Source organism: Corvus cornix, chromosome 1 (genome assembly GCF_000738735.6).
Source record: "Corvus cornix cornix isolate S_Up_H32 chromosome 1, ASM73873v5, whole genome shotgun sequence".
NCBI lineage: Eukaryota > Metazoa > Chordata > Aves > Passeriformes > Corvidae > Corvus > Corvus cornix.
Window position 1 is genome coordinate 48,741,573 of NC_046332.1, and position 72,089 is coordinate 48,813,661.

At 38.6% G+C, this 72,089-nt stretch overlaps 1 protein-coding gene across 1 annotated transcript; it reads left to right on the forward strand.

Annotated features, from left to right (window-relative positions):
- Positions 1 to 1,723: 1,723 nt before the first annotated feature.
- B3GLCT (beta 3-glucosyltransferase) lies at positions 1,724 to 51,453 on the forward strand. The gene is made up of 15 exons (XM_039566103.1): positions 1,724 to 1,941; positions 9,737 to 9,798; positions 12,178 to 12,217; positions 15,250 to 15,359; positions 28,744 to 28,820; positions 32,245 to 32,356; positions 34,861 to 34,997; positions 35,835 to 35,898; positions 38,452 to 38,583; positions 39,577 to 39,646; positions 43,007 to 43,120; positions 44,767 to 44,866; positions 45,832 to 45,951; positions 46,475 to 46,619; positions 49,812 to 51,453. Exons 1-15 carry the CDS (start codon positions 1,854 to 1,856, stop codon positions 49,977 to 49,979), a joined length of 1,539 nt encoding a protein of 512 aa, XP_039422037.1. The 5' UTR covers positions 1,724 to 1,853; the 3' UTR covers positions 49,980 to 51,453.
- The last annotated feature ends 20,636 nt before the right edge of the window (positions 51,454 to 72,089 follow it).

A 72,089-nucleotide genomic window follows, 5' to 3' on the forward strand; every position in this document is an offset into this window, starting at 1 on the left:
GGGGTGTGTGTTTAGCAAATACATAAAGCAAGTTGAGTACTCCAAAGAAGTCTAGCTAACATATTTCTATTGTGATATTTTTAAAGTAAAGTGTGAGGTCTACTACTAAGTTACTGTGATATAGATGTGCTCGATGAACTTGCTAAGGGAGTGAGCGTTTATCACTGTGAAAAGGTTTCCATTCATCTTCACAATCACTTCTCTGGAATATTTAAGGTGTCCTATTGAAACCACTTGACCCATCAGGAAGAGAATGCCATAGATCTAAAGGTTGCAGAGTTTTGAAGAAAGATCCAAGCTGGGTCCCATGCTGTTGGCCTTACTGGATTAAAAATAGTTTATGGCTGGCTTGGACACTGCACCATTTGTCTCCAGTGAGGTCAGTGCATACTGAATGGTTGGGTTGCTAGGAGGGGTCTATGTGAAAAATATTTGAAGAAAAAATGTGTACAAATAGACCTGGCTGGAAACCATGTTTATATGTACCCGGCATGTAAGGAATTGTTACATAGGGCACCATGTGTTACGCTCAAAATCATGTTTAAGGGCAAAGAGGAAGCCCGCCTTATATGTTATACACCAAGAATTTTTTGGTTCTTGCTACTGTAGTTGAAATGTGAAATTCTAATAATTATTAATACAGATCTAATTGTTACAGAAAAAGAAATAACAGTGCACTGAAAATTTTCTACACACTGCTGGGTTTCTAGTCCTACCACTGCTCACCTTTCTGTGGCTTCCATGGGTCTGAAGGACAGCAGTTTAATTTTGGGGTGTATGGGGGATATTATAGCAAGTTGTCAGCATATGGACTGCTTCACTACGACAAATCTGACATTCCTGTGGATGGTTTCTTTTTCCTTGCTCCAGGATTCATGTGGGGTCATTTTTTGTTTGTTAACAAGGTTTCAAACTCTTGATCTTTCTTCATTGGTCTGTGGCTCTGTTACATTCAAATTTACTGTCTGTATTGTGACATATATGCATGTGGAATCTACTTTGTCCTCTGTGTTACCCCTAAAACCAATTTTGTGCAGCTCCAGGTCTGCATTTCTTTAGCCGTGGAGTCTCCAGTGTCAAGGCTGTGCTTCAGGTCACATGCCTGTACTCCGTGCTGCACCCCATGTCCCCACTCCTGGTCACACAGGTAGTTAGGAAAGGCAGACTGAGGGTGCCGCGTGCTCTCCTGGGTTTGTGAGAGTTGTTTTAGAGATGAATTAGGTCCCTTGCTCTGGTGGATGATGTTCCTGTTACCCTGCTGGGTAACATTTCACAGAATAATTGAACCAATTAGGTTGCAAAAGACCTCTGAGATCATTGAGTCGAACCCATGACTGAACACTACCATGTCAGCCACACCAGGGCACTGAGTGCCACATCCAGTCTTTCCTTAAGCATCTCCAAGGTCGGTGACTCCACCACCTCCCTGGGCAGCCCGTGCCAATGGACAGCTCAGGAGCGTTAATGGCTTAGGAGAGCTGTGCTTACTGGGATTGCATCGGGCAGGATGCTCACTGCCTGTCCCCGGGAGCGGCGGGCGTCCCGTGATGAGCGCCCCGGGAGCGGGGAGCCGCGGCAGCGCGGGGCCGCAGGGCGCTGCCTCTCCCGCTGCCGCCGCCAGAGGGCGCGGCGGCCGCCGAGCGCCTCCCCCTCCCGCCGGCGCTGGCGGCCGGTCCTGCCGGGGAGGAGGGAAGGGGAAGGGAGGAGGAGGAGGAGGGCGGGCAGGCGGCGACGGCGGCACCGCCACCAGCCGGAGGCCGCTCGCCCGTGCTCCTGCGGCAGAGGCGGGCAGCCGGGCGCACCGTGCCCCTCGCTTCCTCCCCGCGCCGTGCGGCTCAGCGGCCCCCGCCAAGATGTCTCGGGAGCTCGGCTGCAGCCGCTGGCTCCTCTTCGCTGCCTGCACCCACCTCGTCTTCCTTCTCCCGCCGCTCCGCGCCCGGGGTGAGTGGCGGGGGCCGGGCCGGGACGCCATGGCGAGGTGAAGGGAGGAGACCCGGGACGCTCGGCCCCTCCGAGGAGGTGATGACAGGGAGGAGGGCACGGAGAGCCGGAGAGCTCGGAGCGGCGCCGGAGCCGCCGCCGCTTCCTGCCCGCTCTATCCCGCCCCGCGCGGGGAAGCGGGCGGGGGAGCCGAGGTGCCCCTGTTCCCGAAGTTTGTTGGCGATCCGGGCTGGAGCGCGGCCGGGCGGCGCGGGGTCCCTGCGCGGCGCCGGCTGCGGGGGCAGTGTCGGGAGCGCCTCCCGCCCCCGGGGCCGTGTGCGGGGCCAGGGGGTGAGGGCAGGGACAGCCTGCCCCGGGGAAACCGGCCCTGGGATCGGGAACAGCTTCGTGGAACAGCCCGCCGGACCCAGCGCGGAGCACTCGTGCTCGTGTTTGGGGAGCGCCGCACTGACGGGGTGTTCTGCTCAGGGCGGGGGGAAAGGGAGAACCGCCCGGCTGAAATGCCAGCCGAGAGGAAAGACATATGCTACTGTGTTTTAGAGATGTTTTCCATGTGTTTAGTCAGGTGGGAGAAGATTAAAGGAGAAAGATTAGTAGTATGTCAGCGGTTGGGTTGCTACAGGCTCCTGGAGTTGGGAGCTGTTGGCGCGAGTGTAAGAGACAGAAGTAAATGTTTACATCTGTTCTGTTTCTCATTATTTCTATTCCTGAATATTTCTGTCTTTGTCAGCATAGGCTTGTCAGTTTGTTGTGAGCCTTTGGATTTGATTCTCTTTCACTGCTATGGCTTGTGCATCAAAATCATGCAGGGGAAAACTGGTACTAATAAATCACGTTTTCTGCAAAGTAAAACGGTGATATTTTGGTTTTTCTTCTGCTAAACACTTTTCCTTTCACTGACACAGCTTGGTTTTTGGAGCAGTCCTGATCTCTACAGCTCTTCCTAAAGCTGCATTTCATTCTTTCTGGGATGAGTAGTTTTGCTCCAGTAAGGTACTATAGCACTTGTAACCTCAAACAGATTGTAATCACAGTCAGAGAATAGCAGCTTCAGTTTTTTCCCCTATATGTGTTTATTGTATATACATACATACATACATACATGCAGGTAGAAAGCAGAAGTGGAAACACTTGTATTCTTGTTTAGTAGGTCTCAATTCATGCTTGTATGGAATTTATTCACCAGAAGCTTCCTGCAGTATCATGGTTCTCTTTTGGTTTTTTAATACCTTTTTATGTTACAGAAGCCATCCTTTCCCAAATAACCCATGCTTTTGAGATGGTCTGGATAGGGAGTTTGCAAAACAATCAGCTTTGTTCTTGGAAAACAGAAATAATTTGGTTTGCTTTCCAGAGAAGCAAACAGCTTGTCTGTCAGTAGTTAAGTAATTTCATAAATTCCAGCTTGCAGGTGGCAGCTTACAGAATGCGAAAATGTGTTCAGATGATTTTGTATGGTGTAACTTCTAGGCAATCAGAAGGGATCATGATGATGCTTTTTCTTCTACTGTTTTTCTTTGCTTGCCTCTTATAAAGATACTGGTGTTCACAGCACTCATTTAGACATTTCACTGATTCAAAGTGGTGATTTCAGCTGCCTTCGTCCCATATGTGCCATTTGTGTAAAGAAATATAAGTAGTTGCTTTTATTTTATGAAAAGCTTCAGATGCTGTAAATTTGCTTGCATCACCCTCTCCTCTTCCTCCTTCCCCTGCTCTCTCCCTATTTTGTGTTGATGAATCTGTAATTCATTCTTATCTGGCTAAACCAGAGTCTTTGATGCTGATAGGGTGGCAACAATGAAGAAATATTATAAAAGCTTGCATATAAATACATGAAACTAATTTATAGTGCTCACAGGCTGTCTCATCATGGAAGATGCCATCTCTTTGACTGACAGCATCAATGCAAATTTTCTCTGGAATCATGTCAATCCATAGAATCTTATGTTCTTTGAAAACTTGGAAGGGGTAAGAAACCCAACCAAAACAAAAATAGGCCTTTCATTAAATTATTATTAGAAGTACAAAGAAATTCTATTTTAAATGTTTTCTCTACGGTGTACAACATAATCACTAGCTGTCATTATTTGAAGTGGTTATTGTTAGTCATAGTTTTGCCATATATTAAGTCATAGAATTGTTACTTTTTTGTAGCTCATTTAAACTGACCCACAGCTCAGTGAGGTAGTTGGAACGACTCTGGGGTCAGTCAACCTTGAATCAGACTCTAAAAGAGGAGTGTAACAGAAGTGTTGCTTTTCTGTCTCAGGTGAATTAGTCTGTGAAAGCAAAGAGTTAAGTCCTCAGTTTTTAACATCATTTGCACTTCAAGGACATATAATTGTAAACGTTTGGAAGGTGTTTATGCTTGAAAGGTTATTACTGAGGAAAGGATTACGTTTACATATAAAATGTGATATTATATAATTGTATATATTTATCCAGTTTACTGTATTTTAATGCTGCAGTGTTTACATCCATTTTTTCTATCCTGCACATATTCCTGCAGTTCGGTTGCTGAACAATGAAAATAATTACTGGGTTTTATTTTCTAGCGTTATAATCAAGTCTATTTACTTACCAAAATTTTAATGGAAATAATGGAATACTTGACAAAAATAATAGGAATTGGAGGAATTTAATTGAATAGGAATTCTCATATTTCATGTCCAGGTTTTTAAAAGGATCCAAAAACGTTGTCTAGCTTTTCCAGTGGATTTTAGTTCTGCTCTCAAAAAACATAAAGATAAGATTGATGATAATACAGAACTTTAAAGTCTTTCTAAAATTTCTTTCCTTTTCTTATCCTCAGTTCTTGGCCATTTAGCAAAAGGAGGGTAGTCTGCTTCTGTCTGCTGTGCCAGATGACATGATGTTAATGCACAACGTGTGTTAAAAATCTTCAGAGTACATAATGCATTAAATAATGAAATGACAAATACAAAATTACAGGTTGCATTTAAGATGGTGCCTTGCTGGTTTTTTTAATGCTTTGGGTAGCTTTGTTTATGAGAAACTGTACAGTTAATCACCCTGGTCTTTTGGTTACTGGTACCTACAGGGCTTGAACTTTTACCAGCTAGTAAGTTTCTCCTTGCAATATATTTTCTCTGTGCTCTATGGCAAGTCAGTGGTCCTACTGAGGTATGCTTACATTGTATTAGAAAACACAAAAGGACTAGAGGAAATTCTGGATTTTTCAAAGGTACCTCTAGCTCCAGAGATTGAAATGTGTTTTAGGGAGTTATACTGAAAGAAATCTGTTGCAGTTGTCTGAATTAATAATGATGTTCGAGCATGAATAGTTTCTGGTTTAGGATAGTAGCATCTGATAGCTCCTGGACATAGGTCATCCTTCTTTGTGCATGTATGCCTTGCACACAACAAAAAGATGTCCTTCACACAGAGAATTTATGGTTTCTGCCTGTGTTGTACAAGTGACCTGGCCATGAGCTGCATCTGGGGTTAGAATATTTCTGTCAGTGGTCTACTCCCTGGAACATCTTTTTCAGAAACCCCTTGGAAGTGAACTGCAGGTGAATGAATTAATCTTGGAGATGTCCACTTGTACCAAGGCACTGTATTTTCTACCTACCCTGCAGTCCCTTTGTTGATATGTTGCAGGCCAGCATGTTCTTCTCCTGCTGCCCTTTTCCCAGTAAATCCTTAGAAGAGCATATTTATTTCCATGCTGAGAGATCAGGTTGCTTAGCCAGAACAGCACAGTCTTGGTCACAGTTGATTTCTGAAGACTGCTTTATCAAATTAGATGTGCATAACAGATTTGCTAATCAGGTAGAAGAGTGTTGCTAAGATAAATCCATACAGTCTGTGTGCGTGAAAAGCTTCATTACTGTTGGGTGAAGACTCTTGAGGCTTTTTTGGTGGTGTCTTCAGGGGTCTGTTAGTCTGTTTTGTGAATGGTTCTTTAGTAGTTTACAAATAGTCTGAACAGTTCTTGTCTTATTAAAATGTATTAGCTGGAAAAAGTCTTCCTGATATATTTAACATAAAAGATACCAAGTCATTCTAATGTGTTTAAATGTTGGAAGAGAAGGGGAGGCTGCCTTTCTGAAATCGCAGGGAATAAGAATAATGATATAGCGAGAGACTTTAGCATTCATTGCATGTATTGGTTTGCTGAATAAATTAAATGTGTGAATGTTGAAATTGCACTGTGTGACAGGGTCAGAGCTGGTTGATTTTCAAGGTTCATCTCCTACAATAGTGATCCATCCCCACATGCAGGAGGGCAGGCAAAGATGGCAGGAGGCCCACATGCACAAACAGGAGCTCCTGGCAAAACTCAAACATGAAAAGGAAGCACACAAAAGATGGAAATACAGTCAGGTCATCCCAAGAGTAACGTGGAGATGCTGTCTGAGAGTGCAGGTATGCCATTAGGAAAGCCAGGGCCCACCTGGAGTTGAATCTGGTGAGGGATTCAACTTGTGAAAGGTAAGAAGGAGAGCTTCTGCAGGTGTATCAGCAAAAGGGAGACTAGGGAAAGTAATAATAGGCCTTCTTATGAATGGGGGACAGGGATAGAAAAAAGGACATGAAAGAGGTCAAGGAACTCGGAACCTTCTTTGCCTTGATTGGTATTATTAAGACTCACCTTCAGCAGTCCCAGGCCCCTGAAACTCATGGGAAGGTCTGGAGCAAAGAAGAGTTAATCTTACTGGAGGAGGACTGGTTTAGGGAACATTTAAACAAAATGGACATACAGAAGTCCACAAGACCTGATGGCAAGCACACGCAAGTGCTGGTGGAGTTTGATGATGTCAATGCAAATCTTTATAATCTTTGAAAGGTGGTGGTGACTGGGGGAGATTCCTCAAGGCTAGAAGAATATCACCCTGGTCTTCAAGGAGGGCAAATATAAGTTGGCTGGTGCTACCTCAGTCCCTGGGAAGGTGGTAGAGCAAATAATCCTTGGTATCACTACCAAACAGGAAGGACAAGACAAACATACGAAGGACAAGAGGGTGATTGGGAGAAGTCACTGTGTTCTAATGAACCATCTGACTTGGTGGGCTCGTGGGCTCTGATGAATGGCATGATGGCTCCAGTAGTGTTTAACCTTTCATTAATGACCTGGACAATGGGATGTGCACCCTCAGCAAATTTGCAGAGGATACGAAATGTGCAGGAGGAGTTGATGCACCATCTGGTTGTGCTGCCATTCAGAGGGACCTCAACAGGCTGGAGAAGTGGGCAGACAGGAAACTTGGGAAACAGAGTTCAGTGAAGGGAAATACAAAGTCCAGCCCCTGACTAGGAGGCACCTCATGCAAAATTGCACACGGGGGGCACATTGTCTGGGAAACAGATTTGCAGAGGACTGGAGAGTCCTGGCATGCAGCAAACTGATCATGAACCAGCAGTGTGCCATTGTGGCAAAGATGGCCAGCAGCCCCTGAGCTGCAGTGGGAAGAGTGTTGGCAGCAGGGCAAGGGAGGTGACCCCTCCTGTCTGCTCAGCACTAGTGAGACACACCTGGGGTGCTGTGTCCAAGTTTGGCCTCTCCAGTACAAGCGAGACATGGACATACTGGAATGAGTCCAGCAAAGGACCACGAAGATTATTAATAGATTGGAACATCTGACAGACAAGAAGAGGCTGAAGGAGCTGGGGCTGTTTAGCCCGGAGAAAAGAAGGTTCAGGGAGGACCTCCAAAGTGTAAATACCTGATGGGGTGCAGTAAAGAAGACAGAGCCAGACTCTGGTTCTTAACAGGACATGAGGCAGTTTACACAATCTGAAATACAGGAAATTCTGTTTGAACATAATTACTTCTTTCTTTGGGGTTTGTTTGTTTGTTTATTTTATTGTTTGGTTTTTTTTAAATCTAAGAATGATTGAACACTGGAAGAGGTTGCTCAGACAGTTTATGGAGTCTGTTCTAAAAGATAATCAAAACCTGACTAGACAAGGTCCTGAGGACCCAACTCTGGGGGGTTGAACTAAATGACCATTAGGGATCCTTTCCCTCCTCAACAAATCTGTGGTTCTGTAATACCAGGATGAGTAGGTTGTTTAATTAATTCCCTGAAGAGCTTTGTCTGTGCTCTCAAAGATGTAGTGTGAAAAAGGTGATCTGATTATTGTTTGATTTATTTCAAGGATCATGTGTATTAATATTGTATAAAGCTTAGGAGCAGTGTGGCATGGGTTATTGAATGCACTGTGGTGACAGAGGCAGCATCTCTTGTCAATCACAGTTGTCTTAGGTTCCATGTGTCATTCTTCAGGTGCATATTAAAAACTTAAAAATTAGGCTTGTGAATTTATGAGGTGATACTTCTTCAGGTTAATGCTACATAATTAATACATTTCCTGGAATAAGGATGTTTTGTGTTGATCTTGTAATTAGGATCGTGTCAAGAAGAAAGTGTGGATCTGGTTTGTGTGGGGGAAGCTATTCCTTGTCTGAATCTGTAAATACTGTTATTTTGGGAGAAAATGAGGAAAATGACCTTGAGATTAGCTCAGTTGGTTAGAGCCTGGTGCTCATAACACAGATACAATCCCTGTACTGGCCATTCACTTAAGAGTTAGTTGTGGGTCCCTTCCAACTCAGAATATTCTGTGATTCTGATTTATGGGCACCATGAGTCAGTCTGCTATGTTAGAATGATGTCTGGATCTAGTGGTGTGATTTGAGATTCAGGTTAATCAGGACCTGAGACACCAACCCCTGCTCATGGACACTTGATGAAATTTGATCTCCAGCTGGAAGAGAACAGGGATGTAGGTATTCAGAGATGGGGCTCCCTAGACCTAGGACAATCTTGTCTTGCTCTCCTATGTTGTAGGTTTCTAGTGTGTCAGAGGAATGATAATGGCTAAAAACTCACTTTGAAGTCAATTTCAAGCAATAAGTAATTTAAATATGTAGTGAGACAATCCACTTGAATCTGTTTTCTGCCCCAGTTTTTAAGAAGACCATCAATTTGACCATGATGAATACTATCTTGAATTCCTTCCAAATTGTAACAATTTACTTTCATTTGCATCTCTTTAGTACTTTTAAGAAAAAGATTTCTTAAGAAGAATCTTAGCAAGGCTTTCTAATGTGAAATGGAACTACTTTTACAAATGAGCAGGCTGAGACGAATTGATTAAGTGACTACATCAATAACAAAAAAAGCAACACCAGAACCCATTTTACAATTATTTTTCTAATACAAACCAGAAGTGTATGCAAAAGGTGGTGTCACTATAAATAGTTTAAGATAATACTATTTCTGTGCAGATTAGCTCTGTTCTTTTTGTGAACATTTATTTGGGTCTCTTATATTTACAAGTTTGACTGTTGTTCGAAGATGGCATTCGAAGCCTGTGATAGTCATCTTCACTTTGATAGAAATTTCTGTCAGCCACTGTCAGTTTCTGTGGTTCCAAGAGAAGCTTTGGTAATCCAAACTTCAACCTAAAAACAGTGGACTGCAGGTCTCCCATTTGGTAGCACATTAGGCTGCTATCAAGTGAGCTACTGGACTGAACAGATTTTTTTTTTAAGGATTTATTTGCCTTGAAGCCAAGAAAAATTGGCTTCATATCAAAGAGTATTTTTTTTCAGTGATGGTATAGGAATTGTCAGGCAGCAAATGTATAAATTCTATAAGAACACACTCTCATGTTCACAAAGATTATCACAAATACAGTGTCATTTAATGTGAAAAATCTACCTAAATGATGGGGGGGTTGGGGGTTTTTTTGCTGTAGAACTTTGTCAGTTGTGAAAGTGAGCTCCTGTAATGTGAAAAAAGTCTGGTTTTTCTTTCAGCTTTTGCTGTAAGTGTAGTTCCTGAAGGTGCAGAAGATGAGACTGAACTACCAGTACTGCAGGTAATAAATTTTAATTGCTAGAGCAGGAACATTTTACAGACATTATAAAATAAGCTAGAATAGACCAGAGCAGAAAGCCTAATATCTGTAGCATTGATTATTTTGACCATTGACTCCAGTAGTACTAAATGTCATATGATGTCTTTCTGTTCTGTGTCATATAAGTTCTTAGTGCTATTGCTGTTGAGAAAAGTTTTTGAATATATAACTTTTATTATTTTAAAGACAGGTTTTACTTTCTTCTTGGTTCTGCTAAGTATGTAATACATTGAGAGGGAAATGGCTGCCTCTCTGCCAAATTAGCATTATTACATATTACCATTCAAGTCACGGCTCAAGCAAAGCTTAGGTATGAAATTTCAAATTAATAGATTAGGAGAACTAATGGTCAGAGCTAGCCCTAGCTTTAAATAGCATAATGAGTGTTAGGTGTGTATGCATGCATGTCCTTTGACAGACTTCTGACTACCATTTTTATATGTGTATGTATTTGTAACAGATATTTGTGTATGTATAAAAGAAATTTAAGGGAGGAAAATAAAAGTACTGGAATGAATCAAGAGTTAGAATCTATAGCTGCTATTTAGATCTAGTGATCTGACATCAAATACAATAGAAGTATAGTCAGAAGTACGTATTTCTAAGTAATTTTTGGTTTTGATGGTGATTGCTGTACCTACAGTAATTTTTCTAAATGAAAAATATCCCTATTGCAAACTGCTGATCTGCGCAGTGTATCTGGGAGGCTCGGTAATGGCATTCTGTTGGCATTACTAGTAGGTTGCTGTTTGATAAATTCTGTTACTGTCTCAATCCAGCTGTTATCCTTCTTAGACAGGATATAATTTATGAAGGCACTCCTACTATTTTAGTTTCAAAACCTTCCCTCAGATGAAGTCAGAGGTGCTTCCTAGAACTCTTCAGGCCAAAATATCTTTTCCCCCCCACTTTTTAAAAAAACATTAACAGGAATATAACCAGCAATAATTGTTTTGTGTTTTTATAAAAATAATTGTAAATATGGCTTGTTCTTCACACTGTGTACCACAAAACACATAGATTTTTGTTTGCACAGGAAATAAATCTTCCTATGTTTTCTCTGATAATAGGTTAGCTTAGAATGTTAACTTACTGTGCTATAATGACAGTGTTGTGTATAGATATCAAAAAAAATTAGTGTTTATAAGAAATCTTTTAAACTTTACTGACCCAGGCAGCAGAAAAAGGGTCATAAGAATGGATGCAATTGCAGTAATTTTTGAAAAGGTTTAACAGAGGGCTACCAAGGAAGTTGGAGCTTATTCATTTCAGTGTAAAAGTCAGAGGAAAGATCATCTGATGCAAGTAGAGCTAAAAGGATTACATAGATCTGATATTTTAAAAAAAGGGAGGGGGCTAGGTATTTATAAATAGAAATTGGCTCAAGGGTAGGAAAACTATGTATGAGCTTCTTACCGAGGAGTGCCTTGTATGGCATTTCTGTCTGAAAGTCCTGAAACACTTGAACTGAGATAAATCCTACGACGTTCTTATGCAATTAGTAAAGATGAGTTTGATTTTTCATGTGGACAAAGCAAAGCACTGGGGTGCTGTCACCTGGGATAAATTGTGCAACAAATGAAGGCTCTGTTTTCCTTTGTACAGTTTTCTAGGCAGTGCAGAGCTCTTTCTCCAGTCCTCTCTCTCTTAAGCCACACCTTTCCACTCCATCTCTGTTACTTAGAAGCAATCGAATATGCTCCTAAGATATTTTTATGTGTGTGTCTTGTTTCCTGGTTAATGATGCAAGTGCAGTGTCACTGTTGTCTCTTCCTCAGCACTCTGTTAAAATTCCATCACAAATGTTTGTGATGCCTGAGTAAATGCCGGTGGAGTCACATTATGTGCAACAACCTTTTGATATTTGTCTTGATACAAATTGCATTTGAGTCCTTGAAGAATTGTGTTTTGATAGAAGTTTGAGAGTAGATTAAGTGAATAAGAGTGTGCTGGGGGGTTTTTCACACCGAACAGGTGTGTTTTTATTGTAGAGCTCCATATTCCAAACTTAGTGCTTGGGAGATGCATTATAAAAAAAAAAGATATTGTTAGTAATAATTTAAAAAGCTGTGGTATAAATTGAGTCATGGCAAAGCATTTTCTATTTTTTTTTCTTACTCTTACTGTATTTTCTGAATAATAGCATGTAATATCTGTTGCAGTTCTTGATGTTTTGGGGTTTTTTTAATTTTACTTTATTTTTCATATTAGTTTTTGAGTTAAAACCTCTATGTATACATTTATAATCTGATGAGTGCTTTGACTCCCAGTGTTTTTCTGTAGAACTATTGGAGGTTTTGTGTGTATTCTTACTTGGGTTTTTTTCTTTCTTTCTTCTAGAAGACTGAAAAAAGTAGAACAATCAGTAAAATAGGCAGAGGTAAGTAGAGTATAGTGCTGTTTCACAAATACTTTTTCTTTTCTTGGTTCATATAGTTTCATCAAACAGAAAATTCTAAATCTTTGATTGTACTTGAAGTTCTTGAAGTTCAGTTTTTTGTGAACATGCACACTTGCACTGTGAAACGGATGAATTGCTTTTTGTAGCGCACTGTAGTTTAAAATAAAATTTGATGATACCTAGTAGCTGTTCTTGTAACAATTTGAGATGAAACTGAATTTTACCATTCTGCTAGGCTCTAATTGTACTTGTAATAACTAGGGTTATTATAAATTGATTGTAACAAGTTATAATAACTCTGTAATATCTAGAAGCAAGTATGTAAGAAGCATGTCAAACATTAATAGGTAAAATAGTGGTAAAACAATTTTTTGCTGCTGGACACGTGATAAATAATGAGAATAAAAATTCTGCAGGGTTCTGCCTTTTCTGAAGACGAGTCTGATGCCCTTCTGGCAAAAAGTTAACAGACCTGACTTACATTCTCTGCACTATAACCTTGGACTTCTCACTCTGCTAAACCCTCAGGACTTGGCTCTGCTTGTTCTAAAAGGACCCTGCTTAATTATGCCTGTCTTCTGGCATTTCCTAATATAACATTTGTCAGTGCTGTTAGAGTTTGAGGAGCACTGGAGAAAGTGAACATTTTGTGGTGTCTCTGAGTACTCTTTCCTGTTACTATGGTTAAAGAAAATATCCTGGACTGGATGAACTGCTGGTCTGATGTATGAAAATACGTAATTTTTTGCCTCTGCCTAATAACGTTATTTTGGTTTGGGTTTGGTTTTTTTTTAGGTCTTTTAACCCATTCCTGTAGGTAAGATGTAAGAGTTTGAAACAGAGTATAGTTCCTGATGGTTCTTAGTTCCCCTGATACTTCATTTTTCTCTTTTGAACTGTTATATACACATCAGTAGCACTTTTGGATATTAATCTTTCAAAAGATTGTTCTTTCTCTTGCTTTGTTAAGTGTTTCTCAGCTTGAGAAACAATTTAGGTGTTTAATATTATAACTATTTTCTGTTGACATTTTCATACACTGAATATGTCTTTTTATTAACTACTTTAAACTCCCTGTAGCAAAGGAAACTATTTCCATTTGATTTAATCGTCAAAGTAGATGTTATCTTATTCCTAGAAAGTATTCTGTTGTGGAATGTCACAGGTGTCATTAAGTGTACCATAAGTGAAACTAAGTGTTTCCATATCTGTAAATATACTGGTACTAAAACAGCAATTATATAAAAACAAGGTAATGTTTGTTTTTTATCTCTGTGGATGTTTTTGGTGTTGTGCATGTAGATTTAGCCCTTTGACTCTCATTAGCATCAACAAAGTGTAGTTTCAGTTTTTGCACCGATTTTAATTTTTGCACAGGAAATCCAGCAAAGATCTTGCTAGGTAGCAATTAGTTGCTATTCAGATGTTTTTATTATGCACAGGATTTTTAAGCAGTTTGTTTGGTGGTTCAGAGCATGAACAGTGTTAATTCCTATGCTGTGTAGGAAAAATGTGAAATGAATACTGATACCTTAACCAATGCTTACTCAATCTCCACAATATATCACCAGAAACCTCCCAGAATTTGACAATGTCTTGATGAATATGCTAATAAATTGAGAGAAAGTAATATTGAGGGAAAAGTAGAAAAGCAGCTTACTGCAGCTTTGAGCTGTCATAGGTCTAAATTAACAAATAACTGTTCAGAGGAACAAAGCAATGTAGTCGATCCTCAGGTCCTGGACATAGCAATCTCTCCATAATCTTAGTGCAGATATTTGTGGTTAATGCTCTTTCTGTTCACAATGTTCTCCTTGTGATCCTTCTTCATGGGCTCAGTTTTAGTCTTTTTCCTTGTCATTACTTCTTTCCTTTGGGCAGTTTTCTTCCATCTTTGTTCCACTGTTCTTCACTCATTTTATTCTATTTGCCAAGTTAGCATATAATTTATTTGGTCTGAACTTTGTTCCTTCTCCGCAATTTTCAACATTCTGTACTGATCTCATGGACATTAATTTCTTTCCTTGTAGTGCTGTCTTAAGTTGTTGTATTCTGAGTTTCCTGGTACACTTTCTACATAGTATCTGTAAAGTTCACCCTTTTGTGGCCAAACAAACAGAAGCTGCAGTATCATGTGTTACTCCTCATCTTACACAATGATTGATACTTAGTTAATGGTCTTGAGTGGGTTATACAGCATAGATCAAACTTGTTAAGAATTTTGCAAAAGGCATCTGTCCTCTGCCCTTTCTCATCCTCTGTTGTCTGCTGTGCTCTGCTTCTGAATGGGATCATATCTTCCTGTTTTTCTAAGATTTCTAAGTATTGAGGGATTATTCTATCTACTGTTGTCAAGAAAATTTGGCCACCTGTGTCATGATCTATTGTACTTTATAACAGGCACTTTTATAATCCATAAACATTTGCAAAGCTACTTCATTATTGTCTTTTAAATTTCTTGCAGTCTTCTCTCCTGTTTGAAGTTCTTACTTATGATGCCTTAAAACACTGTGAAGACTTGTGAGATACTGATGCTGTCATATTAGATAAGAGTATCAACTTAGTGTTCTCATGAGTGTGTTTCTCCATCTGATGTTCGTTTCTGGGTAGGGTTTTAAACTCTTTGTTTGGGAAGCATCTTTTCTGTTTCATGTTCATGCATTTCCTAGTGAGGGGAGATGCTGGTCTCTGACTAACACCTTTTAACTGTGATGATAAGGAATGCTGGTGTATTGGAGGAAAAGCAACCTCATGAGTGTGACTACTGTTAACTGCTGCACATCTTCCAGTCATGCCATGCTCTTTATAAACGAATCTTTAAAAGGGCTGGTTTGGATTTGTGTGTGTGTGTTAAATAATGCCTTTTTACTATTTCATGAAATGTTTGTATAATTAAAGGAATAGCTTACTGGGTAATAGATTCCCACACACACCTGGGTTCTCACTAGCTTTGGAGCAAATCAGAAAATAACTTCTTTTATCTTTAAATCTTCTTATTTGCTTGTTTACAGAATTAAAAGGAATTGTATTTGTCATCCAGAGTCAAAGTAATTCTTTTCATTCCAAGAGAGCAGAAGATCTAAAAAGAGATATTTTGAAACAGGCTGTAGATCTTGGAAAGGTATGTTGAGATAATATAAAGTGCACCTTGTTATATATGCTGTTATTGCATTTTACTAAAAATACTGAGGTTTGTTTCCTTTTTATCAAATCCATTCTATTTCTTTTGTTGTTTTCTGTGTGCTTATAAGAAAATTATTTCACTGGTTATTTACTGATTGTATGCTGTGATTTATCAGTACTTCTAATTTCAACTATCAACTTTTTTGTGTAACAGCTGTTATTGTTTGGATGACATTTGATGCAAAAATGATAAGAAAGACCTGGAAGAAGGCAATTTTCCAATATGCCTGTAGTGTGTTTATGGAAAAAAAAAGAAAAAAATGATGTAGTCTTTATGAAGTGAAAAACATAACAATTTAATTATTAGAATAATTTTAGGTGAGTATTTTAATAGAGCAAATGAATTTGCTGTAATGTAGATTTCATTGCTGTAATGTCAGAATTTCATTGCACAAGTTTGACATCATGGCAGTAGAGCAGAAATGTGTGCGGACATTAAAATCCTAAGGCAGGATTCCCCACTTCTGGATGCAGCAGTCCTCCACACCTCCCTCGCCCCTGTCCCTCAGTGATGCAGCACCTTCCCTAACTATTCCTTGTTGCTCTGCCACCCCTCTGCAGCCTGAGCACTCTGCCCTTGACCTGCTGGTGGGTCATGCTGACCTGAGAGCTGCATGCTGTACTTAACATTCTAATGTGAAATTTGACTTGTAAAGCTTAAGCCTAGAGAGAAGATGTTTTTAAGAAACTTATATTGAAAGTTAAGTGTGCATAAACAATACTTTATTTTCTTTGTCTTTTATAAAATTAAGAAAAATTTAAGAGTGGCACACATCCCCTGATGTGAAATAGCTTGCTGTGAGGTTATTTGACCTATTTCTCATTTCCATGTTCTTTGTTGTAAAGGAAAAAGAAGTCTAATGTAAATTGTCTTAAGTACATTAGTCTTGTAGTGCCTAAATCAGACTGCTGGATGTTTTAGGCTTCATTTATCCAAGCTTATCAAACCTGTTGTAATTAAATCCATTCTAAATGTAATTTTTAATCCTTTAATGAAATCAGTCATGTGAACAGCCTTTGTTCTGCAGAGTTCTGCTCTTTCAGAGTCCTCTTCGGAATTGAGACAAGTGTTCAGATACAATGTGTGCAGAGAGGATTATGGTGTCAGTTGTTAAACCCAAGGATTTTAGCTGAGTTCTGTAATTGATGTCGCAGAATATGAGTAATGAAAAGTTCAGTTAGTGGAAGTACAAATGTTTTCAGTGAGGCAGGCATATGTTTTGTGGGAGAGAGGTAAAATCTTCTTGTAATCAGGGTTGTACCTGAAACTGATGTGGCTTCTAAAAAACTTTATTGCCTAATTAAAGAGATGCCTTTAAGGGAATGCTGAAATGGTGATGCTTTTCCAGTATTAGAAGTTACCTCTTCAACAGCAGTCATGGTGACTTAAGAGAATCAGTGATGGAAATCCCACCAAAAATCTCGTATCTGAAATTTGGGGAAAGGGGAAAGCCATCGTACAGGAAAAGAATCAACAGTCATAGTCAGCAGGTACTTGGTATGCCTTGATTGTTTTGGTCAACTCACAATGCCACAGTGAGGTATGACCCAATAATGCTGATTAGGGAGATGGGGCAGATAATCTCTGCAATCCTGCATATCAACATTTGAAGTTAGCATTTTTCATTGCAAAGAATACCTATGAAATTATTAGTTTTGGGCAAAACCAGTTAAATCCTTGTGTTTTAAAGGACAACTGCTGTATCGAAACAAAGGACTGAATTATCAGGTTCACTCCTCTGTTGTTACAGGCCCAAGCAATAGATGTTTAGTCCATAAGGTTTCATTAATTATTTTCTACTGTTTTAAAATGGGACATGGAAGCCAACTGCTAGATTTGTGTTACTTCATTAAACTAGCATATATGTCTCACTTCAAAATGGATTAAGTAACTGATATTAATGCTTACAAGTGATTTGTTCGTTTATTTGCTTCTACAGTGTACTTAAAACATTTTTTTAATGTGAAACCAATCTGTAATTGCAGTCACCAGTAGATGTCAGTATTTTGCTCTTGCTTAAAAGCATTTTCCATAGCGATTTATTGAACATTAACCAAAACTCTTCAGCTAGAATTTAACAATGGCAAAAATTCATTACAGTTTCTACCAATCTTCTTAATTTCCTGAGATTCCTGAACATTTAACCTCTGTAAACTAGACCTTTGTAAGAAGCACTGAATAAGAGTGAGGAAGCTGTTGGGAGCATAAAATGGTAATATTTGGGACTACACCCTTTCTGTCTTAAAAAGTCAAAATCAGGATTACTTTTCAGCTATTACATTTAAAATGAGAACACAGGTAAAATAAAGTTTTGGAAAAATTACCGGTTTAGATGCAGTCAGTGCTTTTTAATTGCCCGTCATTGTGACACTGTTTAGAAGACAAAAGTCTGTGTATTTCCCTATGAAAACTGGTCTGGTAGAGTAAGAGGTTTTTTTGCTTTGGGTCTGAGGGTTCTTATGTTGAACACACTCAGCCAATTCAAAAAACTGTAATTTTTCCTGAAAAGTCTGGAGTTCAAATGGGGTCCTATGTTTACCAAAAGAACTATAGCAAATTAATACTCTTCATTATGGAGTTAAAATAAAAAACCAAAACAACAAAACAATAAACCAATAATGTAAGAATATTTTAAAACTCTTACCATGGAGTATTGGAAAATGAAAATGAGTGTCACATACTTCCATGTGAGTAATAGATGATGTGAAGTATGAATTCCATTTTATAGAAGTGTTGTAACTCTAATTTGCAGTATTTTTACTACTGGGCTTACTTTGTTTTTAGCAAAGTCGTGTATATTGTGACATCACACAGAAATGAAGTTTCACACATTTAAAATACCTCTGCATATAAAGGGAAGTACTGCTCATTTTGTGAGTTTTGTGAGACTGTTACTGTAGTGATTATTAACATCAGTTTGAATGAAACAAGTGCAGTCCAAAGTGTGGAACTGTATGTAGGAAATGGATGTATACTATGTTTCATGAGTAAGTGCTTGCTTTAGTTAATATCATCATTAAACTTTCAAAATACCATTTTTTTCTTTAGTCCCCCAATTTCCAGTTGACTGATGTGAAAACAAGTGACAAATGTTAGGAGCATCCTATAGTTTTGTTCCTGTTTGTTTAAAACAATTTTGCAATATCCTATTTCCTGAAGCGCAGCCAGAACAAAGATGATCAGAAACCCAGCTGGCCTGTGCCAGTGGTCTGTGCCTCAGAAGTTCAGTGTCTTCGTTATCTTACAAGATCATGCCTACACAAGGTTCTGTTTTTCTCCTTTCAACACAAATTAATTGTAACTCAGTGTCTTAGCTGCTGATCTCTGGTGTTGAAAAGCCTCTTAGTGCCCATGTCAGTGTTACTGTGTCATTAGGTTCATGGCCACAGTATCTGTTGCCAAGGTGCCAGTGACCATTGGGCACGGATTGTGTGCTTTAAAAACCTGTTATTTTTAATTGCCTAGGCTGTACTGATGGCAGCATGCACTGTTTTAATAATATGGAAGATTTCTTTGTTAAAGGATTGGAGAGGGGGAAAAAAGTAAAATTAGTTTGCTTCAATTTTGAGGTATGTATGTTAAGCCATCACCACATTCCTATCAGAAATTATCTGTCTCCAAATTGTTCCTATTGATGTTCTGGCCATCTCTGAGAGATTACTTTCAGGGAGTTTGTAGGCAGTTATCTTTTCTTTCCTTAATTTGCTAGTGAGACATCCTGGGTGAATTAATATTTCCTGAAGTTCTTCCTAGCTCTGTTTTCACATTTGATTTCAGATGCTGGAGTGAAGCTAGCTGAAGTTCTGTTTTCTAAAGTATTCCTCTGTTATTGTTTTAATACTATTTCCTATATTCAGAATACAACAAATTCAGAATTCACTATATTCTGACATCCATATCTCACCTGAAATTTTCAAATTTTCAATACTATCAGGCTATGATAGAAACAACTCTGAAAATGTTTTTCTTGGGCTGTATTCTCCTTATTTCATTCCATGATAGATATATTCCACAAATGAATGGCATACATTCCTCTTCTTGACCTACAACAAGCTCTGTAGTTAAAATTTCCCAGTAGTTCTTGGACTAGGTCTGAACTTATTGTAAAGCTCACATGCAAGTTAATAATGTTGTAGTTAGAAAATTTAGTGGAAAAACTTCTTTTTCAAGGCAACTGAGTTGTTATTAAATTGATTTGTATGTTTAGATAAAATAGATACAACTTGCTTGAGACCTTTCAAAATTAATGCCATAAATGCAATGCAATGCATAATATACCTATTGCTTCAATTTTCAGTTACTTGCTTAAATTCAGGATTCTAGTATGAAAACCCTGTTTACTTCTCTCCCTCCTGTAATGGCTTCCCATTCCATGGAAGCCACTTTCCAGCTGAGGCTGATAAGGTGATTCATTTTTTGATCTTGCGGTTTTAACAAGGTTTAACAGATTTAAGTGAAGTGTTGGACTACATTCTGACCTGCCCCTCCATCTCTGTGTCTACAGTAGGTTGTCTTTATGGCAAGGTTTTCCACCATATCAAGATCAACTCTATTTTTATAATTAAAACAGATATGGTTTAACTTCAAAAGCTTTAAACTTTTTGATTTCTCAGTATTACTAGATCGATTCCCTTCGCGTTTTTGTTTAAAATAATAGTGTGCCCTTTGTTTCCTTCCTAGCAACAACTTCCTTTTTTTTTTGGCAAGGATTTATTTGTTCTTGTGTTTGTAACATCATCCATAACTTTAATATTTACATTTATTTTCCAAATCTGACGACACTTATGTGGGGAGAGCTTGCAATATAGAACCCTAATAAGTGTGTGTATTTAAGTGGTCAGTGTATAAAGTTCCTATTTCCACCTTTTTATCTATGTTAGCACCTGTGTTTGTTTTGTGTTGTGTTACTTACTCTGCTTGCATACATTGCCTAATATCAGTATTCTCTTGGTCATTTTTCTTTGTCTTTCTTCATAATGCTTCATTCCTTTTAGGATTTGCATTTTAAAGTGCTCATTCTGGGGCTTCAATATTTGGGTGCTCATGTTCTGAAATGCTTCTAAATTCTGTTCTGTTGAACTGTTCCAGGAAAAGTGTACTGCTTAGTTTTGAAAATGTATTTCAGAGTTGTCTTAAATCTCTTGGAGGCCAACTTGCAGGGCTTTACACATTTGAGTGACTTTTGTTTTCTTTGCTTTCCTCCAGCAGTTCTCCTGGCTTTTTGTTTTAATTGTTTGATCTTTGACTTTCTAATATGCCTTTGCTTCTCATTCTGCAAAGGTACTGGCATCCTTTTGACAATTGCTAGGCTTTATTATCAGCAGAATTGATGCCTAGCTCATTAACTGCTGAAAATGTAAAAGTTACCTACACTGTAGTGCTGGAAGGTGAACAGGATCATATTCCTCTAATGGATGCTTAGCAGATTTAAAGGAATTTGTAGAAGTTGGATAATTCTGCACTAATGAGATCTTTTAAATGTTTTAGTAGTGATGAATGGGCTCCCCTCAGCCCTGCCTTACACATCATATACCATTTTTATATAGCTGCTTTTACCAGTCAAATGTGTGGTAACTGCCTTGGCTTTTTTAATGCAGAAAATAGGACCTGTCACCTCACAGAGTTGTCTTGTCATGTCAGGGCAAAATATATACAAGAAATTTGGAAGTTTAAAGTGCTTTAGGCTAAGTGTCTCAGCCTCTCCTGCAGCAATCTCTGCATACTTAATAGGATTTGAACGAACCCGTTTTACTAAGGTATTTCTTTCCTTAGTAAAGAATAAGAGATTGCTATAAAGCTTTCTCCTCCAGTGCTGTTGGCTGTATTAAAATTGCTCAGTCATCTCTGAATAGAGTGCTCAAGTATACATGAGACTAGAATTGCTAAATCATCAGATTAAAATCATTACCTGGTGACAGTTGTTTTGTTCCTGTAAGTTCTCCTGAGCATCTATACCAGTACTTGAAATACATACACCAAATTTCTTGCCTTGTGAAAGCTTCTTTCTACTCTGCTGTTCCTTCCCTTCTTTCCTAGTTAAAAAAGGTACATTGGGTTTATTTGGCCAGAGCCTGTTGTGGGGAAAGGACCTGCTCCCTCATGTGTCACACTGATTTAGCTTGGGAGACAACTGTCTCAATCTTGCTGTCAGTGAAAGATGCTTCAGGCTTTCTGTGGATAAAAAAATCTACTTATATTGCTGATTTTGCTGATATTAAAACAATCAGCTGAACCCCATACATTGCTTAAATTTCATTGCTTGAATCATAAAGTTGTTAAGGTTGGGAAAGATCCCCAAATCATCAAGTCTTTGACTGACTACCACCATGCCCACTAAACCGTATCAGGAAGTGCCACATCTGCTCAGTTTTTTGAACACTTCCAGGGATGGTGACTCCACCACTGCCCTGGGAAGCCTGTTCCAATGCTTAACCACTCTTTCAGTGAAGAAATCTTTCCTAATATCCAGCCTGAAATGTTTTTTTGCACTGGTTGGGATTGAGAAAGATTTTGCTTTTAAGTAAAAACTCATTTTACACACTAATATTATCAACTACAATACTAAAATTCTGTCTTAAACACATTCTAAATGAAGATGTTACTCAGACCAATTGGCAACATAATTATAGCGGTTCATCTTTAATACTGGCTTTCATGAATAATAGCTATGTACTGTATACCTCATGTCTGTCTTTTGTATGATTGCATTTATTTAGAATTCTTGTAAACTCTGAGCTCTGGTTCCTCACTGCTTTTTATTCACTCAAGTGAAGACCAAACAAATGACACTTTACTGCAATATATTGTTGTTATTCTAGGCTACTGTTTTATTATACACATCTGTGGTAGCATTTAAAATAAGCACTCAAAACTTTTCAAGATTTTTTTCCATATCTTTTTATTTGTCTCGTTACAAAATAGTATTTAATTTGTGATGTTGGTGATCAGTAGCTCTCAAAAGAACAGAACAGGGAAGATATGGGATATCTAAGGGGAAGATGGAGGATCCTAGGGGAGGAAAAAGAAAATTAAATGCAAACTAAATTGGTGATAACTTTCATATTGGATGAGATTTTTCCTCCAAAGCTACACTTTTTATTTAGCAAGTTCAACATGTAGCCCAGTGTAAATTAAATTAGAACTATTCCATGGTTTTTTACTAATTGGATGGGAGGAGTGGGGCACATTATTAATTTGTTGATGAACGTATATTTGAGGGGGGAAATACTTATTTTCATTTTAGTAATTTCTTGAGTTTTCTCATGTTCTGGTCATCTGAATTATGATCAATTCAAGGTTGGAGGCAATTGTCAACACATTTTTTCCTCCTGCTACTGGAAAGCATAGGCACATTTATAAATTTTTGTATGATGGTTCGCTGCAGGTCATTTGAACCAATAGTTGAGGAAAATCTTGGAGTGTCACATCAACGTAATGCAAATCTAAGTAACTGATTACTACTGAGCACAGGTGAATTATTTCTGGATCACAAAAAACTTTACTGGACTTTCTACTGATTTTCCAGTTGGGGGAAGTTTAGGCAGCATGTTAGGAATTGGCCATGTGGTAATACAGTTGCTGAAACTCACTCCCACTATTGTCGAAAATAAGTAAAATACAAAATCAGTGACTGCCAGCATCTTTCCTACATGAAAAACTTTAATCAGTGATAATTATAGGGTTTTGTGACAGGGTATTATTGTCGTAGAAAGCTTTATCTTGTTTTGTTTTGTTTTGTTTTGTTTGTTTGGGGTTTTTTGTTTTGGTTTGGTTTTTTTGGGAGGTTTTTTTGTTGTCGTTGCCTCTATTCTGAAGTTACTGTCAGGAACACTTCAGATTATTTTAAGTTCTAGTTATTTTTTCCATACAATTAAGTAAATGCTTCCATGTTTTCTTTAATGTAAGATCATTTGATGACAAACTTGCACAAAGTACTTGCTCTTGATTTGTGAAAGCAGGGTAACACTATGGCATTTCACTGAGCTCTCTGAAATACCCATAATATATTATAAAAACTCAGGTCTTTTTGGAAATGATAACCAGCCATCTGAGAGTAGGACAGAAGTAGAAATTTCCTCTAATGGAAAATAGTACTTTATACTTTATTACTTTGGGCTTCCTGAGGAGCAAAAGATTATTATTGGAAACTATGCTTTATTAGGAATATGGGTTTTGTTGTCATGGGGTTTTTTTAAACCTTATTGTGGCCTTTCAGTACTTAAAGGGGGATTATAAAGAAGGGAACAGCATTGTTTTAGTGCCTGTAATGATAAGGAAAAGGGTAAAGTTTTTAAACTAAAAGAGAATAGATTCAGACTCAACATAAGGAAGAAATTTTTTACAGTGAGGCTGACAGTTTGCCCAGAGAGGTGGTTGATATCCCATCCCTGGGAACATCTAAGATCATTCTGGTCAGGGCTCTGAGCAGCCTGATGTAATTTAATATGTCTCTCTCACTGGAGGGGTTTGGACTAGGTGAGCTTTAAAGGTTCCTTCCAACTCAAAACTATGCTACAATTCTATGGATGCAGCCTAAAGGGAGAAATAGAGCAAGGAATTAAAAGAACTAGACAACTTTGGAGAAGCTCCTAAATAACTGATGTGTTAAACAGAAGCAAAGTTCTTTTACAGTGGTGTTGTAAAATAGTACTTTAAATCATCCATGAGTTTTATTTGAATGGAATTATTGAAATAATATTTTGTCCTGGATTCCTGGACATGGGGCTCTGATAAAATTGATATTTATGTCTTTAAAACATGAAAAATATTTGAAATGTGTATTGTAATTTTCAATATTTAAGCAAATTTTTAGAATATAGAGAAGATGTAGTGTTCGGTGTAATGTTTGAAGCTGGCAATTCCCACCCAATTGTCTGACCCACTGGGTTTAGAGGTAGGAGATTTGCTATTACTTTCTTTTACTATTGCTATTACTTTCTTTTAGAAATCCTTCAGGGTGTCTACAGAATTGGCATATTTGTGAAAATAAAACTGTAGGGAGACTTCATATGTATTCACAGCTCTTCTTTATCAAAGTAGTCACAGCAGATGACTGTAAGAGCTTGGCTTATTTAACCTCCCAAGGGAAGGCTGAGAAGGTAGGCTAGCTCTGAATGTGTCTTAGGATTGATTACTGAAAAGAAGATGAGAGTAGGGAAAACGTTGTTATGTGCTTGTAGGGTACGTAGAGATAGGAAAACCTTTCTAATTCTGGAGCTGTGCAGTTCAGCAGCAGTGCTCAGGGTTTAAGATCCCCACTCCTGCCCCCCGTCTCTGGGCTGCATGAGGCAGTTTAATAAGCTCACAAAGCACAGGGATATATGCAAGACACCTGCAGATACAAGCAAACTGGACTCATTAGGAGCAAATTCCTATACACTACTTTATTTTTCTCTAGTGTATTACAAGATTGCTTTTTGCTCTGATCAGGTGACTCAGTAATATAACAAGGAACACATTACTGTCGTGTTTTGCATTTCACCGCAGTTCCATATCTGTTTCTATGTCATACTTGCAAAATCATGTCACATAGGGCATACAATTAATAGTGCTGAGCAAGATCTAGTTTGAATTGTGTTCTAATAGAGCATGTTCCCACAAAACAATACACTTGGGGCAAGGTTTGGTTATGCTTAGATGAAATTCAGTGAACTATTTTGTAGGAAAGCAAAGCAAAATTCTGCTAGAGGGTCATAGAGGATGTGACCTAGCCTGGAAATCCAGGTTTAGCTGGGGGTGATCTCTGCCACCCTGGGTGCATACAGAAGCCCATTTTGGCCTTGTAGTCTGTGAAACCTTAGCGTTTTTCTTTGTTTTTACACTGTACAGTTTTGTTCTCTATAAATTGCACATTTCTTATATAGGATTTGGTAGATTAATATGAAATTGCATGTAGTGCAGAAAGAAAACAGCTACTTATTTCAGCTTAACAATTTCCTTACTTAGTTCTTAATTATTTTATTATGAATTACCTTTTTGTTATTGGATATAGTATTCCTCCAAGTTTTTTCATGTTAATGAAGAGAACTTTCAATATTTACATTAAAGAACCAGAGTTCTCTCAATTATTTGTTGTGAAATTGATTGTGTTGCTAGCATCTTCATACTTCAACTTGCATAAAAAATACTAAATGATTTTAAGGTACAAATGAGGCTGTGTGAGGCTGCGTCTTTAGAATTGGTTTCAAAATGTGGATCTAACCCCTTTATTCACACTTAGTTTTTTGTTTGTATAGAGTTTGCAATTGTAATCTGTGGCAGGTATTGCTGATCTCACTATGCTGATAGAGTAAGTGGCATTTGGAGTAAAAATGTCTTATATGGTGTTTCTGATCACAAGCAATTCCATTTTTTGGTTTTGCCCTTTAGAGTCAGCTCAGTTGTGAGAGTGGGGAGGGTAGTTTCTCAGTCTTAAAGTGATTAAATTTTTTAGTTTAGATTATAAGATACTTTACTTGTGTCATATGTAAAATGTTGATATGTGTGAAAACAGATGTGGTTTGTAATGGTGAAAACAGTAGTTTCAAGCTAGAATTACCAGTGAATGCAGTACAGGCCATGGATGCATTTGTAGGAGAGTTTTATGAGACAGACAGACACAATGTGTAAGTTACATATCGTTACCTTGACTGCACGTGCCCTTCTGCTCCTCAAAGCTGGCACCAGCTACATTTTGCTTTTTTTTCTGTCCTTGTACTGAAGACAGCATAAATAAAATGAATAGGTCAGCCCAGTTCCACTAGATTCAAAGTGAGAATACATGAAATGAGAGAGGAAAAGCAACAGAGATCCTCCAGTATTTTTGAAAGAGGCTGTTTTACCTGCACAGTGTGTTTGAAGCATCTCCTTTATTAAATTAGAATTGATGCATGAGTAGAAGTGAGTGGAAGGAAAAGATCATGCAGGACATGTATTTTTATGTTGTAGAGAAAGAGAGCAGGTTTATGAGAATGTCAGAGAGAAAAGATACCTTGTAAAAGTATTGAATTAGCTCAAGAGAGAGTGCTTTCTCTTTATCCTCACTCCTTTGCTCTGCACAAAGGAAATTGCTGGCTTTTTGTTAAAGAGGAGATAACTGAGCATGTGGTACAGCTACTTAGATTATGTCACTTACTTCATTCCTTTTGCATGGGCAAATGCTGTTTTTATCTAAAATTAATCCAGTTTCAGCCTTCAGTGTGATAGAGACACTGAGTATATTATTATTAACTACTTTTTTCTTTGTCTGGATCCTACTGTACATGAAATGCATGGCTGCCTGCAAATACTAGTGTAACTGCAGGTAAAAATAAATGTTCTTGTAAAGAGAGAGGTCTGCTCTTTTATCTTCCTATCTGCCATTGCAGAAGTAAACATAATTTTACGGCTTTACCATAAACTTATGCCAAAAATAAAAATAAGCATATAAATTAAGTAAATAAAATCAATAAAAATAAAACTATACCAAAGTAAATTTTACCATTCTTACATTTTAGTGAAATACAAGATGTTGAGCATACTGTGACTGAGATTTGCCACTTCCACAAAAAAAACCTCTGAACTTTTGGTTTTTCAGTAAATTGAAAACAAGCAGAAACATATTTGTTAGGTTGGCTTGAACTGGAACCATAAATCAGAAATGCTGATTTTTGAGATGCAGGTGAATATCCTGTTCCAAATTAAAGTTTTGGCATTGTTTCTTTTCAATTTGGGCCATTCCAATAGCATAAATCCTTGTTTTTGTGTAAGGTTAATGCACTCCTAGGAGATACAGTTATTCTTTAGAGAAGTAGTGATGTTTTCTTTAGCATATGAAATTTGGAGGTTTTATGTATTTTTAGGTGCTGTGCTTAACTGCCCTTAAAAAGGATTTAAAGTAAACTTGACAGAGTCAGCAAATAGTGTAAACTTTATCTTAGAGCTTTTCTTAGAAAATAAGTTGTTTTTGTGTTTACATGTGAATTTTATATTAATGCCATCATTCACGAAAAGCATTCATCCAGCAGGAATGTTTGACATATGCAAGCTGTAAGTGGAAAAGGATTAGGGCCTGGAGAGACAGGTGCACCCCTACGACTCATGGTCCTCTCTCTGGCTGTGGGAACACAGGTCTCCAAATACAGACACACAAAGCCTCCTGCCCAGGAGTTAGAAGTGGGATTTAAGGACAGGACAGACTGCAGTGATCAGTGCAGGGCATGGCCAGACAATTGTCCTGACCAGTAATTTGTTCCAAGTGACCAGCTCCCTTTTTCCCCTGTACTTACCAATGTTTTTTTCTCCTTGTCCTGGTTTCAGCGAGGGTGGGGAAAGAGGGGCATTGAGTGAGCAGCTCTTTGGTGCTTAATTTCCAGCTGGAGTTAAACCACCCACCACCTGACCCTTTCCTCTTTCCTAAGCATCTCATGTGAAGTTTTGTGCCAGCCTAAGCTGCTGTTCCCCTGAATCCTGTATTGAGTCCCATGCTCCTGTGGGCAGTAACCCCCTGTCAGACTGTCCGGTGAGCAGGGAACCTCTCCCTTCTCTTAGCTGGTGTCACATCCAGGCAGAATGATGCTGCAGTGGAGGACTGGACTCGTTGATGGAGTGAGGTACTGTGTGTGTATTAAGGGATGTATCTGTATCCAGCTTTTCGCATGTATTACAAATTGTGCAGTTTAGTTTATCAGAAAGCTGTGTTTAAATGGTGGTTTTTTGGAAACTACCCCAGAATGGTAGCTTATCTGCTAGACATTGGGATCTGCCACATCAAAGAGGTTTCAAGTAACAAAAGAGCAAAGGAATTTATGAGAAATATTTTTCTTCGTAGGAAAGCTTCTTTGATCTTTCAGGAAGAAGAAAATGCTGGCTCCTCATTTTGATTTTTGTGTAAATCCATGGGTTTTGTCATGATGTTAGTGTGACAGGTCGAAGCTCAGCTCAAAGTAAAGAGTGTCAGAACTCTCACTTAAGCTGTGTGTAACATGCCTGTCCGATGGAAGCCTTTGTAGAATACCCTACATTAATTACTTCTTTACAGTATGGGATTTTATGGTATGACAAGGAGATTACTATGGTATATTGATTACATGGGTTCTTATGCAAAGCATTTAACTTGAAGTCTGTTAGCTTTATAACTAAAAGACAATTAAGAAATTATGATTTGGAAGAGGCACTATCTCTAAATTGCAGGTCACCTTGTTTCAGACCATCCTAAGTCATCTATTCTTCAGTGCTACTTGCCAGTCAAAAACAATGAAAACTAAGTAGTCATTCCAGAATAATTTTTTAAAGATTAATTGATACTTAGGAAGAAAGTATATATAATTCAAGTTTAATGGGAATTTTTTTATTTTTCTTAAAGGAATTGCCTACAGTTCTGCTTATTCATCAGATCAACAGGCATGAAGGTGCATGGACAATATTGCCATTAATGAGAGAGTAAGTGTAATGAATGTCAGTTATTTTCAGAAGTTTTTGTAACCAAGAATATATATATTAGTTACCTCTTTTTTCAGAAGCAAAGTTTTTTAATGAGAGTTGCAACCTTATATTTTAACTTTCTACTGTACTTCTTTTTTTTTTGTGTTTTACAAAGCAATTTTCTGATAAACTTAACTAAATCAGAGGAACCTATTTTAAATAAAAGAACAGTAATAATAGAATTTAACTGAGCAACTACCTTCCTCAAATCACTGGGCATGTAAAAATTATTAGGGAAGTAAACTAGTCTAAAGAAACAACTTGTTTAAATGTGCATTTTTCTATTTGGTCCCCAGTTCTTATAGTGTAAGGTGTGAAGTATTACAGAAATTTTGATCTTTCAGATTACTTGACTGAATGGAGTAATTATTTTTTTTTTTGATGTATCATAATAGCTGTTTGGGTTTTTTATTGCTTTTATTGTTTGTGAGAGGTGGTATGTCTCTGTAGTGAAAAGTTGTAGGTTTCAGCATCTTTTTAGATGCTTATATGGCCAATTTTCATATTAGTATGATCAGAAAAGACAGGTCGTCTCAAATCTCAAATATGTTTTCTTCTTAGCTTATGCAGATGGCTTCAAGGAAGACCTGCTACATTTATATGGTAGTAGTGGTAGTATCTTGCAAAGTGTCAGGAAACAATGACTTTGTTTCAGAAATCCTCAAGCTCCGTGATGCTGAAGTCTATCTTTTGCCTGAAGCTTGCATTTGAAATCTGCAGCCTCTTGAAATTTAATTTAGTTCATGTAATCTAGTAGACTTATTCAGGGTGAGGTTTTCATATCAGAATGATTGCAGGACAGGATATTTTTCCTTCTGCTTTGTGTGTAGAAACATGAAAATAGTGTTTGTATAGTGGCTGTCTTTGAGATATATGTAAACTGTGAAAAATAGCAAAAGAGATTTGAAGTAAATCAAAAAACTGGAAGATGATGTTCCAACTATCAATCATTCTTTTTTTCCCTGCTTAGCTCCTGTTTCAATGACCTTGCGGTTCCTCTTCTTAATTATTTATGTCTTGGTGATAGGGTTTACAGATATAGCTCTTATAAGATAACAAAACTAAAAGCAAAAATACAAATGCTCATTTGTATGAGAAAGCAGAAGAGAATTCTTTAGAAATCAGAAGAGGAATCTTAAGTAGAGGATTTCCATCTTGAGATTTCTGGAGTATGAGTTTCCTTGTGTGTACTGTTTCACTTAGTACTTTTGGCAAATGAAGACATGGAGCAGTTTGGAAGTATGTTGATGTTTTGAAGCTTTTATTGTTTTGTTTTCTTAATGGACAAAAGAGGAAGAAGGGAGGTCGGCCCATTCTGCAGCAGCTGATGATGCTTTTACTTGTGATATAAGGTGCATCTGTATCAGAAAACTGCTTTTGAAAAAACAGCTTTTCTCAGTCCTGTAGTTGTCAGCATTTTTAAGGAGGTCTCTAAGCAATTATGAAAATTCTTAATTTTTAGTTCTTGGACACACGTTAAGCTGGACAAAATATGTAATGTCAGAAGATACAATCAGTGGATATCTTATGACATAGAATCCTTACTGTGCCCAGAAGGCCTGCTACATTTCTTCTCAGTAACCATGTTCATTCAGCAGAGAAGAAATCCCTTTTTAAGAAATTATCCAAAACAGGATCTTATCTGGATATCTCCAATGGCCCCTTGTTGTCTGAACTCCAAACTTTTCTGCTCTGAGGTCTCAATTAGACTCTCTTGGAGACCTTAAGTACTTAGCCTTGGGAATCATTATATTTGTCCATCAATAGCTAGATGAGCTGATAATTATTTTTGTGAACTTATGTGTGCTGTATTCGCAAGATGCAGTAATTCTTTTTGTAGGGGTCATTCTTGTGTTTTCCCTTTGCACTTCACCCACCTGCTTTCATGTAAATCCACACATTTCTGTCTTGAAGTTCTAGCTGAGCACTAACGTGTGAGAGAAAAGCCTGCAGACTTCACAGGGTATTAAGTACTGTACATATTTAAAAACCTGAGGTGTATCTGATACCCTTTCTGTACTTGTTTGGCAAGTTTTAGAGGGGACAGCTAGGAAGTGTTTTTCCAAATTGATTGTATCTTTTTTGCTTGGCTGAATGGCAGAGAATTGGCTGGATTTCAGTGTTGACTATGCACCAAGTATATGCTTTTATGAGCTGAAAGGATGAATGAGTTCTTCTGGCTACTGTAGTTTAGCAGATTAAGTGTCTTAAGCAGAAAGTAGTGAATAGTCAAATAGTGTTGCAAGACACAGAGGAAAGGTAGCTCAGCAGGAAGATGACTGTCGTGATACTGTAAAGAAAATTAATTCTACCCCAGCCCAAATAATAAGCACAATAACTTGTCCCAGATGAAAATAGACTGAACTAGTTTAACACCTGGCAACCATCTGGTGCTTCTAGCATGTTATTTCAATACCTGCAGAGGCAGGGAACACATTTTCTAGCTTAAGTTTTCCTCAGATGATGGGTTTGGCTTTTCAAGTGGGTTTTGGTCTTTGGGGTTTATTTTGGGCAAACATCATTCCCCAAAACATAAATGATCCAATCAAACTTTTTTACTTACTTCTGCTGACTTCCATTTCTGCTGGTTTTTTCATTGCTGATTTTATCAGTAGGAAGTGCTGTGGAGAAAGCAGACTGTGATGTTTATAGGTACTGGTTTTCTTATCCCTCTCCTCAGATGATTTGTTAAATTGAATTGATGTAAAAGCCATGCAGAGGAAACTGGACAAATAAAGATTGTAGATTTTTTCCGTTAGGATGTTATTAATTACTACAGCTTTGTTTTGATAAGTAGTGGAAGAATGAAGGTGGGAGGAGCAGAGAAACAAGGAGTGGCTTTTTTCTGAGGGAGTCGGGAATCCTGCATCGAGAGTATTGCTATCTGTGAGGAATCCCTTCAATCTGTACAGTTTCACTGTACTGGAAAAGCTAATGAAGTTCTTAGGTTGGGAATGATCAGTGTCCAACAGCTGTGAGAAAAGCTCTCATTAGGCATTTTGACAGTGGCTGCAGTGCTGTCAGACAGCCAATGGTGGGGCCCCTTGGAAGAAGGGGAAGGTAACTTAAACTGCTATCAACGGACGTCAGAATTCACGGGTGGCTATTAGACCTGTACATTTCTGAATGGAAATTCTTTATGTATCTCTGTTCCCTTCTTTCTGGAATAGCTGGTGCTTTATGAATAGGTAGCTGCAGAGTCAGTATCTTTATCTATTCACTGTAGTCCTTTGATGTGTAATTCTAAATCGGTAGTAAAATTTTCTGCTTCTGTGTAAATGAAGAATTGATGGCAAACTATTTATATTTGGGGAATGTGCCTTGAATGTGCCATTTTGGCTATAATCCACCTTATTAGTAAAATGTTTATTTCTTTTTTTAGCTTCTCTGTTACCTATGGTAGGAACTCCTCATGGATTTTCTTCTGTGAAGAAGATACAAGAATACAAGTTGTAAAACTGCTAGAAACACTCAGAAGATTTGACAAGTCTAAGGTGAAATAAAAATTTAGATATTTGACTTTTTTTTTGAATGTGATTGAGTGTATTTTGCCAAATGTTGGAAAAGATGTGTCCAAACACCTTAATAGGGGGATGGATTTCTGTTGCTGAGGCTGAGAGCAAGGTATTTAACATGAAGCAGTACAAACACCTGTCTAACTGTCAAAGAACTGTTAAAATCGAGCAGAGAAACCATTTTTTCTGTGAATTTGTACCATCAATAAAAAGATGAATGTAGTCTGTTTTGTGGTCCCTTCTCCCCATTTTCCTGTCTGTTATCAATTCTGATTATCGTCAGATAGAATGCCTGATGTTAGTTTGTCTCTGATGTAAAAAATAGTAGGGTGTTTTACTTGCATTCTCTTTCTGATTTGTCTTGGTGATAAGTCTTCTGTACCTATTGGAAAAGAAACAATACCAAAGAAATACCAAACAATACCAAAGAAACAATACCAAAAGACTTGCTGAACAAAATAGAAGCACAGTCACCAAGGAGCAAAGAAAATTTGGCAATGCAACTGACATGAAAGGTGTTAATATTTAGAATTTTCAGTGTTCAGAAAAAAATCACCTTTGTGTCAGTCCTTTGCCTGTAATAAAAGAAGCCAAAATCTTCTGTGTGAAATATGTTTTGCTTCTTTATTGTAATTCTGCTTCAGGACTCACTTTAGCATATTTACTTCTTTTTCAGGCACATGGCCTTGTGGTGTTTTCTCACAATTCTTTTCTAAAATGGTAATAATAATAACAGCAATTCAGAGATCTTACCTTTTAAAACACTTGGTCTTCAAAATGGAGGACTGAATATATTCAGACCTTTGGAATATCCTTTTTTTTTCCTGTTTCAGAAACACCTACTTGTAATTGATATTCTCAGAATAGAAACACAAACATTTTTGTTCTAGATGCTGCCCTTTTGCCAGCTTTAGTGTCTGTCCTTTGCATTACACACAGATTCTAATAAGATAACAAATTACATTCCAACCTGCAATAAAAGGAAAATGAAACATTTTGCTTTTGTACATAGTAATCGTCGTCTTAGTGTGGCTGTCCATTCCTTGTATACAGCAGTAGTCCATCAGGCCCAAAATTTAAGCTGAGTTATATCAGAATGATCTCATTCACTATTCATTTTAAAGTCTCAGCAGTCTGCATAAACAAAAGTTGGTATACATTTATCTCATTAAGAGGTCTGCAATGGGCATGTGAATTGTTGATGAATCTGCAGCTTTTCTATGTGGATATGTAGAGATTAGTAACAGAAATGTTGAGACTGATCCAAGTGTAGTACTGAATGTAATAATGAGTGAAAACAAATGTTTCAAAGCATTGAGAGAGACTGTGGAGGAATGTTAAGAAAATGACCTGTGTTGATAACCAAGGGCATTACTGACTGCAGGAAAACTAAAAACCAGTGAGGAATGTCTTATTTAGATGAAGACCTCAAGGCAAACGCTCAGATGCTGAATTATACCTGAACATCAGACAACACTTTTTTATTGTGCAGATGAATGAGCACTGGCCTAAAGAGATTGTGAAGTCTCAGTCCTTGGAGGTAACTCATGAGCCATTAGGACATGGTCCTGAGCATTGTGCTTTATAGCTGGACCTGCCTGAGCAGGGGAGGTTAGGCCAGGTGATCCCTAGAGGTCCCTTCCAATCTCAACCCCTCTGTGATGCTGTGTTCCAACAGTAGGTTGATTCAAACTGTGCTTTCATAGTGGAAAACAGCAGCAAGGTTAAACCAAACTGTATGTGCCACTCCTCTTCCTGTCATCCTAGCAGGGTGGTAGACTACAGCCCTAAAGATGTCCAGAATGAATAACCCATGTGGATAGCCAGCAATGACTTAGTACCTGTTGATAACTAAAGGGGGTAAAAAATCTGTCTTAAGAACAGTTTGTCTGTGAGAATCCTAAAATGTTGTGGTAGGACAGTGAGGGTGTGACAGCTGAAATCTCTTTTTGAGTTCCCTAGTGTAGAAGAGACCAGGTGGATGGAAATTCAAAACTGATATGTATGAAGTTCCTGAATACAGTGCTTTGGAGTGTCTTGTCTGGAGAGCTGTCAGTTTGGGAAGTCAAACACTGGAACAGGTTGCCCAGAGAGATTGTGGAATGTATTCAAAACATGACTGGACAGAGTCCTGGGTAACCTGCTTTGGGTGCTCCTGCTTGAGCAGGGGAATTGGACTAGATAATCTGAAGAGGCCTCTTCTGGCCTCAACCATTCTATGACTCTGGGATTCAGTGTTCTTTGAACAAGTGGAATCCAGGGCATATTCTGGAGTTTGAAAATGCAGCCTGTATTTGATTTCAGAGAGCTACCTTTAGTTTAATTTCTTACCAAGTACAATTTTTGTCCAGATTATTTATTGTGAACAATATGCTTCCCTTGTTTTTGTTTTCAGGTTTGCTTTATTCAGCATGAATGCAGTCGTCATCTTCACTAAAAGGATGCTGTAGATGAACAAAATTGTTTCCTATATTCCTTTACAGGAGTGGTTTTTAGGTAAAGCATTATATGATGAAGAATCTACAATAATTCACCATTATGCCTTTGCTGAAAATCCTACAGTCTTTAAATTTCCAGATTTTGCTGCTGGTTGGGCACTTAGCATTCCACTTGTTAACAAGTAAGAATTGAATTTTTAATCTCTCCTGTTTATTCTCCGTTGTTTTACATATTCCAAGCATAATTATTATAAACACTTCAGATTTTACTAGTAGACAAGAGTGCAGAAATAGATTTCTGTATCATTGCTGTGCATGTGATTTGTTTTCCTTCACTCTGCCTACATCAACTAGCTAATAGTTGTCCAGTACTAGTTGTTCAAGTAGTTCAATACCATCTTGTAATTTTAAAAATGTATTCTCCCCCAGACAGTGGTTTTATTCTTGGGTTTTAGAGTGTTTGCATTGCCCTTTAGAAGTGTTTCTCCTGCTGTAAGATAGATATTTAATTCAGATTAGACGTTTAGATGCTTTCAAATGAGATTTGAAAAGTTCATAGATTTCAGATGCATCTTATTGTAGCAAGGATTGATGTTCTCATAAATTGAAAGTCCCTAAATACTGTGCATTGCAATACACAAAAAGAGAATATTGTCTGCAGTTTGAGATGCTGATCAATACTGAGCTTCAAATGCACTGCTGCTTTTAATCTGTTGAAAATGTTATGCCAAACTCTCCATCTACTCCAGATGAGAACTTTCTTTTGGTCAGGAAGAGTGTATCAAAATGTGTGTGCTGAAAATTAATACTAACATCAAGACACTGCTCAGATTAAAAAGAAAAAAAAAAGGATTTATATGATAAATATAAGTTTCTTCTTGAGGCAGTAAATACAGAGATGTGATTTATTATTTTTCCCCCATAAGATGGTCAGTAATATCAGCCACACTTTCCTGCATGCACTAGTGATTGATTTTTTTAATATGCTTGATTAAATTTTTTCATCTCTAATTGTATAGGCTTGCAAAGAAGTTGAAGAGCGAACCACTGAAGTCAGACTTTACAATAGATTTAAAGCATGAGGTAAGCAGAAAAAAAAGGTAGAAAAAAGGTCACAAGGTTGTATATTTGAATGCTTTTAAATCATAATGGATATAGGAGATTATTCTTAAACATTGCTAAAAAGTTTGACTGCAGTGGCATGTTAGATTTCCTTCCTTTAGAATATTGTAATACTTTAAAACTATATTTTAAGCATAGAAAAATCCATTAATAAGCTTGCATTCATAAATGAATGCATACATGGTTCTAAATATTAAGATACCTTCTAAGGACTGCTCTGTAAGGAAAGAGAGAGAATTCCAATTCGTGAACTATAAGCTGAAGTGAGTTTTACTAGATAAAGATACTTGCCACCCTCATTCACTTTCTGAATCAGACTCTCAGAGCTAAATATGATAGGGTTTGCAGCAAATACTCTCAGGAACCACCCTTTGTGTGAGCAATCAGTGCTGCAACTTGCAGCATGGAAGTCAGGAAGGACTTTTTTTTGTCTCTGGTACGCAACTGTTTCAAAAGGTAGGCAGAAGGTATTTCAGACCAAAAGGAACATGAGAAGGAGGCTCTGAAAGAGTATCTGAGTTTCATTTTTGGAAGCTTTTTAATTTTTTCTGCATTTAAAATGTTTGTGCTGTCCAGGGTTTTTAACTGTCACCAAAGTGAACTTCTGAGCCACGGGTGGAAAAGGGGGATGAATCTGGTTTAAGCTTCTGGCCTGAAATAGGAATATGATTAAGATTAAGAATAAGAATAAGGTAGAAGAAGAACAAGAAGTAAGGAAGAACAGGATTAAGGTTTTGGCCTGAAATTATGAGTGACACTGAAGCAATTTTAATTATTTTATTGTTCCTGAAAGTCATCTATAAACTGTTGTTCTGGTCCAGAAAAAAATCCGACTTTACATAAAACTGCTGCTGCTTTTTCAGATCTTGTAATGGTCATAAACCCCCTCATTTACTACATAAATCTACAGTGTGTTTATATACTATAGATTTGTAGCATATTTAAATTAATTTGGTTTTGTGCAAAACCACTATTTTACATAGTTTCCCCTCATTGACTGATGTATTTCTCAAAAACAATTGGATCCCTCTCAGCTTTCATTTTGCTGTGAGAAACAAGACAAGAAGCTGGTTTTTTCCTCTTGTTAATTTTTCTCAGTGCAGGATTTTGGGCTTCACAAAGTCATTTTATTTTAATTTTTTTTTAAAGACAAAATAATTCATACATTCCCAGTATTCCAGTCTACCTCACCATTAACAAAGTCTCTAAATATAATGTCATAAGAAAAGATCATTAAGAGACATTCCTTTTATGGGCCACAGATTGCTTAGTAAAAAAACAACTGATCACTCAACCAACAAAATGGCTTCTATCCACTTATTATTCTGTAGCAGGTCTTTGCATATGTTTCATTTCAAATTTATTGCCTTTGATAACCTGCTTCAGCCCTGTAGTTATTCTTTCTGTGCAGTCTCATGTCTCCCTAGAGACAATTCCATTCCCTCTAATTTATTTAATAAATCACCATCTTCTCCATCTTAAACCATTTTTATATCTATGCTCTTCTTGTGTGAATCAAGATTGACAACAAATCAAAGAATATAATCTGTTGTTCTTAATGATTGTGTGTAATGTTTAAGTTTATAAGAAATATTTTCGTTTGACACAGTCCTAATAACATTTGCCTGCAGTCTTTGATATTTTGTTGTGCTTTGCATCCTTTTTATTATTTCTTTTTTGTTTGTTTTACCCTATTACTTTCCAAGTCCCTATTTCTTATATCCATAACATTTATATCACTTCCATATCTTGCAGATGTGGTAAAGTATTTTTTGTTGTGCTGCTGCTCATTTGTAGGTTGTTGCTTAGACTTTTTGTAACTGTACAATATACAGCATATTACCTGGTGCCTATTCAAAGCTGGAATTGAGTAACAGAATTTTTTGTGATGTACATTAGATTTGAACTAGGATTAAGACTATTTTTGTCTTTTTATTATAAATCTGTTTCCATTGTTTTTAGTAACCCTGTGTCATACTGTGCTACAACCCAAAATAGCACTCTAACCTCACCTCTGAAATAAAATAGCTTCACACCATTCTAAGGCTTTCTATTGAAGATTTCATTTTTCAGTGGGAAATTTTAGCATATTGTGAATTTTTGTAAATAATTCATGATCAGTTTCAATTGTCAAATATTCTTTGTGGTCTAGGAGCATTGGTGCTTTGTGTGGGTTCATGTGATAGACATTAATTCTGAATGGCTGAATTCCAAACTAATACAGGGTCAATTGGTTAAAGGACCCAGGAGCATAACTAGTGTTCTCTGTCCTTCCAGTCACAGGGAATGATGAGGGAAGAAACAGGAAGAGCCAACAGCCAATACCTGGCTCTGAGCGTGGTGCCACAGGCAGAATTTGGAGGAATTAGTTAATCAACTAAGGGACAAATCTGCTACACCATCCCATGTTCTTCACTTTTCCTCTTAAGTTTGTCCTGTAATGTGGTTTCTTTGTACGCCCTGAAAATTTTTATCTAGTTTAATTACTGATATAAATGTTTCCAATTTTGGTAGATTGCCCTGTACATTTGGCAGAAAGGGGAAGGACCACATCTTACTCCAGTACCTGAGTTCTGCACAGATGATGTGGACTCGTATAAGGTTGATCACTGTGCAACAACATTCAGTAATTTTCTGCCACTTTGTGTAAGTACAATATTTTAAATACCATTTGCTTAGTAGAAGTAAAACTCGTACTAAAATGCATAATACTTGAGTTCAAAAATCTCAAAACTTGAGAAAATATTTTTCAGTAAGCTAAAAAAAATCCTGACAAAATAGTTTATTCTGGCATTTATCTGGGATGTATTTTGGATATGCTTTCAGGCTTCCGTGGCACAGGAAATTTCCTGGCAACTGATATTGCATATGCTTTAATGAGTCTTTGTACCACAATGTTTGGTTGGCACATGATCTATAAATTATTTATCCTTACACTCCTTACACAGTCAGAGACTGAAGTATAGATGATACTTTTTTTTTTTTTTTAATTTCCCCATGGATGGGAATCTAAAACTTGTTCAGGCTAAAGATAAAATGCAATATAGTATTTGATGCCATCTCTTCCACCTCTAGGAGAATACATTATTGTTTTATGAGTTATGTGTAGATAGAGGCCAAAAGTGTTCCGTGCTTCCAGGAGAGCAAAACTCTTGGTGTCAAAAAGGATAAGAAATCAAAGTGGTCAAATGGTTTATTACAGTTGAGGAAGTTCAAAGACTTCTAGTGTGTAGCATGTAAGCTGGTTTTTCCAAGTGTGAGACAACTTGTGTTCTCATAGTGACTAATTTCAAAGAAATTAAGAAAACATTGTATTGCAGATGAATCATTCTTAGTTCAACAAGTTCTTCTACTCATGGTCTTTCCCTAATGATCCGTGTTTTAGTTCACGTTAGAGTTCTGCATCAATGGAAAAAAATTTCCAATAATGTTATTTCAGGAATTTTAAACAACCAATACCTTTTTTTTCAAGAGACACCAGGAAGTACATTTCTATATCACTAGAACACTATTCTGCTTGATAGGCTATAATATGAAAAGATATTTCCTGTTTTATTATCTGTATGCACATACATATCCTATAATATACTACAGGCACAGCCTGCACTTAAAAGATTAATTTTTGTTCTGTTCATATAGGGAGAGCCAGTGAATAAGGAAGATGTTTTTGTTGCTGTAAAAACATGTCGAAAATTTCACGGTGACAGAAGTAAGTTGCTGGCTGGTCAAGGTAGTAGTTCTATGCAGTAAAGTTCATAAAATGAATATTTCAAAAGCAAGCTGATATATGCTGTCTCTGTAGCTCTTGGGACTAAACGTTTGCAGAATCGACTGGGAAACAGGAAAGTCTTGGAATTATAAACAGCTTATCCTTCAGATGGAATCTTTTTGCTGTTCAGAGTCCTCAGAAGTGCTGTGAAACATTCAAGATAAAAAATTGTTTCATCATTAGTCACTGTTGGCAAAAAACTTGGAATTGAGTACCTACATTTAAATATGCATAAAGTTAGCTTATATTGTTGTAAATTGGAACTGTTGCAATATGAATTAATACAGCAGCTATTAATATCCTTCAGTGAGTTTCCCCCAGATAATTGCTTCACTTCTCTTCTTTGTACTAGCAGTGGCAATTGTGCAGCTCTTTGATGGCTGATATAGAAATTTGAACAAGCTGGAAGGTCCCTCATCTCCTTCCTTTTGTCCTGCCCTCCTCTCCAGTATAAGATGGAGCAGCTTATGCTGTCTGTCATCTTGCTTCTAGCTGTTCCACATGCACGTGTTTTTTATAATGATTGGAATGGGAAAATTTGTGCCTTCTAGGAATCTGGTCATATGTAGTACTTTGTCCAACCAGCAGCCCAGATCAAGAGTGTGTGAAGCACTGTGGCGTGTTCCATCTGAAAATTGTAGGGTTAAACAAGCTGTGATAGTCACCATGCTAAAAACAACAAACAAAAAAAATCGCTTTTGACAAAACAAAATTGACTGTCCTGTAACTGGAGTTCACTGAAGAGTTCTCCTTCCTGGATCCATGTTAATTTTTTAACATCAAAATTTAAAAAAAAGAAAAAGAAAAAAAAAAAAAAACCAACCTAGAAAGTCAGAAAGTAACTTGAGGCCTCAAAAAGATAGCATAAACATCCTTCAAGAAACACCTGTTGAAGACTGAGGAAAATTCTTGAACTTTCCTCACAGCTTCCAGTGTTATGCAATAGAGGATAATCTTACTCCAGATTTTGAAAGATTAATGGATGCCAGCTTCAGAGAGCTCTTTTTACCTGGTAAGTCATTCTTTATTGTATGCCAAAAACTACATTAATGCAGCACCAAGGCTTGGAAATTGATGTGCTTTTAAAAGCTGCTAAATTTTACCTCAGAATTTACTTCAGATACAACTCTCCTTCTTACACATACCATCTGTAGTTATAAAAGAAATTTTCGAGACTGCAAACATGCATTAGGGTTCTAGAAACAGCAGAAATAAAATGTCATTAACAGCTTAGAGCTGACCTTTAAGTATGTCTAGTGGTATTAAAACCTTGGTGTGATCACAAGTATTAATACATATTGATAAATATTTGCATTGTCGTCTAGTCCAAAATTTCAAATTGGTTTTTTTGGAAGAAACAATTTGCTAGAAATTACAAAGTATTGTGGGATTCAGTTTACAATAGACATTAGTCTGCCTGGTGACATTTCCATCAAGACAAGCAAAGGAAAGACAAAGATGCTTCAGCTAAAGCCCCCTTGCCAGACCTTTCAACTGAGGTGAGACTCAAGTCCTTGCTTCAGTGAACTTTTCTTCATTTATAGAAGGAGGGGGGATTCCACCAAAAAAATAGAAAGGCTCAGTCTGTAACAGCAAATATTTCTGTGTGTTAAAGAACCCTGCTGAGTTTCAGGTCCTTGTTTGAAGAAAGGTAAAACAACCTTTACAGGTGCATCTCTTCTGCGAGGGGAAGGTTGGATGCTCTTGTGTATTTGAGATGCTTCTGCTCTGGGGCCTCGTTTTCTGAAACCTTTTGGTTTTGTTCTTCTGGGAAACATTTTTAAGTAGAACATTTCCACAGAATAAGAAAATAATTTCCTGCCTCTACATATTTTTTTTTGTACATAATTCCCTTTGGATTTTTTAATGAAAAAAATGAGAACACTTTTACTTTTCTTTAAGACCTTTGAAAAGCAGTATGGACCACTTCAAAATGCTACAAAAGTGATTTTTTTTTTCTCCAAATATGAGAGCCTTTCTGTTAGTGCACTGAATTCTTATTACTCTGTCTTAACACTAAAATGAGCTAAAAGGTAACTGTTATCAAACTGGCTGTTGGCCAATCAATAATAATAGATCCTGTGTACTCAAGAGTAGAGGGAAGTGAGCAACTAGGTAGGCAACAAACTTCAAATTAGGTGATGGATGATTTTAGCAAGGGGCTAAAATGAGTTGTTCGCAAACATCAGAAATGTACAGCAGCAAAGGGAAGTTACATAAATATTCCTCCATTTAAAGCACTACCTGCTACCAGTGAGACCTCCTGGATGGTGCCAGAGAACATAAAGCAGAGAAACTAACAGCAGAATGCAGTGTTTCAGAGTACTTGCTCATCTAAGGCCCGAACTCCTCATTTTTAGGATGGAAGAGAGACCCTTATTTCAATCTGATGGATTTCTTCTAAACACCCTGCAGATGGCTGGATTTTTTTTTGTGTGTGTGTGTTACCCATAATTTATTCACTTCTGGATGTAATTTAAACACTCGTAGCATCATTACTAGAATTTTGTGTGATCAATTTTAAATGTTGATGTGAAATGGCAAACTAGTTAGAAAAAGGTTGCTCTTTTAGAGAAGCATTAAGAAATCCTCCTTTGAATAGAATCTCCATGGGATCAAAATTGATTGTATTATATTTATAAACTATACAAATGCTTCTTATTTATAAATGAAACAATAAATATTTATACATTTGTAACAGGAATGGTTATAAAATGCCCTGTGTGTGTCTCCAGAGACAGGTGCTTTTGAGCATTAATATGATGTTGTTGTCAGATGGGATGTGTACAACACAAGTGTAGTGTTTCAAAAGGTACATTTGGTCTGTTTCTGATTCAGAATATGTGATACACTGTACCGTTGGATTAAAATGTGGCATGTCAATACTGGAAGAAGGACTGATCTCTGACAGTGTTTGTGCTGATGTGTGCTATGAATCCTACCATAGCAAGTGTAAAAGTATTCCATGCTTTGGTTAGTCAAAATGTAAATATCACAGTTTTTAATTACTATTATGAATAATAGTTTTATGAAACTATACTCATATTTTAATAGAATTTTTTTATTATTTAAATAAAACTGTCCTGACTGGCTTTCATAAAAATGTAAAATTTTTTCTCTCTAAATGTTATAGGAAAGAAAATAGAATGAACATTTAGAATCATGCTGCTGTATTTGAAGCAGCATTTTATTACCATGTGAAGGAATGTGGCTAACAAGAAGTGCTTAACATGAATATTTGGATCAAGTATCTATTTTAATCAAGTTACTTGTGTTTGAACGTCAATCATTCTTTTGCAGTACCAGTTGTAAAGCAGACTTGGGAAAGAGAAGCTGCCCTTATTGAATACTACAGTGATTATGCAGACATCTCCATTCCTACTATAGATTTAGGCATACCTAATACTGACAGAGGTGAGATGTTGACTGTTTGTCAGTTTTGCGCAAATGACTGACTGAAGAAGTGAAGTTTTATGGATGATACGTGTCTTTCATGTCAAGTATGTCATTTAGAAATTCTGTATTTCTCTAGCACATATGTGCAGCCTAAACTAAAAGAATGCTCTTGACACAGGAAATGGATGGAAAATACATTCAGAGTCCCCCTGTGTAGTTAACATGTTCATTTTAGCAGAAACCTAAATACTGAGATTATGAAAGCATGGTATACTGATATACTGCAAGAGGAAAAACAAATTGCTGTTATTACTTGGGGTAAGAGTAATAACTCTACAGTTATTGATGATTTTGTGTAAGATCATCAACAGTGAAGAAGTCATAAATTTATTTCAAAAGATCTCAGGCGGTGCCAACTGGTTACTGAGCATAAATTACGTGCCATATGGTATTCAGATATTATATGCTGGTGCATAGCATGCCTTGATTTAAGCACAAAAATTAAATGTTAAGATTGAAACATCTTTTTATAGCAAATAATAGGCATTTAAATTAATTTACTTTGTGTTTGAATACAAAAAAGGCTATGGATATGATGGCTTTCTTGAGCTTACTAGTTTTGATTTTTTCTTTCATTTGATATATCGTTCTTAGGCTCATAGCCTATATGTATTACCTTCTGAATTACAGGTGTCCAGGCAGTGGCCTGTTAGCCTTATCTGGCCCACTAGGTCAGTTGTTCTGACCTCTGGGTTATTTCTGCCCCTTTTTTCTGTCTGTTAGAGGCAGAGAAAGGATAGGCAGGGATTTCTGTGTGCACAGGGACATGAGCAAGCAGTGAGTGTTTTCAGGAGGCAGCAAGCTTGTGGGGCACATGTGGATCATTTGTAGAAGCCATGCCCAGTAGTTCTAGTCATGCCAGGGAGCTTCCATGTTTTGTGATAGAATATAATATAGAAATCTTGGCTTTAATATTGTAATTGTTCTCATATCAGTCTGCATTAAGTTCACCGTTTCAGAAAATCACCAAAGTGAGGACTCACTTCATTTCTTAAGCATAGAGTTACTGCATTTTGTCACAGAATATTTTAACTGGAAGTGGCTTCAAATACAATTTATTTTGAATGATTGTTTAGTAAATGTAATATTGATATCTAATTACATTAGATAATCAACTGTGATGAATAAAGACTGACTGAAATGAGATTTGTCCAAGATCTAAAGAAGATTCAGTAGAGGTCTGAAACTTCTTGTTTATCATGTCCTGCTTATTCTGAACAAGGGTGTTTCACTTCTCCACTCCTAGCAAAGGGTGTCTTACCTCTGAACTTCATTATAATCTTGTGATAAATGTTGAGACCTTTCCTTAGAGGCAGTGATCAGGACCTGAGTTGCCAATGACGAGTACAGTAGATTAGTATACATTTAAATATTTCTATAAAAGCAATGGATCTGCCTGATGCATCATGAAATGCTATGACAGTATCTTGGAGTATTTTGCAGATCATGCTTCTATCATAGTCTTCTCATTTTTACAACTCTTTTAATTAAATTAAGAGTAGCAGTTTGTCCAACAGCTTGACAGATAGCTGGAATAAAGCTTGTTTTTAATTTAATTCCTATTTTATTTAAGTGTATATTCTGTTAATTTCTCTTTTTCTCAGGTCACTGTGGGAAAACTTTTGCCATTTTGGAAAGGTTTTTGAATCATACTTCTCCCAGAACCCCTTGGTTAGTTGTAGTGGATGATGACACACTGATAAGGTATATATTGCATTACTTCAGGAATTACCACTGTTTATGTCAGTAAGAGATTTAGCAATATTCACCTGTTCTTTATTTAAGTGATACAGCTATTTTATTAGTTATGTAGCTTTATATTACTTTAAGAAAAAAAATTGTCACTTTCCATCAGTATTCTTTTAATGGATATTAAAAACAATATTGTAACTTGGTTAAAACTGTGCATATCAGTGTTATCATGTAATCATATAGTCTGAATACACCACATTTTGTGATTCGTCAGTGTAGGTGTGTTTGAGATGAGGGGGTATAGTCATTTGCTAATACCCTTTCTAAGATGTGTTTCTCACAGAAATGTGTCAGAAGAAAGGTTTCATAAGCTCAGGTCAGTTGTCTGAGCTACCCAGAATGGTGTTCTGGAACTTGCCTTGGTTGGAAAATTAGATCCCATTCTCATAAAATCTGACACTGCAGTGAAAGCAAAAAAGGCACAGTGATCAATGAGCAGGATCACATGGTTAGGAACAGTGGTTCAAGACAGTACTTTACATTAAATCATGTGACAGAAGAAGTAGGATGTAACTGTGGATAATGCAATATTCATATAACTAAACCAACCCTTTTTGCTTTTCAATTTGTAGATGTTCACAGATAATTTGCAAAGATCTTAACATTGCTTGGAAAGTATAATTTCATGTTTTCTCTGAGATGAGATGCAGTTTTGCTGACAAACTGCCTACTTCAAAAAATGTTTTAAGCTAATTTGTTCATGATTTGACCAAATTCAGCAGTCATATCTCATAGTAAATAACCCATCATAAATTTCTGTTTAGCAGTTTGTATCTCTGGGGGAGTTTTTTTGGGTAGAATTTCTGAATTTCTCCTGTCATCATTGTGCTATTTAATAGAATGCTGTTGAGGGTAACAATGTCTGTTCCAAAATGAATGTTTACAAGATTTTTTATTAATGGCTTTTCATATTATAGTATCTTCAGACTCCGAAAATTGCTCAGCTGCTATGACCCAAATGAACCAGTATTCCTTGGCGAGCGTTACGGCTATGGCTTGGGAACAGGAGGATACAGTTACATCACTGGTGGAGGAGGGTAATCTATTTAAGCTGCTACTGAGATCTACATTAGTTCCTGTTTTGAGTGCAAATGTTCTAAATTACAACACAGATCACTTTCAACAGAAACAGTGATGTTTTCCCCAAATGTCTGCAATTCACCTCACACCTTCTGTGTAGTGACACATGCTGGTCACGAGTCCCCAACTCTTCTCTCTCACGTTTGAGTAAGATTGAGGAGAATATTCCTTTTGAGTCCAGGCCAAATTTAGGAGGAATTATCTGCAGTAGTAGAAATGGTGGGTAGCTAAGTTGTTGTTGGAATAACAACAATGGGTATAATTGGTGTAATTAATTTTCAGTATAAAAAGTAATTATCTTTCAGAAAATGCCTCTGGCATTTGTCCGTTCTGACCCCTCAAATTTTGAATTTCAAATATGTTGTATTGGAGGGCTACATTTGGTCTTGCAGTTTAAAATAATTTAGCAATATTTATTAATTACAATTATTTGGTGTCTTTAGTAGTTTTATACATTTCATGTGCTTTTTTTAAATTCAGGATGGTTTTCAGCAGAACAGCTGTTCAGAAACTGCTTGCTAGCAAATGCCGGTGTTACAGCATGGATGCCCCTGATGATATGGTCCTTGGAATGTGTTTCAGTGGCTTAGGAATCCCTATAACACACAGTCCACTTTTTCATCAGGTCAGAGAGCTATTTTTGAGTATTAAAAATGTATTTCATTTTCTAAGTATAAAACAGTCATAAATATTCAAACTCGATCAATATGTAATAACACTAACCAAGATGATGCTGCTGCTTTACCTTGGTTCCCAGCAGAACAAGACTGATCAAATAAGAGCATTCTCATACCATGGATTACTACAATACTTTGCTAGTTGATATGATATTTTAGCTAATCTATAACTATATTTTATTAAAGATGCTGTCAGAGGTGAGAATTTTGAAAAACAAATAGAATTAGGAGCCACATGCTTTGAATAGTTGTCATATGTCCTCTGAAGGAAAAAAACCTACAACAATAATTTTTTCTTCAGGTAATGGAGAACTAACTAAAATTTTTCAATAAATCTGCCTGCTCTACTTACCTAATTTTTCTATTGATTCAGTATTTACTATTCTGAACTATCTCATTAGTGAAGATTTAAAATATGAAAATACTGGTTTTGTGGTGGATTCTGAAGAATGGTATAAATATGATAAATTGCTCTATGCTAGCACATGGGAAAGAGAGCTCCCAAAACATAATTTTCATGTGAGTTTGGGAGAAAATGGCTGGAGTAGATTTGAATTTTGTTTCTGTCTTCCACAATATTTAACAAGCTAACTGTAGTGCCACAGTGGAAAACATGATGCATTGAGGCCTGTAGAGATTTTCTTCCTTGTAAGCCAAGTAAACCAAATTTTTCTGTGGTATGAACAAGAAGCACTAAAGATTTTTTTCCCAAACAGTGCACAACTTTTTTAAAAATCAGCATTTAAATGAGTGTAGCATTTGATGTTTTTCAGGTGTTGATCTAGTTGAAAAACTGGGAAGACCTGCGTACCTGAATAAGAGCTGAAAATAAGATAATAAGCGACTTGAGAATTAGTAAATTACCATGTCGTTCAAAGTAGCTGTCAGTGGAGGGAGGGAGTTTCTTATTTAAATTGTCATCTTTTCCTATGTTAAGATTACATTTCTCATTACATTTACTATTTAGAGAAGTGGGAAGACTGAGAACACACTGTTCAATATTTTAATTCCCTGTCCGTGTAAAGAAATCATATCTGTTTACTCTCCTGTTTTGTTTATCATTGCTTACTCCTTTCAGTACAGAAAGAAAACAAGTCATGCATATTATAAAATCAGCAGTTATTGAATAATTTGTGCTTGAAGAAGTGTTAAAAAAACCAAAACAACAAACCAACCTAATTAAAGCAGAGTCAGAACAGAACTCATTTTCCAAATTTGTAAGAATGGTCCTTATTAAAAAAAAACCAAAGAACTTCCTTGTAATCTTTAATAGTGTGCATTTGATACTGAATCACTTTGAAAGTGAAATCCTAGGAGTTTGATTTTCCACACAGAAAATTGCACTTGACTTCTAATTCATCTTTACTGTTACTTATAACGAATTCTAATTAAACATCCCTCAAACAGGAGTTAACCCTTGGGGGAAAACCACTGAATAAAAATTGGATGTGCTTGTTCTACAAATTCCACTATTGTGAAAAAAATATTTTAAAAATGAGAAAACCAATTTTGGATTTTCTGTCAACCAGAAAATAACTTCTTAAGGACTTGAGTGAAATATTATGATGTGTGATGTTCCTTGAAGTATGTGAATCTAAAATTGTACTGAGATGGATTATGAAAGAGAAGCAAAGATATCTTCATTCTTGGAAAGTCTATGATGTGTTTGCTCACTCTTACTGGTTTCCTGCTGCCTACTTGCTGAGTTAGATACATACATATTCTGTAACCTGTGCCAGAGCTTTCTGACATGATGAGACTCTTAAAGAGAACAGGAACCTTCCCATGTCGAGAAGCAGCCAGAATTGTGGTCTTAAATATGAAATCTGGGCTAAAGCAATATATTTGGCTTTTCTAGAATACCAAATACAAATTTTAGTTAAAAAAAAAAAGTTTTTAGAGCAGATATCATTATTTTAGAATTATCAAAACACCAGAATTGTGTCTATAGCTTAATAATAAGCTGATTAATTTTCAAACAGCAAAAATCTTTGGTCTCAGTTGTGTAAAAACTCTCTTTATCCAAAATAAATTCTTCAGGTTCTTGAAACCCAAACGTTCTTCAAAGTGTTTTTCAAAAGTTGTGAGGGATATAGGTTCCCTCTTGATTTCTCCAGTGGAATTTTTAAAAATAAGCACTCTGTCATTTAAATATCAGGATAAAAATACCCATAACACCAACAACACATATTCAGATTTCATAATGTCAAATTCTGTTGCCTAATTTTATGACTGTGATGTATACAGAACTGCATAGAGAATTCATAAATACCACCATAAGTAGGTGAAGCGTGCAGTATTGAATCAGTTACCAGCTTAGGCATCAAATCAATTATTTGTTATCCAAATCACTCAATTTTCCTCTTGTTTGGGTTTTTTTTTCCTTAGATATAAAACACAAAAGTTTGCCTTCCATGCATTTTTCTTTACAAAAACTCCAATGGCAAAAATGTAGTTGTTTTTCCAGGGACCACTACAGGTGGGAATTGTTTATGTAAAGGTGCATTTATGTGCTACTGAACTGCCAGAGAAAATGAAATACATGTGGTGCATTAGGACAGCAGCTGCATCTTGTAGCTGTGTTGTAATTCTTTCTGGTTTGATATAGCCTGCTAAAGAACAACAACGCAGTTTTCTGGCACCACAATGTATCCCATATTTGGAACTTTTACCTATCATAAAACTCCATGTATTTTGGCTGCTTATGGCCTTATTAGGAGCCTACAATCACAGTGGCAGTGCTGACAACTGTCATTAGAAGGAGGAAGAGAATATTGTTTAAAATAATTTTGTCATTATTGAGCCAAAACTGCATATTTAAAAAGATTCCATACCAACTACACTGTTTATTGCTTGACTGCATAGATGGTGGACATTTCATATCCCAAGAAATAGGGCATATTAAATATCAGTGTACTTCATTCCTAGCATGATGGCTCCAGTGTGAGTTGAAGATGTAAACTAATGCCTTGTCAATTGATTTAATAGAATGATGTAAAAACCTCCTTGTTACCATCTTGAGTATTTTGTCAGTGCCACATTGTTCTGTTACAGAGGCCATTGAGCAGTGATACTTTCTCTTTTTAAAATTATTATTGATCATTAACTACCAGTGCTTTTGCTTCTTTCTTCCATCTTAGGCAAGGCCAATGGACTACCCAAAAGATTACCTTTCTCACCAAATTCCAGTATCATTTCACAAGCATTGGAATATCGATCCAGTGAAGGTATATTTCACATGGCTGGCACCAAACACAGAAGAGTCACATAATGGAAAAAAAGTTGGATATAACAGAGAGGATTTATAAGCAGTAGAAGAATGTAAGTGTTAATTACTGTTCTACAGATGAGGGACAGTCACTACTGTGATTTTTGGTTTGTTTTCATGTTGTTCATCTGTTCATGACATGGGAAGTCAGTGTTTTGTTCCTGTTGCTTGCATCCCTTCAGAACAATGGAAGAAGGCACTTAAATGACTTTTGGATTCTTTTCCTCCACTTGGTTTCTTTTTAGAATGTTTCTGGGCTTTATATACCAATGAACTTGACACACATTTAAGAGTCTTGTACAACTTCACCTCTGTTCTGCTTTGGACTTGGTTCAGACAGCATCAATTTACATTTCCTTCCTTTGCTCTTTCAAAAGCTGAAGTTATTTATTTGGGAGCCTAATACTGAATAAGTGTTGAACATCTATTAAACATCATCTCTCACTGACTTACAGAAAACAGCTCTCTAAAAGGTTCTGGAACAGTTTCTCGATAAATCATAGAGGACACTTGACTTTTTTTCTGTGACCAGGAGCTAGATTGTGTGAAGGCTGTGCTCCTTTATGCTCATTGCAAATAGAAATACTGTAGTTTCCTGGAGTAGTTGGACCAGGCACGAAACCACTGTTGTACCTTTTAAGTTTATTGGCACTTCTGTGGAATGCCATGTACAAAATGGAAAAAAAGGTTAAGGACAGGGATTTCTTAGGTGGCCACGGGAGGTCACTGTGGCTCCTTTAGAAACCTAAGTCACTGTACATCAGTCTGGCAAATATAAGAGTGACTCTTAAGGATTTTGGCAGAACTAACACTTCAGTATTTCCGATGTGTGCATTTCAATAGCATATGAATGCCAGCTTTAAAAATTTTGTAGTATTCCTAATTTATATCATCAGGATAAGTAATTTTATGCATACAACATGTAAAGTGTGATTCATATTTAAAACTTTCTTGACTTCTTTTTAGTAATTCAGTTTTGTAAGAATGTTTGTACAAAAACTGGCTATAGTATGTTCTAAACTAATTTTTATATTGTAAAACTGCTTGTTTTAAAATGACAGTATTTGGCACCTGTATGCTGTCATTTAACTTGGCTTGCTATATTGTAACCAAATACAGGGTCTTAAAGCCATACTGCTGAAGTAATTTGTGTTTTGGTTTATTTTAGTAGGTTAAAAATTGATTCCACTCCAAAGAAAAGCAATACTTGCTCTAGAGTTGAAGTAGGGGAGCCTCGGTAATTACCGAACTTGTATAAACATTTGTTTGTGAATGCAGCTTGTGGGTTTCTAAGCACTGAATAGCAAGCACATATTCATAACAGATTCAAATTCTGATTAAGAAAGAGCAATCCGTGTTATGTCTTTTTTTCTTCCCACTACCAGTGCCTTAAACAGTAGACATTTTACTGATACCAGGACTATGTTCTCTGATACCATTGGTGAATTGTTAATTATGTTTACTGTTTAGAACTGTGAAAGCTGAAAGCTGAATAAAAGCATTCTTTAACCTTTTGTGCCTCCTTCCTCTCTGCGAGCCAAGTACAGGATTCTTTAAGCACCAGTGAAATAAGTTCATCACCTTAATTATGTTCACTGTCAGTTTTATTAAAAGGCGGCTTAATCTTTAGGGTTTTTTCATGTTCTATCCTGACCTCCAGATTAGGTCAGTTTTCAGCCTCTAGTTTTGTGCAAATGGAAAATGGTGTTTTGATGAGCACCTCATGTGATTGGGAGCCTTGCTGCTGTCACAAAACACATGTCACTATCAAATTCCCCACAGGTCTTGCAATGCAGTCCAATCAGGTTCAACTTCCAACTGGTGATATTTAATCTCTCCTTGGGCCCTGTGGAGGCAGACTAGATCAACAAAAGATGATTTGATTTGGGTCCAGGCTGTGTTGTGCCTGTAGACTGGTTATTTAGATGTTGGAAGTCACTGACTCGTTGATTGATTGCGTGCTTGACTTTTACTTCTGGTTTGACAAATGTAGTAGTAGCTATCCTAAAGTCCATCTTTTCTCTTGCTGTTAGCCCTGGTTTTACTGCAAGGTTTCTGGAGGTATTAGTAAGCATTAGACTTCTGATTTTAGTTTCCATAGTTTTGAAAGCAACAAAGCCATAATTTGCTCAAGTATTTTGCCCCCAGAACTCTGACTTTTGAGACACTGCAGCAGCATGACACAAATGACCTTTTGGTCCACCAACTAAATAAGATTTTTTCAAGCAAAGGATCACAAAGAGTTTCCATAAACAAGATATGAAGCCTTGTATGTGAACTTTAGTTTTAGAAGACTCAGGATGACTGTTACTAGCTGAAAGCTAAGGACAAAACTGTGTGTTAATGAGCCTGAACAGTACTAAGGTCTCTAATGAAAATCAAGTGGATTACAAATGGTGTAATGTTAAAGCAAATCAATAGAAGAGGCATTCACAACTCACTTGGAAACAGGCAGATTAAAACAGGGCTGCAAAGTTGATTGACTGCTTGAAGTTTCCTTTTCTGGGACACTTCAGGGTTGTGGCATGAAAAAGAAAATCTGGGAATCATTACTGACTATTTGTTTTTAATGTTTATAACATAAAAAATTTCCATGTATTAAGATCTTTCTTTGACAGAATTCTTTTGATAATTTGGTTGGTTGGTTCATCTTCCAGGAGCCAAAAAGACCCTTGAAATACTAGTGCCTTCAATACAGCAGATATGTAAATGAAGAGTGACAAACTATTTGAGGCCCACATTTGATCAAAACTGAGAATGAGGGCTGTGGATCTGTTTTTATTTCCCTACATCTGCAGATGGCCCAGGCATGGAGGAACCCAAAAGGACCTGACCTTTGTCTCTTCCTCTGTGATTAGGAAAATGGGCGAGTCTTGAGGCAGCTTCTAAGCTGGGTAACTTTCTTTTTGTGCATGAAGAGTTTGCCCTAACACCAGCTCCAATGGCTGGAGGGAGGAGTCCAAATTACCTTATTTTCAATTCCTTAATTTCTCACGGATTTCATTATCATGGCTGGAACTAGAATGTCTCAGCCAGAGGCCTGAAACACCATTCAATGAGATTCCTGGAAAGTGGGATCAACATTGTGTGTAAGGACTGTCATAACTATCTTCTGTGAGCACCTCCAAAGCCAGTAGTGCCACTGCATTACCAAGAAACATGGAGAAGTAGTAAGAGATTTGCTTTTTGCAACACTGTAAAATTGTGAATCCTTTTGTGCATTGAACACCATGATAATAAATATATTTGAGTTTGCTTCAATGCAATTGCTTCTGCTTCTTGTTGATATGAAACTAAAGGAGAAATTTAGAATTCTGAGCAAAATGCTCCCTGAGGGTGTCACCTCATCATACATTGGCTGAGGAATCTAAGAGCACCTGACTGTTCCATTAGTGCTGCCTGGTGCAGCTCTGGCTCTGAGGTCCCATCAGCACATCAGCATGGTGGCTTCACCCTCTGTACTACCCCTGTGCACACATCTGTGTCAGTATAGAACAAATTCACCTCCCCAGTCACATTGAGGGCTTTAAGTAATTGTTTCGTTCAGCAAAGGAATAGATTCAATATTGATTTGTAGGTAACTAATTTTTCTAGTTCAATTTGTGACACATTATATGCATGTGTAAAGAATAGGTTTTTTAATACACAGTGGTAGCCATTGTGTAACTACTTGATTTAAATTCTGTCCTGAGAAGAAAAGTCCTCATGCTTTTCAAATCTCAGCCTGTGGTTTACAGGGAGAGACCTGTGGGACTAGAGGAAGCAGAGAGAGGTGAACAATCTGTTTTCATCTACCTGCTTTTGCAGATTCTCTTGACTTGTTTATTTGTGCCCTTGTCAGCCAGGAAACAGAAGTACCTCCACTGAAATCAGTTAATGAGATTTCTTCTAGGACCTGCATTTGCATGGCAAAATGAAACAGCTTTGGTGGAGTGTGTGTGCACTGGTTAGTTCTGAACACAAGGGGAAAAGAAACAGTAGAAATAATTTATTTAAAGATGAAAAGATAAGTAGGCATTATGCAAATGCATACAGAGGCCTAAAGGACTTGCTTTCAAAGAAAGGAAGAACTGGTTTGGAAAACAGGCATGGAGAGGAGTGATGGGAAATTACATCAATGGAGTTTAATGAAACATTCTTTATGGAAAATCTATAGGCATGCTGCTTTTGTAAGCTGAAAAAAAAACCAATGCTAAGCTATTCCTGTGAGAAATAAAATTTTAAAGCAATGCTTTTTGTAAGTCTGAAGGCTTAAGTGCCTGACTGTTAAACAGAACAACTCCAGGAAAGTTGAAAGCACTAGGCTGTTAATATTTTACACTCAACTTACAGGAAAAAAAATAGTGTAAGCAGATTGTTAATTAATAAAAAGCCAATAAAGAAAATTTTCTGCTGGGAAGGTTGTTGTGCATCATCAACTGGTTTGTGCCCACTTCTCATTTATGCATTTCTAGCTGGGACATCCTCCAGATGAAGGTCTAATCAGACAGTTTATAATGAACCCCATCAAGGTCCTCATAGCAGGAGCTCACGTGTTGCCCTAGTTCTACAGGCACTGCACCCCATCTTCACAGGGGTGCTGCGTGACACTGTCTGCTACCTGCTCCCCAAAAGCCTGGGAGAATGGCAGGAAATCCAGCACATATCCCTCAGGAAGGATGGAAACATTGCAGGACTGAAGATCTCGTGAGTTCCTCAATGGTCTTAAGGAAAGCTTTCACTGGTCCTCCTTCAAAGTAGCCATTCCCAGGCTAGCAAGGCAGCAGAAATGATGTGAGGAGTAACCCTGAGTAAACACAAACGTGAAGTAATAGCCTGGAGCAGGTCAAGCTCAGCTGTATCTCCAGGGGCATTGGTAGCTCTAAGGACAGTCGGTCACAAGTGCTGATGGGTGATGTTGGCCAGTTCACCAGCCTTTTTTTCCAAAGACTTCTTAAGACTTCTTACGTTGCAAAGATTCTGTTTGCAAGCTCCTTGAGGGAGCCCTTTACACAGAGCAGAGTGGGAGCTGTGCTCCAGGTGCTGTGGTTTGATGCAGCCTATGCTGTGGTCCCATGGCCTCATTCTGCCCAGCCATGAAGCTCTGCTGAAAAAGTCTATCTCTTGTCCTGACAAACCAAGTTACTAATTTGTTGTTTCTCTTTCTGTTGCTGTTTCTTCAGGCTAGAATTTTCCTGTTGATGGATTTTATCTTAACTAAAACATCTGAGCCTACAAATGCTAGTACTGGAATGACTTCACACTTAATAAACAGTGAAATACATTTTTAACAAAATAAAATGTGGATAATCATACTATAGTTACCAGCTTGTTATATTCTTGTGAGAAACTCTGTCAAGTGCAGTTCAAATGTCTGAAAAGATTCGATTTTGTTTTATAAGAGCTGGCTTACCTCTACTATGGCTTGCCCCTTGTTCACCCAAGCGCGGTATGATTAACACTTAAACCTTGCTTTAGAAGCTCATAATTGTTCTGCCAGTCTTTCAAAAACTCGTAAAATACTTGCTGTCCTTCCAGCATTACCGTAGGTGTTGCTTATTATGAGTGGTTTTGTGACCTTTGTTAGCAATTCAGCCACTTCTTTCTTAAAATCTTTCTGATTTCTTGAGTGAAAATCCTGGAAGATAAGATGGGTTGCAATGAAGAGGGTAGAGATTGTAGAAATGCAGAAAACACAGGTACTGAGGTACCAAAGTCTGTGCAAATTTTTGTGCTCACATTACTGTATGCAGCCATATGCTCATGGATGTCAATACTGATCTCCATGTTGGAGTCAGTCTTAGTAAACCTTTCTGAGAATTTCCTGTCATATTCATTCCTTCTAGAATAGAGAATTGTGGATTTACCCTAACGATGGACATGCTCATACTGCAATTGACTGCTTTGGTTCCTTGTGCATGAATTTGTTCTTGTTCTTCGGCCGCTGCAGAACTGGGACTCTGAGTGGGTGGGTTAACTCCTACCTTACCATCCACCTGCCCACAGGCAAGATCCCAAAACAGTTGAAATTACAGCCTATTTTAAATAACATGGCTAATGTAGCTTTTGGCTCCATGGGCAAACATCGTAAGTTCTGCACTGCGTCTCTCCATGTGCTGGAAAGGGCAGGACTGAACTGCAGAAGGGCCCTAGTGCAGGACTGAAGAGACCCCAAGAAGTGATAATGTAGCCAGGTTCCTTCCATTGCCTGTATCCCATGTGAAGAGATGCATTTTGAATGCAGACATTAAACTCAGTGACCTGAGTCAGATTCTTTGCTTGTCGGCACTCATTTAAGTAGGAAATATTTTCCTTTCAGATTAAAAAGTAACATATTCCAGAATTTGCTCCATTTTATTTCTGAAGACAGAAACAATGCAAAGGGTGTTAAGGATCTGTAAGACTTTGGGACAGTCTTTTGTTCCATGAAAGACTAAACAAGCTAAAAGTATCCATTTGAAAGAGCACAAGCGGGGTAGGGAGTGGTTTTTCTCTCTTTTGTAGCCTGGGTACAGAGAGATAGAAAACAAACTTGCCAGGGTAGTTCTAATACAGCAAGTGTGTTTTCTGTAGCACAAAACTGAACTGCAGAACCTGACGGCATCAGCTGAGCAGAGACTAAGAAGTACTAAAAGAGCTTAAAGCTGGATTGTACAAAATCACAGCAGAAAGGTCTGTAAATGGCTAATAAACACAATGGTTTTCAAGAAACATCTTCACGCTAAGGCTCTGAATTACTGCAGCCTGACCCTGGGCAGGTACACTGAAATGAATGCTTTGTCCCAGTTCAGTATGACTCTTTCTGTGTAATACTGGCATGTGCACAAAGTTCAGTTCAGGGCTCAGGGCTTGTGATTATCAGCAGTGCTGCAGCTCCTGTGCCTACAGAGTACTGGAGCCTCCTGTGCTTGTACAAGTCCAGAGCCACCTCAGAGACCATGGGTGAAAAGAGAGAGTCTCTCAAACCTCTGCTTTCCTCTTCTGTGACAATATCTGAGAACCCCAGAAGCAGATGGTTGTCAACACTTGGACCACGGGCCACACATGGATGCCATCTAAGTGTGGTTCACCACAGCCTATGAGATGAGAAACATGCCAAAGACAAAAGCCCTAAAGTTTGGGCTCTGCAGGGCAGCCAGCCAAGCTCCTTGCTGAATCAGGTTTTAGGATCCCAAATAAACCAAGCAACTTTTCATATGAGAAAATGAACAAGCTTTGGAGCCAAAACATCAATGGCATCTTGAGCCAGTGCAATGCCATCATGAAGATGGAACCCAGCCCTAGCTAGGCTGAAATACCTACTCCAGGTGAGTATTTAATTGACTCCCAACAGCATTAATCACACTCCTGAGAGGACTGGAGCCAGTGCTGTACCAGCTTCTTCTGAGTGAGCAGATCCCTTGTACTTCACGCCCCTCGGGTGGTGCCTCTCAGAGCTGTTTCTCAACAGGAACAGCACATTTGCACACAGAAACTCAGAACTGCAGAGCAGCCCAGGCTCCTCTGGAGGTCACCTGGTCCATCCCCCCTGCTCAAGTAGGGTCACATACAGCTGATTGCCCAGGACCATGCCCAGGTGGCTTTTGAGTGTCTCCAAGGATGCAGACCCCACCACCTCTCCAGGCAACCTGTGACAGTGTTTGACCATCCTCACAGTTTAAATGGGTTTTCTTATGTTTAATTGGAATTCCTTGTGTTTCAGGGAATTTTCCCTGTGTTTTGTTCCCACTGCCTCTTGTCCTGTCATTGGACTCCACTGAGAAGACTTCGGCTCCATCTAATCTACACCTTCCTGTCACATACTTACTGATAAGATCCTACCTGAGCCTCTGCCTCTGAGAAGTCTCTGAAGCTGCCTAAGTGGGGTTCAGATTCAATTTGGTTTTGCTTATTTGACAGTTTCTCTTTAACATGGCAAGGTGACTCCAGGCACTTTCCACCAGAGCCTGTTTACAGGTTTTTAATAACTGTCACAATGCCAGGCATTTGCTGCATGGGTGAGAAGCTGCTGGGAATAATTAGCACCAAGGGGAAAATGTCAAAGAGATTCAAATGTAACATTTATACAAAATGCTACTGCTTTTTAAAATTCCTGTCAGCAGCAGCACAAAACCTCTGTGACTCCCTGTACCTCGAGGTTCATCCCACCCACACAACTATGCAAAGCAAGTTCCCCACACAGTCCCATTTCTTTTCCCTGCAGGAGTGGTGCCAGCAGCTCTGGGAGCTGGAGAGACGCACGAGCTCCTCAATGCCCCGGCACCCTGCACGTGGCACCTTTCTGCCAGCCGTGCTATCCAAGGATCATGCCCCCGTAGGAAGTTGCCCAGTCTGTCTGCATCACTTACATCACTGCTCAGGCCGTCTCTCCTGTTGCCTCCCTTTCCTGTTTGGTTTTATTTCCAGCCACCGTCACTGCTCCAAGCTCTCCAGTTCTGCACATCAGTCCCCCAGTACCAGCCATGAGTTATGTGACATGTTCCTCCTGCTGCCCTCATCCCACTAAAAATCAATGGGCAGTTACTGTAATCTGCAGGTTTTAAATCGTTTCCATGTGAAGGAGAGTCAGTTTTCCATTAACCCTTCGCCCCCTCGCAGGGTTCATTACCAGTATCCGGCATAAGCTGTTATTGCAGCCTCCCTAGGGATTGTACTGCTTCAGCTGGAGGTGCTGGGGAAGAGATTTTCTCCAAAACCCACTTGCTCTGTGGCTTCCCTGACACTCCAGTGTGGAAGTGTCCTCGTCCTGCCAGCAAAAATGTGGCCTGCTCTTAAAAGTGTCAGTGTTTTGGGGGTCAGGTTGAGGCTTCTCCTGCCAGAGCCTCTCTCCCAGTGCAAAGAATGGAGGGAAAGTGTTTGCTGCTGAGGCTGAGCAGAGGGTTTAAAACATTTGAGGGATGGGTGCAGGCATTTGTCTCCCTAAATGTTCACATGGAATTGCTTCCATGGTGAGAAAAAAATGAATACATTTCTCCAGAGATGCCCCAGTAGAACTGAAGAGCCAGTTTATATCTTCAAAGCAGGTTTGTATCTTCAGGAACAGACAATTAGCTCCATGGCAGCCCCACCACAGAGTGCAGAGCAATATAACTACTTTTAGTCAGCTCTTGGGAATCTGACCTATGGGTGGTAACTTGGAAATAGAAGATGTTTAAATTTGTAAGGTACAAATACTGTTTTCTGTAATATCCCTGACCCTCTAAAATGTTTTCTGTCCTCCATTAAGTCCTCCTTAGTGTAAAAATAGTGATTAATTGCAGATTTTGAGATAACCATGATAAATTCTTCTCCTATCCACAAATAAAAAAAAATTAAAAACATTCAGCAGCAATCTGTGTGGAGTGCATGCCTAAAGAGAATTTACAGGTATGTGTTCTTCTACAATATATATGTATATATATAAGACCTATTTCAAAGACCCATGATTCTGTCAAACCTCAGTGTTAATAGCTCCAAGGAACTGATTTTACACAGTCACCACCATTAAGATCCTGTATTTACATTGCACTATGCCTGGGCTGGTACAATACAGGGGAGCATACAGGTAATGATTTATACTGTCCTGTGTAATTTTTTCAGGTGCTACTCATGCCTTGGTTGGCCAAATCCTTTCTGAAATGCCCTTTTCACCTGTGCTGAAACACCCCAAAGGGATTCCAGGATTAAAATTTTTGGGTTTAGACTTCACACTGCCGCTATTTCTGTCTAAATTATTCAGATATTCAAGTACCTGTTAGTGAGAACAGCCAGAGCACTCTCAATCACGATGGTATGGCAACATCCAGACTTTCAGCTCTCCTCTGGGGTTTACACATGAGGTGAACCTACACCTACTCATGATGATAGGAGATGTTCATACTGCCCAGAGCACAGAGCTTTGCATTCCCCAAGCACACGGTGCTGACAGAATTACCCACCAGCTGGGGAGTCATCTGAGAGGCAGACAGAGTGCCCATCTCTAAGTTTTAGGCAGAAACACTCTGTGCTCTCTGGAGCCACTGGACTTCTGGAGCAGCAGTGGTTGCTGTTGAAGATGTTTCATTTTAGATGGAGTACATATACGCCTGGAAGAGCAGTCCACAGATCCCAGGTCTTCCTCTCTACTGGCTGAGTGGCTGCGGGATCTGCTGAGATAAAGAAATGTGAGGGGTCCCCACGCAGGTGACAAGGCTGCAGTTACCTATCTTTATACTGAGAAACGTTTAGACAAGTTCTGTTTGTATTGCTGTGGATGTAGAGCACTTCTCTGCAGTAGAGGGTCGTTTATCCCCTCTCACAGTAACTGTGAGCCAGAAGTAAAAAAATAAATGTGATGTATGTTAGTGAATACTGGGCTTTTACATCTCAGGTACTGTGAGGAATGTAGCAAGACTTTCTTAATTCTTTATTTTTAGAATTTATTTTAAAATGCAGTCTTTGTAATTTATCTCACACAATGACTATTGCACAAATGGAAATATCCCACATTAGACAAATAACAAATCATGTTTGGGTTGACCAAATCATCCCTTTCAGGGTGCAATTAATTATTCAAGAAGTACACATCCAAACATTACATAAGAGCTCTCTTCCATCTGAAATTACCAAATATAATTAAAAATGTATAAAGGAGGAGACAAGTAGCTTCAAATAACTTTGTGACCTTCTAATTATTTTCAAAATAGGTTTAAAGGCTAAGACTTCCATGTGTAACCCCTCATACTGCTAAAAGCTATGTTCTCACAGGCATGTAGAGCTCCCTGGGCAAAATCATACCATTATCCCTGAATCCCTTACTATTTAAGGAGACATGAGCCCATGCTGCAGTCTTCTCTGTGAGCAGAACTACCTTGGAGATCACCAATGGCCATTGACACCTTGAGGCCCTGGTGCCCAGCACCCCTTTCGAGAGCCAGCCTCGTGCCTCTGACGTCTGTGTGCCACCACTCTGCCCAGGCAGCACCAGTCCACAGCTCATCTAACACCCTGCTCTGTTTACAAACAAAACCACAGAAAAGCCTTACATTTAAATGACTTGCTAGAAGAGATAATTGAATAGAAAATTATGAGACTTTGTTTTTCCTAGCAGCAGGAAACAGAAATTTTCAACAATAAGCTATTGAATAACAAACATTATCATCTTTGCTGGGCAAGCATCTCAATTTTGTTTATGAATAAGGGAGATAAAGAAAGGAGATTTACTCACAGGTTGAAAAATATAACAATCTTTTCTTTCTCTAGTTGTTTGTCAAGAGTTGTGGATGAGCCCTGTCAGACAGGCAAAGGGAAATGCTCTGTAAAAGCAACATAGGCAGATTAACCTGGTGGGGCTTCCTCACAGGCACGCTGCAAAGCTCCACACATTTCATCAGTCCTTCAGGGGTAATTACAAGTCTGTCAGTTCCTCCTAGAACACTCTAAACTTTCACACCAGTCAACTCTCAGAACCAGGATTGCTTAACAAATCCCAAGGCCTGTAAGACCCTTAGAAGATTCATGCAGTCTTGAATTTTACTTCCCTGCTCTTTTCTATTTCTCCCTTTCTTTCTCTCTCTTTTCTCCCTCTGGTCCCCAGCTTGTTTGGTTGGTTTTTTCTTTTGCCTAATGAACCTACCATTCAAACAGATTTAGCAGGGAGGCTGAGGGGACTTTAGTCACCCACCCCAGACCAACTAGCCTGGTGCGCCCTTGACATGGACACAGCCGTCTTTTTTAAACCAAGTCTACCCGCGAAGTAGAAAATGCCCAGAGCACCTCAGATTTATTCTCCTGCTTGCCATTTTTGCCAGTCTATGCCCTCACACACCAGTATATTTCACTACATTTTGCTCCCACAGAGAAGATAGGTGTGCCATTGGTTGACAGGTCAAGGCAGAGAAGCACCCCAGGTCCACTGTGTGTCAGTGCTCCCACCGGTGCCTGCTGCAAGGAATACTCTGAAAAAATGAAATGTGGTGTTTTCCTTCTTTCCAGCACTCAGCCACCTTGGGCCCTTGGCAGCACCTTTGTAAATCTGCCTCCTGTATTTTTAATAACCACTCCCTTACCTGAGGTTAAAGGTCCCTGTATATAAATGCTGAAGGCAGTTAGATTTTGCCCAAGTGCTACCATGAAGGAAGAATTATCAACCTGTGGTGAACACACTCAAAGCTGAAGAGCTTTACAGAAGGAGGCACAACTCAGTGCTATACAAATCCAGGGAAAAGGGGGGAGTTTCCCAGGCTGTTAAAGACCAATACACAGCTGCTATTTTGTCTTCAATTAATTCCTCTGCACTCAGTACCTGTGAACACTGCAGTGGTATAATTTCTCTTCAGAACTGGAAGAAAGATTCTCCGTAGTCAGTGCAATTACTTTTAACATCCTTTTCCCAGGAAATGAGGCTGGTTTGCTTTCTGCTATGACTAAATCTCCAGCTCAGTGCACCAAGTGCCTGTCTTCATTCCTGAGTGCCGAAAGGAATGGACTGCCCTATGGTTCTTCCGCTCAGGCTTGAGCCTGCACCAGCCCAGCTTATCCTGGTACCACAGCAGCAGCTTTGGGTACTGAAATGCACATGAAATTCCCATCTTCAATTGTCGTCTCCTTATGGATATCACTGTATTCAGCCATAGGCTTTAAGGCTGAAAGGACTTAGTTACTGTCTGGTCCAATGTGCTACAGAGTGCGAGTCCTGTGCCCTGCTGGAGGCTTGGCTGCACAATTTGGGGAAGGGTGAGGTGGGTGAGATGGGACCTCACTAGAAGGAGACATGGCAGTGTCCTTGGGAAGGGGTGAATGGCACACGTGGACTTTGTGGGGCTAAATGGTCATGGAAAGCAGGGAACAGAAAGGATACGTGCATTAGGTGCAGGAGGAGCTCTAACATCTGCAGTGAAAAGGAAAGGAGACCCAGGCAAATCATGTGAGACCAGCTGCTCTGTTACTGTAGTAAGATCCTCTTAAGGGCTACCTAGAAAAAAAATGTGCAACACTGAAGTGACCAATTTATTGAATCTGCAAAGTAAAACCAAGTCTCTGCATGGCTTTGCAGCACATGGCTTTCCTTTACATTTTTAAACCCAAATGTTACTGTAGAGATAAATATGGATCTTTACTCCATATCATGCTTGACTATTATACAAAATTTACATAAGCTCAAGTATTCAAGGACTGACGGCATCTCAGTTGTATTTCATCATGTCCACTGAAATCCCTTTTTTATGACAATTTAGTTTTGACTCTCAACAAAATTTTGTTCAAAACCAGGCCCCAGTAATGGTTTATCATTGATCAAGGTTTCTAAATGTAGTAACCCATAAAAATTTCTTCTCTCTACCTTCAGATTTCCAGACAATCTCTACATCCTTGCTTGTTTTGGGTCATCCCATGAAATGCCTCCTCAGCTGATTTTCAAGGCCTTTGGCAAATTTTCCTGCATGTGCCTGTTGTTCAGGGGTATTTCATCTCCTTCTTGCAGAGCACTGCCCTGTGCTGCACTCCTAGCAAAGGTGATGAAAAACCATAGAGACTGAGAGGATGTGAGTCAGGTGAATTTAGGGGTTTTTTTGCAAAATCCTGCATGACCTCAGGCAAGTTACTTCGTGTGGAATGAGATGGGATAGTTGTAGATGTCAATTGGTACCACAGTTTCATGGCTGTTAAAGTATGGTTAAGTCTGTGGAAGGTTCTGGATTGCAGTACATTTGAAAGTAAAGCCACAGACACCTAAAGCTAGACACATGAAACCAAATAACCTTTACTGAAATGTGGATCTCCATTTTATTTTACCTTATTTTTCTGGGCACTAGAATAATCTGTAGCTTCAGAAAACTATACATTTGGTTGAAGTAAATTTTATTTCTGTATGGTAGATGAGTCCTCAGGACTTGTTTGGTACACATATACATTTGTGTACGTATACGTGAGCTGCATAATTGCACAGCTCCTGCAAAAAAAGCTTTTTGATAACTCTTTTTCTATGGAACCCCCAGAGAGACACTTCATATCACAGATTTATTTTGGATGACAAATGTATTTTAAATACTACTCCCTATATCAGCTCTGGCAGCCCTTCTTAGCTAGTAAATTTGAGGTTTGGGGATCAAGACAAACAGAATGTACATAAATGAAAACCTCTGTGCTGTAAACAGTGTCAGTCATCAAGTCATAAAACTTAATGTATTGTAGCCCATTAGTGGTAATTCTGGCTATATCTGGCAGTTGGAAAGGAATAGATTAAAATATTTTATAAGGCTAAGGAAAGCCAAATTTACACTCAAGATTCAAAGTTGAGGTGAACTGTTTGCCTTCAAAGTAAAAAAAAAGGAAAGGAAGATGAATGGGAGCAGCATTCTCAGCTGTGTGTGAGACAGCACAGCCCATGGTCTTATCTCACACATTAATGTAAGGCTGTTTGCTATGGCCAGCACTGTGACCGCCTCATGGCCTATAACAAACTAAAATCAGGCTCACAGGATGCTTTCCTTTGAGGAGGTGGTGGGGAGGGATCCACCACAAATGTAACAAGCTCAAATCTACCCCTGGGGCTCAGATTTGCGTTCAAAGGGGGAGGTACTGCCTGTTCAGTTCATCTCTTAGATGCCATGCAAGCTAAGCTTCTGCCCAGATGGACATCTCTGTGGGTGTTGTGTTTGGATAACTACCTTCTGCCCTCACTGGGATAATGGGAATGGGCACAGGGTCAGAAACCCTTGAGAAAGCCCTCTTGAAACCTCCCTCGTGCCTATGGATGTCTCTGCAAGTGGTTTAGTGAAAACCTTGGAGTTATTTTGAAATGACCCTTTTATCAAGTAACAGAGAGCAGAATACTTATGGCCTGGTAGCTTTGGAGTTCTTTTTTTTTCCTCTGAATGCTGTTCAAGCTCAGTGTTGTGCAGTCCCTCTTATATTATGCTTTATGGGAAGAAAGTGGATCTCACAAAAGCTCCTCAGGTTTCCTGCAAGTTTCAAGAAAAGCAAGGGATTTTTGCTGATTTTCACTGAAAAACTTCACCCATCTCTACAGTCTTTCAAGGTTAAATCCTTATTGTTTAAGGCACTGCTGGAAACTAAGTGACGCATTAGCAGCTCATAGCTCTCCTTCATTTCTGTCCATTCATCTGGTCCTAAGGGGGAAGATGATGTTGCATCAAAGGAAGAAACAGAGTTTTGTTTGTATTTAAATATTAAATTAATAATTTGAAAATAGGCATACATTTATTTATGTTTCTGTTGCTGGAGAAGTGTTCCTACCTTATTATGAAGATTTGAAAAACTTAATTTCTTATTACAGTTTTCTTTTTTTCAGAATCAGAGTAGACCTGTAAACTTTGATTAGAAAGCCATTTAAAAGAAAAATAATTATTAGGAAAACCCCAGCATTTTCCTGGGGAAAATATCTTTTCTTTTCTCACAGACTTAAAGTAAGTCACAATGTTCTGTGAATTGTCTTGAGTTTGCAGGGTTCAGGGAGTCCTAACTTCTTTCCCTTTTCTTTCCTCTCATGGGGCAGGGTTTATAGAGAATGGTTTGTCCCATTGAGTGTGTTTGGAGGTCACAGCATCCTGAATTTGTTCCATCCTTTTGCTTACAGAGATAAGGTAATCATCAACCCTGAGCTGAAATTCCCATGAAGCAGTGGAAACTATCAAATGAACTTAGCAACAAGATCAATTCAGTGTGCCAAAACAAGGTACTCTGATTCTGCAAGTGCTGAAGTGGTTCATTCTGATATTGTTCAAAATTATACATCTTAACTTTTGCCCTGGAATGGGACGAGAAACATGGGTTTAACGCCAGAATTTACATTCTGGATCTTCTGGACTCAGCTCAGTTTGGTTTGGCAGAACAGCCCATGTGGGAGTGCCCATGCAACATCCTCCGTCACCTTTGCAGTGCAGACTGGAGTGAGTCCAAACATCTAAAGGTCACTGAGCTTTTCTCAGTGCTCAGTTATCAAAAGAACATGTAACTTCTGTGGTTTCATGGTGAGAAGTGATGCCTTGTGTCTGGCAGGGTGATAAATGCCTGTGCCTGGGGCCACTGGCACTCTACTTCAGCTCATACATGGTCATGCAAGAAATAGTGTCTCGCAAGACCCCTACAGGGATCAGCCCTTCTCCTGCTCCCTTGAGTGACTGCTTGGTCTCCAATTTCACCCAGAAAATGCAACAGAAACAGTCACTGGTTTTCAGCGAGCAATTACCCAAAGAGCAATGCCTTGGGCATGGAAAGCTGAACAGATTTTTGCTTTTCTAAACCAGCACACAAAGAGCTCCCCTTCGGAGCTTTCATCAGGGTCACGTAAGTGGTACTTCTAGAGCTTTGCCTAGTGCTTTTTTTTCAGTCTTCTGCCTCTTGGTGGTGTGTGTCTGCTGTGTATTTTGCTCTGATATGCTGCTGAGAGCCACTCAGCATGCTGCCTCTGCATTATCATTATATCTGCAGTGGGAAACCCTGTGACTGAACAAATCAATATCACATATGGCCTGATTCTAGGGAGGTAGATTTAATTAGTACAAGCCATCACTGATAACGTGTTTTTCCACTGTTAGGCCAAATCTGTCCGAAACTGTCATTGTCCATTATCTGGGACTCAGTGCATGTGGTAACAGTTTTCTCAAGCACTCAGAAAAATATGTTGATCCAAATATGAGCCAGTCTGTCTCTCAGTGAAAAAATTCCCAGGCTTGATCCAAACAGATGGAAATAAGGGCAGAAAGTGAGTTTTGAACTGCAAAATGATAAAATCACTGGATGTATTTAGTCCCATTAGGCTAATGGGATCTTAGGGTTACATCCGCAGAGACTTCCATGAGGATGTGGTGCTTAGGGTTTGTGGCTCTGTTATTCTTTGCACATGGTCATTACTGCAGCAGCTGTCTCTAAATAATGCATGTCTGTTTGCATGTTTTATGGGCTTCTTTTGAAGATGTGGATCTCTCTTAAAGCAGTTAATAGAGGTATGCGCAACAGAATCTAACTCTGCTACCCTCTGAGGAAAATCAAGGAAAGGACCCTAGAGCTCTCCAAGATCTGCAAAGCCAGTGTTTGTTCCTTCGAGGCAAAGTGAGCCCAGCAAAAGAACACCAGGCAGAGGCAGTCCTGATGAAGAAGGTGTGCCATCCTTCATCCAAATCAGAGCAATGCTGAACACTCTTCCCAGCTTGCTTACGTCCCCACTGTCCTGGCACCAGCACCAGTGGCACACATGGGTTTTCATCAGGGACTGGGTGGGTAGAAATCTTTGAAAAAATCTCTGCTTGGAAACATCAACTAAAATGGGATTGGTTTAATATGTTGACTTCATATTACTATATACCTTCCCATTATAAAGGAATAAATGGGTAGGACTCACTAAATTCTAACTTATGTACTATAGGATTTTCAAATTAACTAATGTTAATTAACTAATGTTGTTTGATTTGATTCCTGCAGTAATCCTTGGCGCATGCCAATTGATTACTCTAAGTGGAGGTGATGCTAGTCTTGTTTCTACCTCAAAGCTGGGGAAAGCTTCAGGGCAGCCCATCCCAGACCCAGCCTGTTCCTGGTACCTCAGAAAGGATCCCTATGGGGCAGGAGGTGGCTTTCAGGGCAGAGATCAGACTCAGGGGACAGACAGGAGGGTAAAAGCATATCTTTAGTCCCAGCTGCTCTTGAAACACAGAGCAGTTTGGTCTTGTGCCCTGGGCATGCAGACAGCAACAACAGCCTGGCCAGAGCCCTGGGAAGCCCTGTCCCTCCTAAGCCATCAGCAAAGCAGAGGGATCTGACAGGGGAGGGTTTCAAGAAAGAACAGAAACCTTCATGTGCAAGGTGGGCACTGACTGCTGTGTGGACCCTCCCTCGGGAAGTGCATGAGGGACCAGGGTTTCCTGCCACGTATGAGGCCTTCAAACCATGCAGAACTGCCCCAGTACAAGCTGCTTGCTGGTGCATGCAGACACCATGGGCCAGCAGGGCACAGCAAACCCAGGGCAAGTTATACACCTGGATGGAGGTGGCCAGTACAAAGGTGAGGTGCAAAGGTCTCATTTGAGAAGAGGGAGGTCACAATCACATGGTCCCAGAGAAACTGAAGGCTGGTTGGAAAGGACCCTACCTGGAGTCCATCCATCAACCATCTTTGGTATCCAGCTGTGGTACCTCTCTGCCTGTGTTCGCCCTTTGCCAGAGGAGCAGTAAAATACTTGCAGTAAAATTACTTGCAAGAGTCCCACAGGAGTTCATGTGCAGGAATTTCATTAGTGAGAAGCTGCAGTATTACCCAAAAAATACTCACTAAGGGCTATAAATCAACTCAAGCAACTTCCACATCCAGGGAACCAAATGGCTGTAAACTTAAGTGTCCATGCCTGCAACAAGCTGCAGTATGGCTCCTCACCCCTGGTGTGGAGAGCAGACATCCCACCCACAAGGTGAGTGGGAGGGAAAAGAAACTAGGAGACCAATTGGATCAAAACCTTTTCTTCCATAACTGGGCAGAAAAATGAGAAAATTAATTTTCTGAATATTTTTAAAATATTATTCCTGGAAGCCCAGGGTCTTCTTAACATGTAAAGCAGGAATACCATCTAGAATTTGTTTTTCTCTTTCAGACAAGTCTAAAATTAGCTGCTAAATGATTTTCCTCTGTGCTGGCTAAAAAAAAAACATCCAGAGATTACTCACATTTGACTTAATTTGAATAAATGTACTATCACTGACATGATTGCTAATTATCCTTGTACTCAGTTACTCAAATTAGCGTCCTATGAATTGCTCAAAATGGATAAGCTGTGTCAGGGAAAATGCGCGTATTTGCCTAAACCTGTGGTCTGTACCTGTGGTACAGATAGCAGCCCATAGCAGCATATAGCAGGGGTTCAGCCTTTGACAGGGTAAGGCTGCGCTGCTGTTTCACAGTATTTAGCAGTTTTCCTGCCTTATGGCGAAGGGAATGAGGCTGGCTGCGCTCCCTTCCCAGCAGATAGCAAAGGGACTGATGGTACCCTTTTCATAGGACCTGACTGGGAAAAAAGAGAGGGACACACTCAGCTGCTCAAGCCCTTCTGGTCTTGTGTTCTTCTTCTCTTTTTTTTCTCATGTCTTAATCTCATTATTACATTTCTTCGTGAAACAACAGCAAAGAAAGAAAGAAAGAAATTGAGTGATACAGAAAGAAACATCAGGAAAAGAGCCCTGGAGGTGTTTTCCCTTTGTCTGAGGAAAAGGGCAGAGTTTCCTCAGCAACAAGAAATACAGAAATGTGCTGAGACAAGTCAGGAGAAGAAAAAGAGGGAGAAATAATGAGTGGAAAGTTTACACTGGGGCTACGTTAATATAAGAGGTGAAGACACAGATGGAGGTGGTGTGAAAATGAAGCAGAACCTGTTTGTTGTGGGGTGAAAGTGACTAGTGTGATGGAGAAGGGGCAGAGCCAGGAGCCAGGAGTGAAGACAGTGTAATTTTGGAGTCCCTGGAGAAGCTGGAGCCCAGCAGCTCTGTTTCCAATGTGCCTGATTTACTTGGTGGGATCACTTAGCTGTGGGAGACAATTTGTTGGTTTTTTCCCCCATCCTAAATGTATGAGATCACTTACTGCAGAGCTCTTCCAACAGGCGTGAGACCTAGAGGGCTTTGACCATAGGAACACAGTGTCACAAGAGATTTATCCATAGAGAAGTGAAATCATAAGTCACTGCTTAAAAGCAAGAATTTAAACATACAAAAGCAAAAGACCTCTTATTTCCTGCAAGAAAGAGCAGGCCAGTGACCATGTTAACTCTTGCCAACTCCAGTGGTCTCATGGCAAAGCCATCGCTTGCAGCTTTCGCGGTGTCAGAGGAGCTGCACATAGATGCTCAGCATCTTTGAAGATCATACCTTTAACAATACCAGATGAAAAATGTTCCTACCACTCTATTTAATTGGTTCTCCATTGAGTTTTTCTTTAGTTTTTGTTTAACCTGGCATAAGTGAGAACTTGGCCTGGGGTTCTTCAGCTAGAGTTCAGATAAAGAATAATGCTTGATGTGAAGTAGGACTGAAATTATCTCACTTTCACAGAATATCTTGGCTATGTACAAATCAAAAAAATTAACACTTGCTCCTAATTAGCCAAAGGGGAAATGCCACTTAACACGTCATGAAGAGCATATCCTTTTAAGTAGTCTCAGTTAAAACTCTCCAGCAGCTATGCTATAAATGCATGGTGCCAAATAAAACAGACTCAAGAATTACAAAAGGCATCCTATAGATCCAAGTCTTAGAAATCATAAGTTAGATCCTTTTCTGCTGTTAGATCCTCACCTGCATTTGGCTCTCTTTTGCCAATATTGCTGTAAAGAATTATTTTACTTCAGAAAAAGAATACTGAGCAATATTTTTAAATGGTTTGATTATGTTTACCAACTATTCCTGGTTTTGCATAAATAAGCGATTATATCCAACCTCTAATGATCTTTCCCTCCCTCCATTTCCACCTTTTTCCTTTTAAAATGACCAATTGTCCTTAGCAATATTTCCTAGTATAGATCTTAAAATATATCACAGGCACAAAATATGTTATTCCCCAGAACCTTTCTACACCCCGATGTACTCCATTAGTGAGACGAGAAGCTGACTCGCCCTGTGATGGTGGATGCATCTCCTCTATTATGTAAACAGTCAGGAAACTTGAAATATAACATTACTAAGGGATCGTTTATAATGTGTTCACTCAATTTTTTGGCTAATCTAATTACATTTGTTGATCCTGTTGAAGTGTGTAAAGCCCTTTGCCTGAGTTACCTTTAACACGAGTCTGAACTATTCTTTGTTTTGTGACCTGAGCACAATAATGCCATTTAAGAGTCAGAGTGACATATTCCAGTGTCAAAGGTGACTCCCCATTTCTACACATAAATCTAAACATGCATAAACCTGTACTCAGCTCTTAAGAATTACTTTAAGTCCCCAAATAAATTCTCTGCCATTTACCATTTATAATTGATGTCCATTACTCTTTTTAAGTAAAAGAGTCAATTAAATTAATTCTATTAATGGTACTGTGTTTGTTAAGCAATGTCATAAATAAAATACACTTTCAGGGAATTATGCCAGTGCTTTTTCCCATTAGCTTTTTTTATTCTCTAGAAAGCATCTTTTCCTCAGCTGGTCTAAAACTGCCACTCTTTCACCATTCTTGTCTGCTTTGGTGTTGTCATTGCAACCACCCCAAGGGAGTCATGGAAGAGCTTGGTGATGATGAACACAATCACCACACTTCTCCCTGGGCTCTCAGCATCTGTACTTCCAGTTGAATATTTGCTTTTAATGCTTTGCTGCTCCTGGCTGGGTTTGCCAGACACAAACAGGATCAGTACATTTCCCTTCCTTCCTTCCTTCCTTCCTGCCTTCCTTCGTGCCTTCTTGCCTGCCTGCCTGCCTTCCTCCCTATTAATAGGCTTGTGGCAAAGGTTCAGCTCATACAGGATTTCACTGATGTTAAAAACTGTTCTGCATCTGTCCTCAGGAAACACAAACCTTTTCTCTCAAAGCAAAGCAATTGATCACTCACAGAAAAACCTCTTTCAGTACTATATGTCACAGCTTTAACTGAATCTCTCTCATTTCAGCAGGATCTGTCACCAGCTCTGCGGACTCAGTGAGCCGATGAAAACTTGAGCTGGAAAAAGAGTTTAGTGTGGCTGCTGGCCAGGACAGCTCTCCCCCACAATACGTGCTGCATCACTGTGTTAAGGCAGGATTAATCCAGACAACAACATTCTGCTTGTACGAGTGTGGCTATTGTGTAAAAAAGGCATGTGACTGCACTCAAGTGCAAGTTCATGTTTGCATCTGGTATAATTCTGAGTCCTGGAACAAATCCCAGCTTATATGAGCGAGGTAAAGCTACCACGTCTATATTAGTCCAGCAGGTAAAACTGCAAAAATCAAACCAGTTTCCAGGTACACTAGTTCTCAAAACCATGAAGGGACATGAAGGGCAACTTCAGAACCTAAAACAGGGTTTCTGTGCTTAAAATCTTCTTAGTCTTCTGATTCTACCCAAAAGTCTCCTGAAGGACAGTTATCCTTACCTACGACAATTTGGTTCCCTTACACTCCTGCGTAGTGAGGTCTACAGTAGCACTGGATATTGCCAATTCATTTGCCTCATCCTACTGTCCTTTGGTCTTTGGAGCCTTCTGTCCTGGACGAGGAGGGACATGGCTCCAAGAAATGG

What these genes read in the sequence shown, in the direction of transcription:
- B3GLCT (XM_039566103.1), top strand. Translation starts at nt 1,854, where the DNA reads ATGTCTCGGGAGCTCGGCTGCAGCCGCTGGCTCCTCTTCGCTGCCTGC. An exon ending in AGCATTCCACTTGTTAACAA is followed by an intron (nt 34,998 to 35,834) that starts GTAAGAATTGAA and finishes CTAATTGTATAG; the next exon opens with GCTTGCAAAGAAGTTGAAGA. An exon ending in CAATAGATTTAAAGCATGAG is followed by an intron (nt 35,899 to 38,451) that starts GTAAGCAGAAAA and finishes CAATTTTGGTAG; the next exon opens with ATTGCCCTGTACATTTGGCA.